Source organism: Apium graveolens, chromosome 8 (genome assembly GCF_009905375.1).
Source record: "Apium graveolens cultivar Ventura chromosome 8, ASM990537v1, whole genome shotgun sequence".
In the NCBI taxonomy this organism is placed as follows: domain Eukaryota; kingdom Viridiplantae; phylum Streptophyta; class Magnoliopsida; order Apiales; family Apiaceae; genus Apium; species Apium graveolens.
The window spans coordinates 49957569-50029657 of NC_133654.1; the positions used below are offsets into that span (position 1 = coordinate 49957569).

A 72089-nucleotide genomic window follows, 5' to 3' on the forward strand; every position below is an offset into this window, starting at 1 on the left:
TTCTGTTGTGGAGTCCTTGCTACTGAAAACTCATGCAGGATCCCATTTTCCTCACAGAATGCTCTCATGACATAGTTCTTGAACTCAGTTCCATTGTCACTCCTGATTCTTCTAACTTTGAAATCAGGATGATTGTTAACTTGCCTTATGTGATTGATGATGATTTCACTAGCTTCATCTTTGGACTTTAGGAAATAGTTCCAAGAGAACTTTGAGAAATCATCTACAATTAATAGGCAAAATCTTTTCTTTGAGATTGACAAAACATTGACTGGTCCAAACAAATCCATGTGAAGCAGTTGCAGAGGTTCTTCAATTGCTGAATCAAGTTTCTTCCTGAATGATGTTTTAATTTGCTTCCCATTTTGGCAGGCATCACACAGTCCATCCTTTGTAAACTCCACCAGAGGAATGCCTCTAACTAGCTCTTTCTTTACCAGCTCATTCATGGTCTTGAAGTTCAAATGGGATAGCTTCTTGTGCCATAGCCAACTTTCATCTTGACTTGCTTTACTGAGAAGACAAGTTACAGATTCTGCTTTATTTGAGTTGAAGTCAGCTAGGTACACATTTCCTCTTCTCACACCAGTGAGAACCACTTTGTTGTTTTGATTATTAATCATAACACAGGTTTCTTTGTTGAAGGTTACTGAGTTGCCTTTATCACAAAGCTGGCTGATACTCAACAGATTGTGTTTGAGACCATCCACTAAGGCAACCTCTTCAATGATGACATTGTCCTTTGAAATCAAGCCATATCCCACAGTATAACCTTTGCTGTCATCTCCAAAAGTGATACTTGGGCCAGCTCTCTCTTCAAACTCTGTGAGCAGGGTAGAATCACTAGTCATGTGTCTTGAACAACCACTATCCAAGTACCAAAGATTCCTTCTGTTTCCCTGCACACATCAAAATCAAATCAAGTTGATTTTGGTACCCAAGTTTCCTTGGGTCCTACCTTATTAGCTTTCTTCTTCTGTTTCTTAGGTTTTAACTCATTTGACTTAGGAATTTCAGATTCTTCCTTAGTCATTTGGGTTGGCCCTTTGAAACCACTAGATGCTACAGAATTATTATGCATGTTATGACTAACAGGAAATGGCATGCTTGGTGCAAACATGTTATTCCAGTAAGGCATGCTAAATGGCATTTGAGGCATATTGTATGCAGCATAATATGGATTAGGTGCAAATGGCATATTAGCAAACTGTGCATTCATGTTCTGTGAAAGCATAGCATTAACAGGCATAGGAGACATGGCATTCATGTTAGAGAATTGAGGCTGAACAGACATGGGAGTAGGCATGGCAGATTTGTAATTAACAGACAAATGATTTACACTACCACATTTGACACAGATTTTTCTAGGAGCATATTTGTCAGGTGTGTAGTTGTTATGTTTGTTAATCCCTATTTTACCATTCCTATTGTTTTTCCTTTTAGTTTCTGTTTTTACCTCTATCTTCTCAAGTCTGTCACTCAACTGTTTGACAGTCATGTGACCAACATTAGCCTTCTTCCCTTTCTTGGCTTGACTTGACTCCCCTGAAACAAAGTTCTTGGAAACAGACCCATACTTTTCATTTAGCTTGGTTAATTTGGCTTTACTAATGGGTTTGTTCACAGCCGACGGATGAGGATTTTTATCATTCGACGGATAGAACATTTTGTTATCCGACGGATAGTCCTCATCATCCGTCGAGTCTACATCTGTTAGCAATCCATCTACCAAAATAGGTTCTAATTTCTCCTTATTCTTTTTCCAGGCTTCATCACAAAAGGACTCAATTCCTTGAACCTTGATGATTTGAGCATGAACATCTCTGGATGTTTTCCATGCTTTAATCACCTCCTGTTCACGATCGAGCTGCTTCTTTAAAATTTCTTCCTTTTTCAAGGACTCAGTTAATTCCTCCTTAGCAATTCTACACTCAATTTTTAGTTTCTCAAACTCAACAAACTGAGACTCAAGCACATTATTCCTCTCACTCAAAAACAAGTTGTTTTCTTTGATTTTAGCATTTTCTTTAGTGAGGGACTTAAGTGTAACACGCAAATGATACAATTCTGTAGACATGTCATTTATTGCATCATTACACTCAGCTTTAGATAAATGTACAAGGTATGTAGTAATTACCTGATTGCTTGAGGAACTTGTCTCTGTTTCATCAGACTTGGCCATAAGGGCTAGATTGACATAGCTGATCTCCTCATCTTCATCCAAACCATCAGCTGCCCAGTCATTCTCTTGTGTAATAAAAGCCCTTTCCTTCTGTTTGAGTAGATCAAAGTATTTTTGCTTATAATTGTTGTGAATATGTTGTGCACTTGATGATTACCTAAACAAAACATCTAAGTAGATTTTACTTAGTGAAATAATGTAGCACTCGACGGATAAGAATTATAGTCCCGACGGATAACTCAGTTTGAGTACCGAAGGATGAGTAGTTTATTATCCATCGAGTGAGTAGCTTATATAATGATAAGTTTGTAGCACAGTGTTGTATGCACCTTTGTATAGAATCTGTAGTAGCATATAAGTCATGTTGACTTTAACTAGATATGCAGAATAGGTTGATTAACTGTACATAAGCAATGTCTTGTAATTCTGTATAAGTGAAATGAAGTCAAGTGCCAAAATAGCTATCAACGAATGCTTAACAAAGCTTCGACGGATGATCAAATGACTTTCAACGGATGTTCAAAATAGCAGTCGACGGATGATCAATTAAGTCATCGACGGATGATCTGAAAGTCGACGGATGATAATATCAAGATTCAAACATCAGTTGAACAGTGAAAGCTGACACACAGCCGTCGAGATTGGATACAAAACTGTGGAAGCCTATTAACTGGGTCATAGAGGACGAAAAGCAGCAAAGATCAAGACTGTTAGATTTTATATTTATTCAGTTCGTTTGACTTTGTAATCTTGGTAATATATATAAACCAAGAGAGTAGCAAATATAAAATAACTAAGAAAACTAAGTGAGCTTAGAAACAAACACAGAGAAATCTTTATAAGCACTATCTTTAGCATTTCCTGTGTTCTTAGTTGTTCTATCTTGTAAAAGCAGCTGTGAGCATTTCTGCACACAGAGTTCTCTCGATATATTAATATATATCTCTGGTGGAATTGTTTAAATCCACCAGAAAGTTTTTAAAGACTCTTGTTTTTAATTACTCTTGTTTTGATTCATTAAAGTTTATATTCCGCATTGTGCTAATCAAAACAGATATATCTATAATTGAGTTGAACATTTTTATTTCAAGAAAAAGATAAAGAATTCCATTCAACCCCCCTTCTGTAATTCTTGCTATATTGTTAAGGGACTAACAATTGGTATCAGAGCAAGCTCTTAATCTACAAAGAGTTTAAAGATCAAAACAATTCAGCAAGATGAACAAGAAAGATGTTGGAATCAAGATTCCTTTTCTGGATAAAGATAATTACCATCATTGGAAGGTAAAGATGCATCTTCATATGCTTTCTCAAGATGAGGCCTATGTGGACTGCATAGAAAGAGGCCCTCATGTTCCAATGAGAGCTGCAACAGGAAATGAACCATCAGTTCCAAAGCCAAGGCATGAATGGTCTGATCCTGATCTTGAACAAGTCAGGAAAGATAAAAAGGCCATGAACATTCTGTTCAATGGTGTTGATGCAGATATGTTTGATAACATCATCAACTGCAAGACTGCCAAGGAAGTTTGGGACACAATACAGATAATCTGTGATGGTACTGAGCAAGTAAGGGAAAATAAAATGCAGCTCCTGATTCAACAATATGAGCATTTTCATAATGAAGAAAGTGAGTCACTCACTGACATTTTTAGTACATTCCAAAAGCTACTAAATGCTTTTAAATTGCATGGAAGAGTCTATCAGACTAAAGACTCCAATCTGAAATTTCTCAGATCTCTTCCAAAGGAATGGAAACCAATGACAGTCTCATTGAGAAACTCACAAGATTATAAGGAGTTTACTTTGGAGAGACTGTATGGCATTCTGAAGACCTATGAGCTTGAAATAGAGCAGGATGAAAGAATGGAGAGAGGAAAGAAGAAAGGAGGATCCATTGCACTAGTTGCTGAACTGGAAAAGGAGAAGGAAGTGAAGATGGAAGCTGTGGAATCAACTTCAAAGGCCTGTGAAAGCAAGGGTAAAGGGCTAGCTGCAGAAAGTGAAGATTCTTTGAGTCAAGATGACATGGAGGACATTGATGAGCACCTAGCATTCCTTTCAAGAAGATTTGCCAAGCTCAAGTTCAAGAAGAACTTTGGAGCTGCCAAGCCAAATAGAAACATGGTGGATAAGTCAAAATTCAAGTGTTTCAAATGTGGCTTGGCAGGGCATTTTACAAATGAATGTAGAAAGTCAGATTCTAGTAAGAAGAGATTTGAGTCTGTGGATTATAAGCAAAAATACTTTGATATACTCAAACAGAAGGAAAGGGCTTTTATTACACAAGAGAATGACTGGGCAGCTGATGGTTTGGATGAAGATGAGGAGATCAGCTATGTCAATCTAGCCCTTATGGCCAAGTCTGATGAAACAGAGACAAGTTCCTCAAGCAATCAGGGAAACAGAAGGAATCTTTGGTACTTGGATAGTGGTTGTTTAAGACACATGACTGGTGATTCTACCCTGGTCACAGAGTTTGAAGAGAGAGCTGGCCCAAGTATCACTTTTGGAGATGACAGCAAAGGTTATACTGTGGGATATGGCTTGATTTCAAAGGACAATGTCATCATTGAAGAGGTTGCCTTAGTGGATGGTCTCAAACACAATCTGTTGAGTATCAGCCAGCTTTGTGATAAAGGCAACTCAGTAACCTTCAACAAAGAAACCTGTGTTGTGATTAATAATCAAAACAACAAAGTGGTTCTCACTGGTGTGAGAAGAGGAAATGTGTATCTAGCTGACTTTAACTCAAATAAAGCAGAATCTGTAACTTGTCTTCTCAGTAAAGCAAGTCAAGATGAAAGTTGGCTATGGCACAAGAAGCTATCCCATTTGAACTTCAAGACCATGAATGAGCTGGTAAAGAAAGAGCTAGTTAGAGGCATTCCTCTGGTGGAGTTTACAAAGGATGGACTGTATGATGCCTGCCAAAAAGGGAAGCAAATTAAAGCATCATTCAGGAAGAAACTTGATTCAGCAATTGAAGAACCTCTGCAACTGCTTCACATGGATTTGTTTGGACCAGTCAATGTTTTGTCAATCTCAAAGAAAAGATTTTTCCTAGTAATTGTAGATGATTTCTCAAAGTTCTCTTGGATCTATTTCCTAAAGTCCAAAGATGAAGCTAGTGAAATCATCATCAATCACATAAGGCAAGTTAACAATCATCCTGATTTCAAAGTTAGAAGAATCAGGAGTGACAATGGAACTGAGTTCAAGAACTATGTCATGAGAGCATTCTGTGAGGAAAATGGGATCCTGCATGAGTTTTCAGCAGCAAGGACTCCACAACAGAATGGAGTAGTGGAAAGAAAGAATAGATCTCTTATTGAAGCTGCAAGGACAATGCTTGAAGAATCAAAATTACCAACATATTTCTGGGCTGAAGCTGTCAACACTGCATGCTACACTTAGAACATCTCTCTGATTAATCAAGCAAAATGCAAGACACCTTATCAATTGTTCAAGAACAAGAAGCCAACTCTGAACTTTCTTCATGTCTTTGGCTGTAAATGTTATATTCTGAGAAATCAAACTGATCAAAATGGGAAGTTTGATGCTAAAGCAGATGAAGGAATTTTTGTTGGATATGCTGTTGGTAAAGCATATAGAGTCTACAATCTAAGAACCAACATTGTTGTTAAATCTATACATGTTGTGTTTGATGATAAAAAGATTGAAGGACTAAAAGATGGAGATTACCATGAGAGCCTCAAATTCGACAATGTTGAGATGGTCAGTGAAGAAAGTGATGATGAAAGTGATCAAGAAACAGTGTCTAAGGATAATGCAGACAAATTTACTACAAATGAAGCACAAAACTCAACATCCGTCGAGTTACATAATGCTTCATCCGTCGGAAGGAAATCTGTATTATCCGTCGGAAGACAACCTGCCTCATCCGTCGGTACTCAAAATTCACCATCCGTCGGGTTATCAAAAGGAGCAGGAAGTCAAGGCAGATCACCCATAGAAAGCACCCCAATTTCAAATCAAAGATCCACAAACTCAGGGGGAGTTTCTAGCAATCAAAACTCAATCACACATCAAGACAGCATTGAGGTCTCTTCATCTAGGGCTAATGTACCTCAACCAAGAAAATGGACAAAAGATCACCCCTTTGAACTGATTATTGGTGATGTTTCTTCCAGAGTTCAAACCAGGAGAGCAACTCAAGAAGAATGTCTATACAGCAGCTTCCTGTCTAAGGAAGAACCAAAGAAGGTAGAAGAAGCCTTATTAGATCCTGATTGGATTTTAGCTATGCAGGAGGAGCTAAACCAATTTGAAAGGAATAAAGTATGGAAGCTGGTACCCAAGCCTAAAGGAAAGAATCCAATAGACACCAAATGGGTATTCAAAAACAAGATGGATGAAAATGGCATAGTAGTAAGGAACAAAGCAAGATTGGTTGCTAAAGGCTATTGTCAGCAAGAAGGGATAGATTTTGATGAAACATTTGCTCCTGTTACAAGACTTGAAGCCATCAGAATCTTCTTAGCCTATGCAGCCCATGCCAATTTCAAGGTCTATCAAATGGATGTCAAAAGTGCCTTTCTGAATGGAGATTTGGAGGAAGAAGTGTATGTAAGTCAACCTTGTAATAACCCCAATTTTTGGGAAATTTTGAAACCCTTATGAATAGTGTTTTTGCTGTATGAGAAAACTTTTCAAGCCACACTATGTAGGGGTTCTGTTATTGATCTTCTGGGATATTATTAGTACTCTATGTAGTATATAAGTGTATGTAAAGATCGTCAGAATCCAATTCCGAACACTTTGGTTTTTCCCGGAAATCTACTAGATACGGAGAGAATTGAGTATAAGGTAACATGATAAAAAGGATTTAAATTAAAGGATTATGATAGAGGATCATAAAAAAAGAAATATAATGTATTGAGAAAGGTTAAGGGAACCTAAGTAATAAGATCCCGGGTATGATCCTTCAAACGATAAACGAAAACGAAAGTTAAGCGAACCGTATAACAGATCAGCGGTCATTAGGCAAACAATTAGGAAGTTAATCAAAGGGATTAGAGAGGATGATGTCACCCAACCAATGAGAAGAGGACAAGGAGGGGAGGATGAAATCATGAGGATGACACAAGCATGACATGGGAAGGAAGGAGATGTGGTGACTTTTTAACAACACAAATTCAAGGGCAACAAGGTAATTGACTAAATCAAACACAAAAACAATCAACCAAGCCAAGCAAAATCATTTTTTCATCAAAATCAAAAAGAACCAAGGCTTGTTCTTGAAGAGCTCTCGGCTTTTTACTATTCAAAAGAGCAAGAATTTCAAAATCAAAGATCCAAGCTTCCTAAATTGGTGAGTTAATTCCCTAATCATCTTCATGCTTAGTTAGGGCTATATCATGAGTTTAAGCCATCAATTCCTTCTCCATCTTCTTCATTTAATCAAAGAAGAAGACTATGAATAGTGTTTTCAAGTTTTTAACTTGAAATTTTTCTTGTTTTCCTTGAAGATTCAAGCATTCCTAAGACTTCTCAAAGCTTCTTAAGGCTTCCTAGCTCCTCCCACCACTTCAAGGAAGGTATATCATCTCCAAACCCTAGTTTCCTATGTATTATAAGATGATTTTGATTAGTAGGATGATATTGTAGCTTGATGTTGGTGATTTAGAGTTTGGGATTATTGGTATTGAAATGGAATGGTAAGTGTTGTTGTTTTGATTAAAAGAACTTAAGTATGGTTAAAGTTAAGCTTAGGCATAAGTATGAATGTTAAAATTGAATTGGTTGGGGTTGTTATGATGTGGTAAGGATGGATGTTGGTTGTATGTTGGATTTGAGGTTGGTTTGTGGTTGGTTTTGAATGGTTTAAAATTGGGAAATCGCGTAAACATAGCCGTTGTAACGTCCGATTTTCTTTAGACTATTTTTGTGCATAACATTAGGACTCGAGAACCCCCTGCTAGATTATGACCACTGCCATTTTTAGATAGCTCATGTTACGAGCTTCGTTTTGATATGTATTTCGTTCGATTCCGATGCACGGTTTAGGAGAAACGACCGTTTCAAGTAACGGCGTTTCGCGAACGAAACTTTTCCCCTCGCCTTACTTTGAAACATAGGTTAAAGACCAAAAAGGGTTAATTAATGTATGAAACATTTATGGTAAGTGTGTTAGGCAGTTGGTAAGATACTCGCGAAGGAATCGCCTTAAAACTCGTAAAGGTTAAATTATTAAAAATGGTGGAGCCGAGGGTACCCGTGTGACTTAAGCAAATCAATAAGCGCAAAACAAGCGTTAGAGTCTAAGTTAGTTAAAGTATAGATTTACAAGTGACTTTGGTTTAATTCCAACTTACTTGTTGTTTATAGGTTACCAGACTCGTCCCGAGCCTTTTATCACCCCAAGTCGCTCAGGCAAGTTTTCTACCCGTTATAACTGTTGTTGTGATGAATATATGTATTTGCATTATCTTGCGATAGATGCATGTTGGTTAATTAGCAAATGTTGTTATATATATTGAAGCATGCTGCTATGGTATATATATATGCATGCATGTTTCGTATTCTGTCCATATATAATTGTTGATAATACCTATGCTAGAGGATAGCGGTAATTTGCATATACCCTTAGTATAGGGACCCAAAGGTGGAAATATTTTCTAAAATCGGGAGTCGAGGATCCCGAGTAGATTTTGTATATATGGATATAAATATAAATATATATATATATACTTATATATATATATATGGTCATAGTTTTCAAAACTATTAATCGAATAAGGTTTATTTGATAACTTTAACTTTATTTTATTATTGAATATTATTTCGAATGTTATTCGAAGGCGTATGACTCCTTTGTATTAAATGAATATTATTTGAATATTCAATTGAGGATGTATGACTCACTTTATTTTATTTAATGAATATTATTTGAATATTCATTCGAGGGCTTATGACTCAGTTATATTATTTAATGAATATTATTTAAATATTCATTTGAGGATCTATGACTCCGATTATTTGCTGAGATTTGTTCTTTATTTTATTAAAGAATAAGGTGTAAATAATCAAACTTATTTTCGATTATTCAAATAAAGATAGTACTTTCATATAAGTATATCTTTGGTTATTTAATACTCATTTCAAGTATAAGTTTTAATACTTCTACTTCAATTATTTTATAAAGATTATTCTTTATGGGAATATTATTTAAATAATAATATTCAGTCATTTTCTAAATATTCTGGGGACTGATTTACTTCATTAAATCAGCTTTACTCCAAACACTCTATAAAGTGTTTTCGAGTCTTCAAAATGATTTTTAAAAGATAGAGCGGATCCCAAAACTCATTTTTATATTTAAGATCTTCCTTTTAAGGGGATTTAAATACTCGCTCAAAACCTGAGGGATCCGACTCTGTGGTGTGTTTTATATTCGCAACAAGGTTGATGTTTGGTTAAATGAATTGATTACTTACCCAACACTCGGGAAGTAAAATTCTTGGAACAAGTTAATCCATTAACAGGCATCGCCTGGGAAATATCGGTGAGTTTTCCTTTCCAACTAGATACGACTTCTTGGTGGAGCCGTATCAACAAGTTCTACTTGGGGAAAGGGGGAACGAGCTTTACGTTTCAGAGTCATGGATTTCATCTGAACTAGGAGTGGCGTAAGTGGTCGAGTGGCGCCGGCCCAGCCTTATTATATTGGCCCAAATGGCCTGGAAGTTCCGCTAAGGCGGTCCATTCCTTAGGAGTTCAGTGTTCGGTTGACAAGTAAATCCGACAGGTTCTCCTCTACATGTAGAAAATGGTGGGGTTGTACTACTACGACTGATCATCGTAAGTGGTCTTCCTGGCGCGGAAAACTCCCGTAATGAGTTCATCATCCATTTGGATAATTCTGCAACACTACCCGTAGCATTTCGATCGAAAGGCTACTAATGGGTGGTTGCCGAAGCATTGACAGGGTCAAACATTTTTATTGGTGTATCCATTGAATGAAGTATCTCGTAACTTCATTTCTTTTCAAAATATTTCAAAGATCAAATATTTTCAAGTTTTATTTGTGGTCTCATCTATGGGATGACCTCGTGAATCTTATTATACTTCGAACAGTAGTAGTTCAAGTAGATTTCTAAAAAATGGTATAAGTATAGTGAAGTAATTGGTAACTTCATCTTCTTTTAAAACTTATATCCAGTAAGTAATTACCTTACTCAGGATAAAAGATTCTAGTAAGTATCCATTTAGATACTTATATTGTTGTTATCACTATATATTATCTTGCGAGCTGTAAGGCTCACTCTTGCTTTATTTCTTCATCACACAACAACAGTTAGGAAAGATGGCCAGACTCCAGCAGACCCAGCGCAAGCGCGTGGGAAGCGTCCCGCGTCTTCCCGATAATGTTGTAGCTGCTATAGCTGCAGAGGTAGATCTATGGGTAGATCAGGCATTCTATTTTGAGAATCAAATTATGTATAATTATAACTTGTGGCAGATAATGGCAATTAACTGTAAATTTATCAAGTAATCATTTTGGGTTGTAATAACTTTTAAATTGTGGATTCAAAGACTTGTACTTATTTCTATTTCATCTCTGAGACTATAACGGGTTGTGGTGTGTGTTAGTGTGGGGTCACAACATAAGGTTATTATTATTAATTAAGTGAAGTGATATTGTGGAAAGAAAGACCGTGACGACCCGGATCCCCGACCCCGAATCTGGGGGTGTTACAAACCTCCTGGCTTTGAAGATCCAAATTTTCCAGAGTATGTCTACTATCTATTGAAAGCACTTTATGGACTGAAGCAAGCACCTAGAGCCTGGTATGACACTTTATCAAAGTTCCTTTTGGAAAATCACTTCACAAGAGGTACTGTAGATAAAACTTTATTTTTCAGAAATGTGAATGGCTCTAGCATACTTGTTCAAATTTATGTAGATGATATTATTTTTGGCTCTACAGATGAAAAACTTTGTAAAAAGTTTGCTAAACTAATGCAAAGCAAGTATGAAATGAGTATGATGGGAGAACTAACTTACTTTCTTGGTTTACAAGTTAAGCAAGTTAGTGATGGAATATTCATTAGTCAAACTAAATATATTTTTGATCTTTTAAATAAGTTTGATCTGATGGATTGCACATCTGCAAAAACTCTCATGGCCACTGCAACTAAGCTTGAACTAAACACTACTGAAAAGTCTGTGGATATTTTAAGTTATAGAGGCATGGTTGGCTCACTTCTGTACTTAACAGCCAGTAGGCCAGATATAATGTTTGCTACATGTTTGTGTGCTAGATTTCAGGCTGATCCTAGAGAGTCTCATTTGATAGCTATTAAAAGGATTTTCAGATATCTCAAAGGAATACCAAACCTTGGCATTTAGTATCCTAGAGATTCTGGTTTTGATCTAACTGGTTATTCAGATGCAGATTATGCAGGTTGCAGAATTGATAGAAAAAGCACAACTGGAACCTGTCAATTTTTAGGAGACAAGCTTGTGTCCTGGTTCAGTAAAAAGCAAAATTCAGTTTCTACTTCTACAGCTGAAGCTGAATATATTGCTGCTGGCAGTTGCTGTGCACAGATTTTGTGGATGAAAAATCAATTGCTAGACTATGGTTTGCAAGTTGAAAGGATTCCTATTTTCTGTGACAACACAAGTGCAATTGCCATCACTGAAAATCCAGTGCAACATTCAAGGACAAAGCATATAGACATCAAGTACCATTTCATAAGGGAACATGTAATGAATGGTACTGTAGAGTTATATTTTGTTCCAAGTGAGAAGCAACTTGCAGATATTTTTACCAAGCCACTGGATGAATCCACCTTTTCTAGGTTGGTAAGTGAGTTAGGTATGCTTAATTACTCTTGAATTTATCTGAATTATTCTTGCAAGTTGAAAAGAAGCCAAAAATTTAGTTGATTTTTAGTCTTGGATGAAATTTTGGCTAAGTCAAAATTTGTCTCTCGACGGATGACCATTATCCATCGGGTTGAGTCATCCGTCGATATACAAATTGTAAATAAAAATCAATTACTTTTCTGGAATATTTTAAAGCTCGACGGATAACATTTTATCCTCATCCGTCGAAGTGTCTAAATCTTAACCGTTAATTCCCTGAACATTATCCATCGAGTATACTTACAGTTTATAAGTATTACACGACGGATAATGGGTGGAATTTTTATAGTTTATTTTAAAACGGTAATTTTAGGCAGTTTCTATTGGGTAATTTATTTCTCTTTATTATTTTTATCCGTTGAGTTTGAGGAAAGTATAAAAGCCTATTTCATTCTAATTATTTTCTTTTATCATTCTCAAATTCAACTGTCTTATTTCATTCTCTCTCAAGCAAAAATCCTCTTTCTCTTCAAGCTTTTCTTCCCTAACAATGGCACCCGTAGTAAAGATCATGTCACAGACTGAGTTCATCTATGAGAAGAACAACTTCACTGCCTTGGTCAATAAGGGGATTCAGCAATCTGAAGACTATCATAAGATGATGGACTTCGTGAAGAACTGCAAGTTAAGTTTTGCTATGCTGGAATCACCCACAATTTATTGTGAAGTTGTTGAGGAGATGTGGACAACAGCAATCTATAACTCTACTGACAAAACCATCACTCTGACCATCAAAGGTAATGTTTTCTGTATCAATAGTGATGTCATAAAAGCATGTTTCAAGATTCCTGATAACAATGCTACTGCACCATACACTGACACTGATATTGTAAATATGCTAAATTCCATTCATTATGCACTTCCTACTGCAAAACTAAGTGAAATTAGAAGACTAGGTCTTAGGAAGGAATGGAGTTACTTGTGTGATGTAGTAACTAAGGTCTTTTCTGGAAAAATCAGTAATTTTGATTCTGTGAACATTTTCATGCTTAACATGCTATACATGCTAGTTACAGACAAATATTACAACTTAAGTGATCTGGTTGTGTATGAGTTAGGTTACAAACTAGGTGACTTAGCCAAAAGAGGAAAAAATATTTACTATACTAGATTTTTTATGCTTTTGGCTAACCATCTTTGTGAAGAGATTGTACTTGAGAACCCAACCAACAAATTAGCGTGTTGGGTTCAAGAGAGAAGAATCATTGCAGATCTGAACAGAGCCAACCATCACAAGGATGTGCCAATGTTCTATTTTCCTGTAATGCTGGCACCTCAGGTAAGTGAGGTAAGTTCATCTACACTCTCAACTATTCCAAACCCTTCTATTTCTTTGACTTCAGGCATAGCTATGGCAACTGTGACAATGACCAAATAGTTGCCTACCAAAGCTGCCAAAACAACTGCAATTCTTAAATCCAAATCAAAGAAAACCCCCTCTAGTATCTCTCAAAAGGTACCAGTTGAAAATTCTACCAAAAAATAAAGAGGGGAGTGTGAAGGAGGGTAAGATAGGTGAGGGAAGGGGTGAACATCAAAGAAACCCCAAGGATAAGGTTGGAGAGATGAGTGAATCCCAGCCTAGCCACACTGCAGTTTCCCAACAAACTGCAGTGCTTAAAAAGGACAGAAGCTCACTTCTAGCTCCATCCTCCCAAAAGGATGTGGCTATTGAACAAAGCTCTTATCCAAGAGCACAGGCCAAGAGGGTTAGGGACACAATCCTACACCAAACTTACACTAGAAAGAAGAAATCCAAAACAACTGGGGATGCACAGGACACACACTTAGTGCAAACTAGTGCTAAAGACATAGTCCCTGCACCTTCTCAAATTCTGATTGATGTGGCTCCAATAAATGTAGAGTCACAGCCAAAATCTCTCTTGATAGAAGCCACTGAAACACAATACTCACCAACCAACTCACTGGAAGTGGACATGATAAATACTTCAATTCCTGATTCCCCTTCTTTAACTCTATTGGGGAAGCCAAAATCTAGTGCAAGTGAGCATCATCTTTTAGATGATTTGTTGGCTCACTTGCCAATTCTTTCTGATTCTATTGTGACATCTGTGCCTCAAATAACTTCAATCAACACAGAGTCAACAATAGTTTCTCTTCCCACCTCATTCATTTCTACTCTCTCGATGGATATTGCTCATCCGTCGAGTAGTGATTGTATCCCGAAGGATAAGCTTAATAGCAGTTATCCGTCAGATAGCTTTACCACTCACCCGACGGATATCATTTATCCGTCGAGTGTCTCTGCACAACTTCAAACTTCAATAATTTCAAGTGCAGAAGATTTGGTGGTAATACAATCACTCTTAGGACTGAGAGAGGAGAGTGTATTGAGTGAGAGGCTGGGTTGCTCCCAGGCAAAAGGAGAGGAAAAGAGTGAATCTCAGCAATCCATTCATTCAGGATTGTCAAAAGTGAGTGAGAGGAGTCCCACCTTAGTAGGTGAAGGTGAGGGTGTGAGGGTGGGGAGCTAGGGTGAGACCCTGATGCAACAAAAGAGAGAACATGAGAGAAAAGCAGGTACTGGAGCAATAAGGATGGAGCCAGCCATTGCTAGTGAGTCAATGATTGTGGATGATGCTGAAAAGGAAAGACAATTTCAGTAACATTATAAAGCTGTAATTGATAACATTTCCTTGGATGCTGACACTTTTACTCACCCTGTTTCAGCCTATCAACTGTTGGCTTCTCAGGGCAATGTGGAGGCAGAGCAGACTTTACACTTAGTGCACACCACAGAATCTCTTCAAAGAGATAAAGCTGCTGTCAACAGGATGCCTCCTCAAGCTGGAGAGCCATCTGAAGAATTTGGAGTAAATTCTGATGATGATGACTCTAGTTCTTTGAATGGAAGCATGAACTTAGGGGGAGCTGAAGCCCAAAGTTCTGCTTTAAGTTTACCTGAATGGGCATGGGCAAAGGACTTTACACCAGGACAATTTGAGGTGTCTTTGGTAAGACAAGTAACAGCTATTCAGCAAGCCCTTCAGGAAGTTTCAGATGCTGGTACCAAGGCTGTTCTTAAAGCTCATCTAGACTCCTTGCACTTAATGAAGATCCAACACTCCAGACAGAATATCAGTATGGATGAATTGAAAAAGGAGATAGCTGACTTAAAGACATACAACTCTGAGAAACTGGATTCACTAATGCCATATGGTACCATGCATGATTTATTACAAAGGTTGAGAAGAGAATCAGATTCTGAAAAGAAGATAGCCAAGCTGGAGACCAGAGTTCAAGTTATTGAGAATTCAGTGGCCCTACTTCTTCAAAATCAACAGACTCAGAAAAATCTTCTCATGCAACTGGCTAAAGCACAAGGCCTAACTCCTTCACTTGATGATAACAAAAAGGGGGAGAGAGAATCAAGTAAGGGGGAGAAAGGACCAACTAAGGGGGAGAACATTGTATTTCAAAACAGCAAAGTAATTGTACCTTCAATTACTATCTCCAAGCCACCAGTTGCAGATGGTATGGATCTTATAAATACAACAGCAGCAAGTTTGAAAGATGCTGATAAAGAAGAGTTGACTCTGATCAACTGGAAAAAGATTGATGAGGAAATACAGAGAAAGTTTCAATTAGTCAAGGAACCAGATCAGTCAGCAATCCATCACTCTCATGTCAAGCCAATCAATGTGAATGAGATGAGCATGAACTATCTGGAGAAAGGACAATCTTCCTGCATCAAGACTACAAAGGCTGAGATGATTCTTAAACCAAGGGCAAACTATTCAAAGTCATCTTTGAAGAACCCTATGGATACTGTGTATGAGACACCCAAGCCTGATGAAAAGAAGCTTATGTCAAGATCTCTTCTTCTCTACAAAGATCCAGCTGATTCAGCCTCAAGAGAGAGAATTGTAAAGATATTCAGAAATGGGAAGGAAATTTGTGTGGTAGCTGGACATCCACAATTTGCTCAAGCAAAGGAAGAAGAAAAAGCCAGAGTGAAGCAGGAAAAGAGGCAAGATGCTCTAGATGCAAAGAAGTCTAAACAAAAGAAAGAACAGTTTGCTATCTTGACCAAGCTACAGGTTGTGAACTCTTCTTAACAAATTCCCTCTCAACCAACTCAAACTACTGGATCAAAGAAGAAGACTGAAGAACAGAAGAAATCTCCAAGAAAGAAAGAATTGGCTAAAAGAACAAAAAGAAAGTTGGATATTGTTAACAAGGAATTGGAAGATCAATTTCCATTGGAATCCACTAAAGCTGAAACTCAAGCATCAAAGCCCTCTGTGGTATTTGAAGACATAAGGGTGGTAGACCCCTACAGGAACATACATGGAGAGCCTATTGTGCCAAAGGATGAGCCAATAGAGTGGGATAAATTACCAATTCCTGACTTCAACTTGCCAATTCTCACCAAGCCAAGAAGGACAAAATCAAGGGCAGTCAAGAAAGTGAAGCTGTCACCTCTCAAATCCAAGGCAGTAGTCAAAGCTCAACCCAAGATAAACAAGGAAGACTACTTGTACTTGTCTGACATCAAGGAATTTTCAGATCTAAACCTTTATCTGGAGGAGCTGGATGATGTAAGGGCAATTGATGCATACAGAAACCTACCTGAAAGGTTGGTATTCAAGTACAAAGGAGGAAGGGAGATTCAGTGGCCTCTTCACAGGATACTTCAAGAAAGCCAAGCTGTGTTGATCAAAGTCTATTCATCCTTCAAGAAAAACTTTGGGTTTAATGTAACTGCAAGAAGATTAGTATTGAAGAAGATTGAAGAGCTAAGGAGTGTTAGAGCAAAAGATGCACTACCCAAAACTCTTGTCATCCCATACACAGGGAGAAGAGTGCATCTAAGGCCCTACTGGCTGATGGAATTCATGGATGACAAGGGTATGAGAAGATTCTTCAGACTAGAAGACCAATTGAGTATCTCTAGCAATGAGACTCTTTTGGAAATGCAAGAAATGTTAGATCTCTCAGAATCTGATGAATTAGAATTCCACAGACAGCTCCAGAATCAAATTGAAGAAAACAACAGAAAGCTTGGAAGAAGATCCAGACCTTCAAGAAACTAGAAAAATCTGCTCAGGCTAGAGGAGCATCTTGAATTAACTGTGAGCCAAACCTTGTATACCTTGTTTAAATTGAAGCACTTTCAGTTTTATCTACTTATCTTTAAAGATATATGTTTAGGATGTTTTGTTATCATCAAGTGTCTCTTAATTTATGGCTACAATTCCAGTAGACATAAATTGGGGGAGATTGTTGTGAATATGTTGTGCACTTGATGATTACCTAAACAAAACATCTAAGTAGATTTTACTTAGTGAAATAATGTAGCACTCGACGGATAAGAATTATAGTCCCGACGGATAACTCAGTTTGAGTACCGACGGATGAGTAGTTTATTATCCATCGAGTGAGTAGCTTATATAATGATAAGTTTGTAGCACAGTGTTGTATGCACCTTTGTATAGAATCTGTAGTAGCATATAAGTCATGTTGACTTTAACTAGATATGCAGAATAGGTTGATTAACTGTACATAAGCAATGTCTTGTAATTCTGTATAAGTGAAATGAAGTCAAGTGCCAAAATAGCTATCAACGGATGCTTAACAAAGCTTCGACGGATGATCAAATGACTTTCAACGGATGTTCAAAATAGCAGTCGACGGATGATCAATTAAGTCATCGACGGATGATCTGAAAGTCAACGGATGATAATATCAAGATTCAAACATCAGTTGAACAGTGAAAGCTGACACACAGCCGTCGAGATTGGATACAAACACTGTGGAAGCCTATTAACTGGGTCATAGAGGACGAAAAGCAGCAAAGATCAAGACTGTTAGATTTTATATTTATTCAGTTCGTTTGACTTTATAATCTTGGTAATATATATAAACCAAGAGAGTAGCAAATATAAAATAACTAAGAAAACTAAGTGAGCTTAGAAACAAACACAGAGAAATCTTTGTAAGCACTATCTTTAGCATTTCCTGTGTTCTTAGTTGTTCTATCTTGTAAAAGCAGCTGTGAGCATTTCTACACACAGAGTCCTCTTGATATATTAATATATATCTCTGGTGGAATTGTTTAAATCCACCAGAAAGTTTTTAAAGACTCTTGTTTTTAATTACTCTTGTTTTGATTCATTAAAGTTTATATTCCGCATTGTGCTAATCAAAACAGATATATCTATAATCGAGTTGAACATTTTTATTTCAAGAAAAAGATAAAGAATTCCATTCAACCCCCCTTCTGTAATTCTTGCTATATTGTTAGGGGACTAACAATAATCCACAGACTCAAATCTCTTCTTACTAGAATCTGACTTTCTACACTCATTTGCAAAATGCCCTGCCAAGCCACATTTGAAACACTTGAATTTTGACTTATCCACCATGTTTCTATTTGGCGTGGCAGCTCCAAAGTTCTTCTTGAACTTGAGCTTGGCAAATCTTCTTGAAAGGAATGCTAGGTGCTCATCAATGTCCTCCATGTCATCTTGACTCAAAGAATCTTCACTTTCTGCAGCTAGCCCTTTACCCTTGCTTTCACAGGCCTTTGAAGTTGATTCCACAGCTTCCATCTTCACTTCCTTCTCCTTTTCCAGTTCAGCAACTAGTGCAATGGATCCTCCTTTCTTCTTTCCTCTCTCCATTCTTTCATCCTGCTCTATTTCAAGCTCATAGGTCTTCAGAATGCCATACAGTCTCTCCAAAGTAAACTCCTTATAATCTTGTGAGTTTCTCAATGAGACTGTCATTGGTTTCCATTCATTTCGAAGAGATCTGAGAAATTTCAGATTGGAGTCTTTAGTCTGATAGACTCTTCCATGCAATTTAAGAGCATTTAGTAGCTTTTGGAATCTACTAAAAATGTCAGTGAGTGACTCACTTTCTTCATTGTGAAAATGCTCATATTGCTGAATCAGGAGCTGCATTTTATTTTCTCTTACTTGCTCAGTACCATCACAAATTATCTGTATTGTGTCCCAAACTTCCTTGGCAGTCTTGCAGTTGATGATGTTATCAAACATATCTGCATCAACACCATTGAACAGAATGTTCATGGCCTTTTTATCTTTCCTGACTTGTTCAAGATCAGGATCAGACCATTCATGCCTTGGCTTTGGAACTGATGGTTCATTTCCTGTTGCAGCTCTCATTGGAACATGAGGGCCTCTTTCTATGCAGTCCACATAGGCCTCATCTTGAGAAAGCATATGAAGATGCATCTTTACCTTCCAATGATGGTAATTATCTTTATCCAGAAAAGGAATCTTGATTCCAACATCTTTCTTGTTCATCTTGCTGAATTGTTTTGATCTTTAAACTCTTTGTAGATTAAGAGCTTGCTCTGATACCAATTGTTAGTCCCTTAACAAAATAGCAAGAATTACAGAAGGGGGGTTGAATGGAATTCTTTATCTTTTTCTTGAAAAAAAAATGGTCAACTCGATTATAGATATATCTGTTTTGATTAGCACAATGCGGAATATAAACTTAAATGAATCACAACAAGAGTAATTAAAAAACAAGAGTCTTTAAAAACTTTCCAGTGGATTTAAACAATTCCACCAGAGATATATATTAATATATCGAGAGAACTCTGTGTGCAGAAATGCTCACAGCTGCTTTTACAAGATAGAACAACTAAGAACACAGGAAATGCTAAAGATAGTGCTTACAAAGATTTCTCTGTGTTTGTTTCTAAGCTCACTTAGTTTTCTTAGTTATTTTTTATTTGCTACTCTCTTGGTTTATATATATTACCAAGATTACAAAGTCAAAAGAACTGAATAAATATAAAATCTAACAGTCTTGATCTTTGCTGCTTTTCGTCCTCTATTACCCAGTTAATAGGCTTCCACAGTGTTTGTATCCAATCTCGACGGCTGTGTGTCAGCTTTCACTGTTCAACTGATGTTTGAATCTTGATATTATCATCCGTCGACTTTCAGATCATCCGTCGATGACTTAATTGATCATCCGTCGACTGCTATTTTGAACATCCGTTGAAAGTCATTTGATCATCCGTCGAAGCTTTGTTAAGCATCCGTTGATAGCTATTTTGGCACTTGACTTCATTTCACTTATACAGAATTACAAGACATTGCTTATGTACAGTTAATCAACCTATTCTGTATATCTAGTTAAAGTCAACATGACTTATATGCTACTACAGATTCTATACAAAGGTGCATAAAACACTGTGCTACAAACTTATCATCATATAAGCTACTCACTCGATGGATAATAAATTACTCATCCGTCGGTACTCAAACTGAGTTATCCGTCGGGACTATAATACTTATCCGTCGAGTGCTACATTATTTCACTAAGTAAAATATACTTAGATGTTTTGTTTAGGTAATCATCAAGTGCACAACATATTCACAACATAGATTTTGAAGCTTTAAATGTCCTTCTAGTTCGTGAAGTAGAAGAGAAAAATACTGAACAAATATAACTAATTAGTTTAAATAATACTCCTGAACAAGATAAAGATTTCTTATATGAATTAAGACAAGTTACCTACCGAAAATATCTCATAAAAGTCAAAGTTGTCTTCTCAGATGACTTTATCTTAGATACCATTGCCTTATTCAATACAGGAGCAGATTTGAATTGCATTAAATAAGAAATAATACCAAAAAGATTTTATCAACATACCAACAAAAATTTAACCGCCGCTAATAACTCAAACCTCAATGTAGTTAGTAAGGTTGATGCCTCTATCAATAATAAAACCTTCCAAATTAAAACATCTTTTCTCCTAGTTAAAGGAATACATCATCTTGTCATATTAGGTACACCTTTCTTCAATTTAATAATCCCCTATACTGTCACCTACGAAGGTATTACTTTTAAAACCCATGACACCAAACTTACCTTCCCATTTCTTGAAAACCCAAGACAAGGAACCTCAATACAATAAAGGCATATTCTATATATAATAAGAGATAAATTCCTTAAGAGAAGGCAAATATATATAATTATCCCATCTAAAACAAGACCTTTCCTCTCACAAGATTGAGAAGCAGTTACAAGACCGCTTTATCAAAGAAAAATTACTAAAACAAATAGAGGTGGAACTATGTTCTGACTTATCAAATGCATTTTGGCATAAAAAATAACATATGATTGATTTACCTTATGAAAAAGATTTTGATGAGAAGGAAATACCAACAAAAGTGAGACCTATCCAAATGAACTCCAACCTAGAACAACATTACAGAAAAGAGATCACAGATCTCAAATCCAAAGGAATCATATCAAAATCCAAATCCCCATGGTCCTGTGCAGCTTTCTATGTAAACAAAAATACTAAAATTGAGAGAGGGACACCAAGGCTAGTTATCAATTATAAGCCTCTAAACAAATCCTTAAGATGGGTATGATACCCTATACCTAATAAAAAAGACCTTTTACAAAAATTAAGATCTTTGGTAATATTCTCCAAATTTGATTTAAAATCAGGATTTTGGCAGATTCAAATCCACCCAAAAGATAAATATAAAACCGCTTTTACGGTACCATTCGGACAGTATGAATGGAATGTCCTTCCATTTGGAATCAAAACTGCCCCTAGCGAATTCCAAAGAATTATGAATGACATATTCAATGAATATTCTATATTCTGTATAGTATATATTGATGATGTTCTAGTTTTTTCAGAATCTATTGAACAACATTTCAAACACCTTAAAACTTTCTGCCATATATCTAGGAAATATGGTTTAGTCATATCCAAATCCAAGATTTCCCTATTTCAAACTCGTGTAAGATTTCTTGGCCACTACATATCAAAATGAACAGTTACACCAATTGAAAGAGCCCTAACTTTTGCAACAAAATTTCCCGATAAAATCACAGATAAAACCCAACTCCAAAGATTTTTAGGAAGTCTCAACTATGTCCTAAACTTCTATCCAAACATCAATAGGATAGCCAAGCCCTTACATTACCGCCTTAAAACTAACCCCGTCCCTTGGTCATCTAAACATACCGAAATTGTTCGACAAATCAAAGCTCAGGTTCTAGAAATCCCTTGTCTACACCTTGCTGATCCAAATGCTTCTAAAGTAGTTGAAACAGATGCTTCTGTGTTTGGATACAGCGATATATTAAAACATGTAGTCAATGGTAAAGAACAAATAGTCCAGTTTACATCTGCACATTGGAATGATTGTCAAAGAAATTATTCTACTATAAAAAAGGAAATACTTTCAATTATTTTATGTATTATAAAATTTCAGAGTTATTTATTAAATCAAAAATTTCTCCTTAGAGTCGATTGTAAATTTGCAAAAGAGGTTATACAAAAAGATGTCCAAAATATTGCATCAAAATAAATTTCGCCAGATGGCAAACATTATTAAGCATTTTTGATTTTGATATTGAACACATTAAGGGAGATATGAACTGTGTCCCTGTTTTCCTGACCCGTGAGTTTCTACAAAATAGATAGTCTCATGCCTCGAAAAGGCAGAGGTGGTGGGAAAACCCCAGCCTTTCCCGGACAACTCCCGGTCACTCAACAAAGCAAAACAAGTACTTCTTCAGGAAAACCGATCACATCCTGGATCGATAAGGTAATTGCAGATGAAGAAGACAATAACTTATTTCTAGCCCTTCAAACCATCAAAGCCCATGGCCTCAACATCCAAAATCCCTCAACAGCCTCCCAAAGCTCTTCAGAAAAATCAACTAAAGTTACCCAACAAAACACTTCTTCCAGCCAACCTACAAATACTCCCTTTCAAACTACACAAACAGTCAGTTTTCAAAACCCAACCCTCTTAGTTCCTCAGAGACCTATGTCAAAATTAGAATTTGATACCCGAAAAATGCAAAACCAGGAGGTAGTAGTCAGCCAGTCAAAGTTTTCAAAATCCAATTCTGATTACTATACCAAAAGAAACCATCAAAAAATAGTATCAGTCGAAAGAGGATTTAACAATGACGATGCCTCCCTAGCAATTTCAAATGTTTTCCCTAAAGGATGGATGTTCAAACCCTGGGATCTTTCAAAAAATAATGACTATTATCAAGCCATTCACTTGTCTACTGAATTTAAGAGTAATTAAGCATACCTAACTCACTTACCAACCTTAAAAAGGTGGATTCATCCAGTGGCTTGGTAAAGATATCTGCAAGTTGCTTCTCACTTGGAACAAATTGTAACTCCACAGTACCATTCATTACATGTTCCCTTATGAAATGGTACTTGATGTCTATGTGCTTTGTTCTTGAATGTTGCACTGGATTTTCAGTGATGGAAATTGCACTTGTGTTATCACAGAAAATAGGAATCCTTTCAACTTGCAAACCATAGTCCAGCAATTAATTTTTCATCCATAAAATCTGTGCATAGCAACTACCAGCAACAATATATTCAGCTTCAGTTGTAGAAGTAGAAACTGAATTTTGCTTTTTACTGAACCAGGACACAAGCTTGTTTCCTAGAAATTGACAGGTTCCAGTTGTGCTCTTTCTATCAATTCTACAACCTGCATAATCTGCATCTGAATAGCCAGTTAGATCAAAGCTAGAATCTCTAGGGTACCAAATGCCAAGTTTTGGTGTTCCCTTGAGATATCTGAAAATTCTTTTAATAGCTATCAGGTGAGATTCTCTAGGATCAGCCTGAAATCTAGCATATAAACATGTAGCAAATATTATATCTGGCCTACTAGCTGTTAAGTATAGAAGTGAGCCAACCATGCCTCTATAACTTGAAATATCCACAGACTTTTCAGTAGTGTTTAGTTCAAGCTTAATTGCAGTGGCCATGGGAGTTTTTACAGATGTGCAATCCATTAGATCAAACTTCCTTAAAAGGTCAAAAATATATTTAGTTTGACTAATGAATATTCCATCACTAACTTGCTTAACTTGCAAACCAAGAAAGTAAGTTAGTTCTCCCATCATACTCATTTCATACTTACTTTACATCAATTTGGCAAACTTTTTGCAAAGTTTCTCATCTGTAGAGCCAAAAATAATATCATCTACATAAATTTGAACAAGTATGCTAGAGCCATTAACATTTCTGAAAAATAAAGTTTTATCTACAGTACCTCTTGTGAAGTGATTTTCCAAAAGGAACTTTGATAAAGTATCATACCAGGCTCTAGGTGCTTGCTTCAGTCCATAAAGTACTTTCAGAAGATAATAGACATATTCTGGAAAATTTGGATCTTCAAAACCAGGAGGTTGAATGACATATACTTCTTCTTCCAAATCTCCATTCAGAAAGGCACTTTTGACATCCATTTGATAGACCTTGAAATTGGCATGGGCTGCATAGGCTAAGAAGATTCTGATGGCTTCAAGTCTTGCAACAGGAGCAAATGTTTCATCAAAATCTATTCCCTCTTGCTCACAATAGCCCTTAGTAACCAATCTAGCTTTGTTCCTAACTACTATACCATTTTCATCCATCTTGTTTCTAAATACCCACTTGGTGTCTATTGGATTCTTTCCTTTAGGCTTGGGTACCAGCTTCCATACTTTATTCCTTTCAAATTGGTTTAGCTCCTCCTGCATAGCTAAGATCCAATCAGGATCCAACAAAGCTTCTTCTACCTTCTTTGGTTCTTCCTTTGATAGAAAGCTGTTGTATAGACATTCTTCCTGAGTTGCTCTTCTTGTTTGAACTCTAGAAAAAACATCACCAATGATAAGCTCAAAGGGGTGATCTTTTGTCCATTTCCTTTGCCGAGGTAGATTAGCTCTAGATGAAGAGGCCTCATGATTGTCTTGATGTGTGATTGAGTTTTGATTGCTAGAAACTCCCCTTGAGTTTGTGGATCTTTGATTTGAGAAAGGAGGATTTTCTGTAGGTGATCTGTCTTGACCTCCTGCTCCTTTTGATAACCCGACAGATGGTGAATTTTGAGTACCGACGGATGAGGCAGGTTGTCTTCCGACGGATAACACAGATTGCCTTCCAATGGATGAAGCATTATGCAACTCGATGAATGTTGAGTTTTGTGCTTCATTGGTGGTAGATTTGTCTGTATTATCCTTAGACACTGTTTCTTGATCACTCTCATCATCACTTTCATCAGTAACCATCTCAACATTATCGAATTTGAGGCTCTCATGGTAATCTCCATCTTCCAGTCCTTCAATTTTTTTATCATCGAACACAACATGTACGGATTCCACAATAATGTTGCTTCTTAGATTGAAGACTCTATATGTTTTACCAACAGCATATCCAACAAAAATTCCTTCATCTGCTTTAGCATCAAACTTCCCATTTTGATCAGTTTGATTTCTCAGGATATAGCATTTGCAGCCAAAGACATGAAGAAAGTTTAGAGTTGGCTTCTTGTTCTTGAACAATTGATAGGGAGTCATGCATCTTGCTTGATTAATCAGAGAAATGTTCTGAGTGTAGCATGCAGTATTTACAGCTTCAGCCCAGAAATATGTTGGAAGTTTAGATTCTTCAAGCATTGTCCTTGCAGCTTCAATAAGTGATCTGTTCTTCCTTTCCACTACTCCATTCTATTGTGGAGTCCTTGCAGCTGAAAACTCATGCAAGATCCCATTTTCTTCACAAAATGCTCTCATGACATAGTTCTTGAACTCAGTTCCATTGTCACTCCTGATTCTTCTAACTTTGAAATCAGGATGATTGTTAACTTGCCTTATGTGATTGATGATGATTTCACTAGCCTCATCTTTAGACTTTAGGAAATATGTCCAAGAGAACTTTGAGAAATCATCTACAATTACTAGGAAAAATCTTTTCCTTAAAATTGACAATACATTGACTGGTCCAAACAGATCCATGTGAAGCAGTTGTAAAGGCTCTTCAATTGCTGAATCAAGTTTCTTCCTGAATGATGCTTTAATCTGCTTCCCCTTTTGGCAGGCATCACACAGTCCATCCTTTGTAAACTCCACTAGAGGAATGCCTCTTACTAGTTCTTTCTTTACCAGCTCATTCATGGTCTTGAAGTTTAAATGGGATAACTTCTTGTGCCATAGCCAACTTTCATCTTGACTTGCTTTACTGAGAAGACAAGTTACAGATTCTGCTTTAGTTGAGTTGAAATCAACTAGGTACACATTTTCTCTTCTCACACCAGTGAGAACCACTTTGTTGCTTTGATTATTAGTCACAACACAGGCTTCTTTGTTGAAGGTTACTGAATTGCCTTTGTCACAAAGCTGGCTGATACTCAACAAATTGTGTTTGAGACCATCCACTAAGGCAACCTCCTCTATGATGACATTGTCCTTTGAAATCAAGCCATATCCCACAGTATAACCCTTGCTGTCATCTCCAAAAGTAATATTTGGGCCAGCTCTCTCCTTAAACTCTGTGAGCAGGGTAGAATCACCAGTCATGTGTCTTGAACAACCACTATCCAAGTACCAAAGATTCCTTCTGTTTCCCTGCACACATCAAAATCAAATCAAGTTGATTTTGGTACCCAAGTTTCCTTGGGTCCTGCCATGTTAGATTTCTTCTTCTATTTCTTAGGTCTTGTCTCATTTGACTTAGGAATTTCAGATTCTTACTTAGTCATTTGATTTGTACCTTTGAAACCATTCAATGCAATAGAATTATCATGCATATTATGACTAACAGGAAATGGCATGCTTGGTGTAAACATGTTATTCCAGTAAGGCATGCTAAATGGCATTTCAGGCATACTGTATGCAGCATAATATGGATTAGGTGCAAATGGCACATTAGCAAACTGTGCATTCATGTTCTGTGTAGGCATAACATTAACAGGCATGGGAGGCATGGCATTCATATTAGGAAATTGAGGCTGAACAGACATGGGAGTAGGAATGGCAGATTTGCAGTTAACAGACAAATGATTTACACTACCACACTTGATACATATTTTTCTAGCAGCATATTTATCAGGTGTGTAGTTATTGTGTTTGTAATCCCTACTTTACCATTCCTATTGTTTTTCCTTTTAGTCTCTGTTTTTACCTCAATTTTCTCAAGTCTGTCACTTAACTGTTTGACAGTCATGTGACCAACATTAGCCTTTTTCCCTTTCTTAACTTGACTTGACTCTCCTGAAACAAAGTTCTTGGAAACAGACCCATACTTCTCATTTAGCTTGATTAGTTTGGCTTTGCTAATGGGCTTGCTCACAGCCGACGGATGAGGATTTTCATCTTTCGACGGATAACACTTTTTGTTATCCGACGGATAGTCCTCATCATCCGTCGAGTCTACATCTGTTAGTAAACCATCTACCAAATTAGGTTCTAGTTTCTCTTTATTCTTTCTCCAGGCTTCATCACAAAATGACTCAATTCCTTGAACTTTGGTGATTTGAGCATGGACATCCCTAGATGTTTTCCATGCTTTAATCACCTCTTGTTCACGCTCGAGCTGCTTCTTTAAAATCTCTTCCTTTTTCAAGGACTCAGTTAATACCTCCTTGGCAATCTTACACTCAATTCTAAGTTTCTCAAAATCAACAAACTGAGACTCAAGCACATTATTCCTCTCACTTAAAAACAAGTTATTTTCTTTGATTTTAGCATTTTCTTTAGTAAGAGATTTAAGTGTAACACGCAAATGATACAATTCTGTAGACATGTCATTTATGGCATCATTACACTCAGCTTTAGATAAATGTGCAAGGTTTGTAGTGATTACCTGATTGCTTGAGGAACTTGTCTCTGTTTCATCAGACTTGGCCATTAGGGCTAGATTGACATAGCTGACATCTTCATCTTCATCCAAACCATCTGCTGCCCAGTCATTCTCTTGTGTAATATAATCCTTTTCCTTTTGTTTGAGTAGATCAAAGTATTTTTGCTTATAATCCACAGACTCAAACCTTTTCTTACTGGAATCTGACTTTCTACACTCATTTGCAAAATGCCCTGCCAAGCCACATTTGAAACATTTGAATTTTGACTTATCCACCATGTTTCTATTTGGCTTGGCTGCTCCAAAGTTCTTTTTGAACTTGAGCTTGGCAAATCTCCTGGAAAGAAATGCTAGGTGCTCATCAATGTCCTCCATGTCATCTTGGCTCAATGAATCTTCACTTTCTGCTGCACGCCCCTTGCCCTTATTCTCACAGACCTTTGAAGTTGATTCTACAGCTTCCATCTTCACTTCCTTCTCCTTTTCCAAATCAGCAACTAGTGCAATGGATCCTCCTTTCTTCTTTCCTCTCTCCATCCTTTCATCCTGCTCTATCTCAAGCTCATAGGTCTTCAGGATGCCATACAGTCTCTCCATAGTAAACTCTTTATAATCTTGTGAGTTTCTTAATGAGACTGTCATTGGTTTCCATTCCTTTGGAAGAGATCTAAGGAATTTCAGATTAGAGTCTTTAGTCTGATAGACTCTTCCATGCAACTCAAGAGCATTTAGTAGTTTTTGGAATCTACTAAAAATGTCAGTGAGTGACTCACTTTCCTCATTGTGAAAATGCTCATATTGCTGAATCAAGAGCTGTATTTTATTTTCTCTAACTTGCCCGGTGCCATCACAGTTTATCTGTATAGTATCCCGGACTTCCTTGGCAGTTTTGCAGTTAATAATGTTGTCAAACAGGTCTGCATCAATTCCATTGAACAGAATGTTCATGGCCTTTTTATCCTTCCTGACTTGTTCAATGTCAGGATCAGACCATTCGTGCCTTGGCTTGGGAATTGATGGCTCGTTTCCTGTTGCAGCTCTCATTGGAACATGAGGACCTCTTTCTATGCAGTCCACATAGGCCTCATCTTGAGAAAGCATATGAAGATGCATCTTTACCTTCCAATGATGGTAATTATCTTTATCTAGAAAAGGAATCTTGACTCCAACGTCTTTCTTGTTCATCTTGCTGAATTGTTTTGATCTTTAAACTCTTTGTAGATTAAGAGCTTGCACTGATACCAATTGTTAGTCCCTTAACAATATAGCAAGAATTACAGAAGGGGGCTTGAATGGAATTCTTGAACCTTTTTCTCGAAATAAAAATGTTCAACTCGAATATAGATATAAGTGTTTTGATTAGCATAATGCGGAATAGAAACTTAATTGAATCAAAACATAAGTAATTAAAAACAAGAGTCTTTAAAAACTTTCTGGTGGATTTAAACAATTCCACCAGAGATATATATTATATATCGAGAGGACTCTGTGTGCAAGAATGCTCACAGCTGCTTACAAATGGAACTACTAAGAATACAGGGAAATGCTAATGATTCTGCTTACACAGATTTCTCTGTTTTTGTTTCTCAATTCATATTTTTCTATTTGCTACGTTCTTGGTTTATATATTACCAAGATTACAAAATCAAAAAGTCTGAATAAATATAAAAACTATCAGTCTTAAGCTTTGCTGCTTTTCGTCCTCTATTACCCAGTTAATGGGCTTCCACAGTAGATTTGTATACATCTCAACGGCTGTACTCAGCTTTCACTGTTCAACTGCTGTTTGAATTCTTTATATGATCATCCGTTGGATTTTATGAACATCCGTTGGATATATGATCATCCGTCGACTTTCTGAACATCCGTTGATGGCTTCATTGATCTTCCGTCGACTGCCATTCTAAACATCCGTTGATAGTCATTTGATCATCCGTCGATGGCTTTGATAATCATCCGTCGGTAGCTATCTTGGCACTTGACTTCATTTCACTTATACAGAATTACAAGACATCATTTATATACAATTAATCAACCTATTCTGCATATCTAGTTAAAGTCAACATGACTTATAGGCTACTACAAAATCTATACAAAGATGTATACATAACTGTGCTACAGACTTATTATTACATAAGCTACTCACTCGATGGATAATAAGTTAACATCCGTCGGGACTATAATGAGTTATCCGTCGGGACTATAATTCTTATCCATCGAGTGCTACATTATTTCACTAAGTAAAATCTACTTAGATGTTTTGTTTATGAAATCATCAAGTACACAACATATGCACAACAAAGGTCTTCCCAAAATTATGGGAATCTTCTTATCCTCCTCAAAATCAAGAATTACGAAATCAACAGGGAAGATGAGTTTATCAACCTTGACCAAGACATCCTCCACAATACCTCGCAGATATGTAATAGAACGGTCGGCCAACTGCAAAGTCATATAAGTCGGTTTTGGATCAGGCAAATTCAAGTTCTTGAAGATGGACAAAGGCATCAGATTGATGTTAGCTCCCAAGTCACATAAGCATCTGTCAAAAGACATTTTTCCAATAGTGCATGGAATAGTGAAGCTTCCTGGATCTTTAACCTTCGTAGGAAACTTCTGTTGCGGCATAGCACTGCATTCCTCCGTGAGAGCGACAGTCTCTAAATCATCTAGTTCACTTTCCGAGAGAGAATACCTTTCATAAAATTTATGTAACTAGGCATCTGCTCAAGAGCCTCAGCGAAAGGTATATTGATATGAAGTTTCTTGAACACCTCCAAAAACTTCTCAAATTGCTTATCCAGCTTTTTCTTCTACAGCCTCTTAGGAAAAGGCGGTGAAGGATAGATCTGTTTCTCCCCTGTATTACCCTCAGGAGGAGTGTGCTCAACAGTAGTCTTCTTTGGTTCCACTTCTGCTTCCTGCTGCTCTACTTCTTCTTCAACCCCATCTTCTTCATTCGAAACTTGAGTTTGTTCGGGATTTGCAACCTCTCCAGACCTCAAAGTGATTGCCTTCACCTGCTCCTTAGCTTTCCTCTTTCCTGGCACTTCAGTATCACTAGGTAGTGTACCAGGTTGACGATTTAGTAAGGCATTGGTAATTTGTCCAATTTGATTCTCCAAGGTCTTGATAGAAATAGCTTGACTCTTGAACATAAGCTTCAACTCCTCTAATTCAGATTTTTCATTAGCTTGTTGGAGCTGAAGTTGCTACCTTGGTGCATATTGTGGTTGCTGAAAACCAGGGGGGTTGTACTGCTTAGCTGGGTACTGCTGATAAGGCTGTTGAACCGCATTCTAAGCGTTGCTCCAGCTGAAATTAGGATGATTGTTGTTGTTGGGATGATAAGTGGCTGACACAGGTTGTTGCGATCGCTGAAAGTTGCTCACGAACTGAGCTGATTCACTAAAAATAGCACACTGATCAGTCTCATAGGCACCCGCACAAAGCTCACAGACACTAGTGATCTGATTAACTCCATAATTAGTTAAAGTGTCCATCTTCATCGTCAAAACCTTAAGTTGGGCAGCTATAGCAGTTGCTGCATCCAACTCCAGAATTTCTGCTACTTTTCCCTGAGTCAATCTCTGGGAAGGATTCTGGTATTCATTAGCAGCCATCAGTTCAATCAATTCATAAACTTCATTGTAGCTCTTATCCCACAAGGCTCCTCCTGATGCTGCATCGAACATGGGTCTAGAAGTAGCACCCAATCCATTGTAGAAATAGTTTATAATCATCCAATCAGGCATGCCATGGTATGGGCACTTCCTTAGCTTCTCCTAATATCGATCCCAAGCATCACACAGAGATTTACCAGTTTGCTGAGCAAACTGAGTAACAGCATTCCTGATTGCAGCAGTCTTCGCCATAGGGAAGAATTTAGTGAGAAACTTTTGAGCAAGATCCTCCCATGTGGTGATAGACCCTGGTGGTAGAGAATGTAACCAGCACTTTGTTTTATCCCTCAGAGAGAATGGGAAGAGTCGCAGCTTAATAGCATCTTCAGTCACACCATTAAACTTGAAAGTGTCGCAGATCTCAATGAAATCCCTGATGTGCATGTTGGGGTCTTCAGTAGAAGAACCCCCAAACTGAACTGAGTTCTGTATCATCTGAATCGTGTTTGACTTGATCTCAAAAGTGTTAGCCGAGTTGGCTGGCCTGATGATACTTGACTGAATATCATTGATCTTAGGCTGAGAATAGTCCATCAAAGCCTTAGAAATTTCTTCTTGATCTCCCATCACTACTAAAACTGGTTCCTCGATTTTCTCTTCTTCTTTTAACTTCCCTTCGTCCTCAAAAACTTCCTTTCGAACCACTACAACTTTCCTCGGCTTTATCCAGTGTTCTCTTACGAGACCGCGAATGCGTATGCATACACGCTCGCTAGAGTACCTCAAATAAGACAAGGATCAGATAAGTAATAATGGTCGAGTCAATGAACTTTAACGACCATTGATGACAAACACATAAACTAAAAATTAACACCGAGTCCCCGGCAGCGGCGCCAAAAACTTGTTAGTCACTAAACACGCGCTAAAATACACGCAAGTATACGCATTCGCAAGTAATATAAGATATAAATCAGATTCGTTCCAACAGAGACTGGTTTAGGTTAACTTTGTAATTTATGCACTTATGCAACAATGATAAGGCTATTATTTAATGCTAAGATGAATAACAAATTGAGATTGTTTTATAACTAAGAATTAAACTAACAATTATAACTAAAAGAATAAATATGGTTGAATTAATATATATGACAAACATGGGATTCTAACTTCATTAAATACTTCATTCAAAAGTCTTTTCATTCTTAACCTTAGCATGTAATGGTGATGACACTAATCAGATAACACGAAACTGATAAACGCCAACTTTCGTTGCACGGATACCATACTACCAGACATCCCAAAATAGATAGAAGCTGAATAGACACCAATTATATTGAGAACCTATATGTCTATAGAATTTGACAACATAACGGTTTAATGCACAAGTTATCTATCGTGATTACATAGGGTAAGTAAGATGGTTAAAATTACCTACGAATCATGCATAACAATAACACATGAACCTATGCTAGCATGGCAAGTTCTAAATCCTTAAATTCACTTTCGTTCATTCAGAATTAACAAGCTATCTTATAAGTTCGCGAAGCTCATAAGACGAATAAGCACAACCAATACTAGGTTATCATACAATCACCACACACTAAAGAAATCCATAATTAAATCCGTTAGAACCCCACGATGACGATTAACCCATAATCGGACTCATCATCAACGTGGGTTCCGATGAAAGCATGGTATAATAAACGTAGTCTTTATAAAAGAATAATAAACAAAGTATAACACAAGAGTATAGGTTCAAGAATAAGAAAACTAGCATCCAACATTACAACTTAAACAAAGAATCACAAGTTAAAACTAGGTCTTCTTTGCCTTGGTTGAATTATGCTGAAACGGTCTTCTTTTCTCCTTCTCCTTGTGCTCTGATGTAATAACCCCTAAAATTTTGGACTTTTTGTAATCCTTATGAATAGTGATTTTGCTGATTTTGCTGATCAAGGAAATTTTTCATGCCACACTATGTAAGAGTTCTTTTATTGATATTCTGAGATCTTATTAGTACTCAATAAAGTATATGAGTGTATGTAAAGATCGTCAGAATCCAAATTCGAACACTTTGATTTTTCCCGAAAATCCACCAGATACCGAAAGAATTGAGTATAAGGTAACATGATTAAAAGGATTTAAATTCAAGGATTATAAGAGAGGATCATAACAGGAATATAAAATATTAAGAAAGGTTAGGGGAATCCAAGTAATAAGATCCCATATATGATCCCTTAGATGATGAACAAGAACGAAAGTTAATCGAACCGTATATCATATAAGCGGTCATTAGCCAAGTAATTAAGGTTTAATAAAAGAGGTTAGTGGATGATGATGTCATCACACTACAAGGAAAAGACATGTGTTAAAAGATGACATAATCATGATGGCATAAGCATGACAAGTAGATTTGTTTTGTTGGATGATTATTGGCCAAGTATAATTTACCATGGTAAACTCTAAAAAGTAGCCAAGCCAAAAAGGGAAGCAACCAACCAAAAATCACAAAACAAAAATAGAAGTTGACTTATTACTTCCAAGAGCAAAAGCTCTCGGCTTTTCCCATTTCAAATAAGAGAAAAATTTAAAACTCAAGATCCAAGCTTTGTTATTTTGTAAGGTAATTATCCTAGGTCCTTTGTAATTAGTTATGGCTATACTAGGAATCTAACCCACAAATTCCTTCACAATCCTTTTCAATAAAACATTGAAGAAGAGAGTGAATAGTGTTTTCAAGAATTATAATTGTTTGATCTTATGTTTTTGGTTAGATCTAGCTTTGGTAAGGACTTTCAAAGGTTATTTCAAGCTTCTTAGTTACTTCTACTCACCAAGGAAGGTACCCTAGCTTTACTTTTGAGTATTTAGGAGTTGTTATGCTTAATATAGTATATGAGAAGCATGATCCTTGTTTTTTAGAAGCTTGGTTGGATTTGTAGTGATTTTGAGTTATGAATCTTGGTTATTGGTTAATGAACCTTAAATATAGTTAGTAGCTCTTGTTTGTGATTGAATGAGTTGGAAAACCTTGAGGTTATGGACTGATGTAGTAAAGTTTAGATGAATTTCATTTGTATTGATGGTTACGAGTTGGTTTGTGGTTGATTGGAGTAGTATAAACATTGGTAATCGTGTAAACATAGCCGTCGTAATGCCCATTTTGATTAAACTCCTTGTTCTTAGTGTTCGGGACAGATAGCTCACTGACCAATCTGTAATATTGCCATTTTTAGCTAGATCGTGTCATAATCTTCATTTTGGTATGTGGTTCTCTTAGATTCGATGTACGGTTTAGGAGAAACGACCGTTTTAAGTAACGGCATTTTGCGAGCGAACCATTACCCCTCGCTTTACTTTAAAACCTTGATTAAGGTCCTTAAATGACTAATTGGAGTACGAAACAATTATGTAAGATTAATGGTCAGTTGGTAGAGTATTCGCGAAAGAGTCGCCTTAAAATTCATAACGGTTAATTTATTAAATTTAGTGGAGTCGAGGGTACGCGAGCGGTTAACGGAAATCGTTAAGCGTATAAGCGATATTAAGCGACCGTTAGGGTATGAGTGAGTTTTGACTAGTTTCTTAAGCGACCGTGGTCTAATTCCGGATTATTTTTTTGTTTACCGGACCCATTCTAATCTTAAGTCTATCCGGGAACACTCAGGCAAGTTTTCTACCCGTTATACTGTTGTTGTGATGTAAATATATTGATGCATTATCTTGAGATAAGTGCATGACTGTTATTAGCAAATCTTGCGATATATTGGAGCATGTTGATATGGTATATATATTCATGTTGAGAAATCTTGATATTCTATTATCAATTCAAATGCCTATAAACTGCATAATACCTATGCTAGAGATAAGCAGTAGTTGCGTATACCCTTAGTATAAGGGACCCAAAGGTGAACATGTTTATAAACCGGGAGTCGATGTTCCCGAGTATAATATATGTATATATATATATATAGTTTTCTATAACTGTTAATCGAATAATGTTTTACGATGGTTTTGAATAATAATCAAACTTATTTTCGATTATTCAAATAAGGATCGTACTTTCGTATAAGTATATCTTTTGTTATTTATTATTCGTTTCAAGTATGAGTTTTAAAACTTCTACTTCAATTATTTTATAAATATTATCATTTATGGGAATATTTTTTAAATAATAATTTTCAGATATTTTCTAATATATCGGGACTGATTTATTTTACTAAATCATCATTACTCTAAACATTCTTTAAAATATTTTCGAGTCTTCAAAATGATTTTAAAAGTTAGAGCGGATCCCAAAACTCATTTTCAGATTTAAGATCTTCCTTTAGAAGGGGATTTAAATACTCGCTCAAAACCTAAGGGATCCGGCTCCGTGGTGTATTTTTGGAGCAACGAAGTTGCTAACTTGATAAAAGAGTTTGATTACTTGCCTAACATTCGGGAAGTAAGCCCAATCGAAATGCGTCAGCATAAGCAACATGGGCTCAATGGGTATAACACCCTCCAAACCCGGGGTATAGATTTGGGTCATTATTAATATTAACTACACACTTAACCTGCACAAGCAGAATATAAATATGATAATTACCCCGAACTACTGCTACTCAGGATCCTTTAAGGTTAAGAGTTGAAAACAAGAACGACACACTAACTTTATTACAAACCCAAATAAAAACAATCTGTCTCAAGAACTCTCTTTGTTACAAAACTTTATTCTATCTACATTCTCACCACACAACTTTTATTCAAACCACACAAAACTTTTATTCAACCCAACATTACTACTTATCCTGTTACACCTGATCAGGTAACTCAAAGCTCTCTTCTGGAATAGGGAGGAACACTCTTGGTATAAGAGGGTCCCGCTGCTTGACTCGCTTCCTGACTATGCGGGTCCTGATGGGTTTCATTCTCTACCTTAACTATAAAACAATAGGAATAACAATAAAAGGGGACGAGCCAAAATTGCTCAACAAGCCTGCAACAATATATATATATATATACATATATATATATATAGTATAAAGAGAGAAGAATAAATGAACCGATGATCTGGTGGTTTGAACAACCATCTATTTCTGTGTAGAATAACAATTTGCCATTGCTGGCGAATGCCAAATGAACAAGACTGAAAACAAGAACTAACTATGCACTATAACCTGCTGATCAGTAAGGATACAGTGCGGATCTATACCCAACTGCATAGACCCGACCAATATAAGGAGTACTCAGGCAACCACGGCCTATTAATTAATGGTCTGGGTAAAACCCAGCCTATTTAGTAACCATCCAGTCCTAAGCGTAGCATCCGGAACAATCGGAATGCTTTATCAGAGTATATGTAACAAGGGTAAAAGTATTGGAATATGAATAGGGATTCAATAAATTGAGAGAAATCAAGAATCAAAATGAAATAGAAACAAGAATCAATAATTGTGTAACAGTGTATATGAACAAGAATTATCAATGTGTAACTGATATGGAAAATTGGGTATAATTCACTATTCTGAATTTAGAATAGGGGAAAAAACTTGCCTTGCGCGTATACACATATAATTATATAGCACGTATGGTTCACATAATCACGTAAAGCACATAGCACATAAGGCACATAATTAATTTTTTTGAACTTATAAATATTTTTAGAATCGATACTAGACTCATACCTGTATTAACTAACCCTATTTGCTTTTATTATAATTTTTCGGGATTTATAGAACTAGAATCTAAAGTAATAGTCTTATTAAAACATGAAATCCTAAGCAAGCAAAGTTTCAAGGTGCTTTTCAACCTTTTTACCACTATAGTATGCATGAGCTATAGGTAGTAAACTTTCAGGTTTTGATCATGCCAAGTCTGAGGTACTTCTTCTCCATCCATGGTCTCCAATTTATAAGACCCTCTTCCTTGAACGCTCTTAACCTTGTATGGCCCTTTCCAGTTTGGGGCGAGTTTTCCTCTATGCCCAACACCGGAAGCTTCCGCCTTCCTCAGCACCAAGTCACCTTGCTTGAAGAACCTTTCCTTAACCCTTAGGTTGTAGTAGGACGAAGCTTTTTTCTGACATTCCACTATCTTCGCATGTGCCTCATCTCATACTTCATCAATTAGATCCAGGGCTAATCTTTGCCCTTCCTCATTTTCCTCGGCATTAAAAGCTTGGATCCTTGGAGACGAATGTGATATCTCCACAGGAACAACCGCCTCTACCCCATATGCTAACATGAAAGGAGTTTCTCCAGTTGTCACTCTACAAATAGTCCTATAGGCCCATAGTATTGGGAGTATTTCATCCACCCAGTTATTCCTCGACTTCTCGATCCTCTTCTTTAGTCCATCCAGGATTATTCGATTTGCCACTTCCGCTTGCCCATTGGCTTGCGGATGAGCTACGGAGGTGCATCGCAACTCAATCTCATTCTCCTCACAATACTTCTTGAATTGCTCTTTGTTGAACTGTGTTCCATTATCGGTAACCAGGATACGGGGAATTCCATATCGGCACATGATGTTTTCCCACAGGAATTGTGCAACCTGCTTAGTTGTGATCTTGGCCAAAGGCTTGGCTTCAATCCACTTAGTAAAATAATCAATGGCTACAATCAGGAACTTCCTCTGTGCCGTGGCCATGGGGAAGAGCCCAAGTATATCCATTCCCCACATGGAAAAGGGGATGGGAGAGTTAATAGAGGTTAACATCTCGGTGGGGTGTCAAATGACAGGTGCATGTTTCCGACAACGAGCACACTTTTTCACATAATCTTTGGCATCGGCCATCATTTCTGGACAATAGAAGCCTAAACGGGTTATCTTATGAGCCAGTACCCTGCCCCCAGGTGTTTCCCACAGATACCTTCATGTACTTCTTCAAGAGCCAAGAGTGCCTCATCGGACCTGAAACATCTTAAGTAAGGAATTACATAAGATCTTTTGTATAAAATCCCATCGATTAAGGAGTATATGAGTGCTCAAACAGCCAACTTCCATGCTTCAGTCATGTCATTTGGCAGCCAACCATTTTGAATATGGGCCTTAATTGGATCTATCCATGACGTCCCCAGCCCTATAGGAGCTACAAGCTTAACATCAATGCTTCGTGTCTTCAAAATGTGGAAGTATACACTTCCTAAACTTTCTTCTATCTCAGATGAAGCAAACTTTGACAATGCATCCACCTTAACATTTTCCTCCCTTGGGATGTGCTCGACATGGCACTCATCAAATTGAGTCATCACAGCTCTTACTAGGCGGACATACTTAGTCATCGTATCATCCCTTGCCTCAAACTCTCCCATCACCTGGGATATGACCAACTTCGAGTCTCCACAGACCTTCAAGTTCTTGACTCTCAGCGTCCCTTCTAGGCCGAGGCCACCTATCAGAGCCTCATATTATGCTTCATTATTTGTGGTTGGGAAGTCTAACTTCATAACATATTCAATCAGGAACCCATCGGGGCTTTATAAAACTAGCCCTGCTCCACTTGAATTTGTTTTTAATGCTCCATCAAAATTGAGGATCCAATATTCCTTTTCCTTAACATCCTTCTCTTTATCCCCTTTTTCAGCACCTTCTGTGTTTGGAGGTATAGTATCTTCATGCCCCCGACTTCTTGGTTGGGTATGGTACATTCCACCACGAAGTCAGCCAATGCCTGGGCTTTTATTGCCGTTCGTGGCTTGTACTTGATGTCAAATTCTCCCAACTCTATTGCCCACTTAATTAGCCTTCCACTAGCTTTAGGACTATGGATAATATTTCTCAAGGGTTGATTTGTTAGCACTTCAATCTTATGAGCCTGAAAGTAAGGACACAGCTTCCTTGAAGTCATTACCAATGCTAAAGCTAACTTCTCGATAGTTGAATAATTCAACTCAGCCCCATGCAAAATTTTGCTAGCATAGTATACGGGTTTCTAAACTTTGAATTCCTCCTTAACCAATACAGCACTCAAGGCATTTTCTGAAACGGCCAAGTACAAGTATAAAGTTTCATTCAAAGCTGGCTTGGCCAACAACGGGCCTGGGCCTTATATTTCTTTAATTCTTCGAATGCCTTCTTCCTTTCTTCTGCCCACACAAAATCCTTAACCTTTTTTAAGGACTTGAAGAACAACAAGCACTTGTCCCCAGATTTGAAGATGAACCGCCCCAATATAGCAACCCTTCCAGTGAGATTTTGAACATCTTTGATAGTCTTTGGGGGCTCCATATCCAAAATTGCCTTTATTTTATTAGGATTGGCCTCGATTCCTCTCTTAGAGACCATCAGTCCTAAAAAAATTCCGGATCCCACTCCAAAAGCACACTTTACAGGATTTAGCATCATTTTATGATATCTCAATACCTCAAAAGCTTCCCTCAAATGGGTTATGTGATCAGCCTTTAACAAACTCTTGACTAACATGTCATCAACATAAACTTCCATATTTTTGCCAATAAGATCTTTGAAAATCTTATTTACCAACCGTTGATAGGTGGCTCCTTCGTTCTTGAGACCAGACGCCATAACAAGATAACAAAAAACACCAAAATCAGTAATGAATGATACCTTTGGGATGTCATCCTTGTGCATCTTGATCTGATTGTATCCACTGAATCTATCCATGAAACTCAGCATCTCATGACCATCAGTAGCATCTATCAATGTATCTATCCTTGGTAATGGGAAACAGTCCTTAGGGTACGCATCATTCATATTAGTGAAGTCCACACACATCCTCCATTTCCAATTAGACTTCTTTACCATTATAGGGTTAGCTAACCATTCCGGGAACTATATCTCCTCTATGAAACCAGCCTCTAAGAGCTTCTCTACTTCTTGTTTAATAGCTTCTTGCCTCTCTGGAGCAAAGCTTCTTTTCTTTTGCTTCACTTTCTTCTAATTTGGATCCATATTCAGCTTGTGAGTGATCAGTTCTGGGTCTATGCCTGGCATATCAGTTGCCGACCATGCAAACACATCACTATTTTCTTGTAAACATTTCACCAACTTCCCTTTAAGGGGCTCCTCTAGTGTTGCTCCAATAAAAGTCATTTTCTCAGGATTCTCGGGAGCTAAAGGAATCAGAACAAAATCTTCTGCTGGCTTCCCTCTTTTCTCGTCATTCTCACGGATATCGAGGTCTTCAATAAGCAGAACCTGCCCCCCAACTCCATCTTCCCTAAGAGAGGCCACATAACAACTTCTTGCCATCTTTTGATCTCCTCTCTCTTCTCCAGTCCCATTCCGGGTGGGAAACTTCATCACTGAATGATAGGAAGAAGGGACTGCCTTGAAGGCATGTATCCCTGATCTTCCCATGATCGCGCTGTAAGTTGAACTAGCCTTCACCACCATAAAGTCCAACATATGTGTCGCTTGTCTTGGTTCCTGACCTATGGTCGTTGGCAACTTGATTATCCCTTCTACAAGGCAGTCCACTCATGCGAACCCATATATCGGCATATCGGTCGGGGTTAATTGAGAATCATTGTAACCCATCCTTAAAAAGGTATTATGGATTAAGATGTCCACTGAGGCACCGTTATCTACAAGGACCCTCTTCACCGGGATGTTCCCTATTATTGGTGTTATGACCAGCGGGTCGTTATGAGGAAATTTCACATCTTCCAAGTCAGAATCATCAAATGCCATTGTCACTCCAGTCCTGGCCCTCTTCGGGGCTTCCCCAATAATATGCATAACTTCTCTAGTATATGCTTTCCTTGAGTTCTTGGATAAACCAGCAGCAGTTGGTCCTCCAAAGATTGTATTAATCACAGGCCCTCGGGATCGCGGTCCTTCAAAGATTGCATTTATCACCGGTCCCCTAGGCTGGGGATTTCGCCCCGGATCATCTTGGTCCCTCCTACGATCATCAAAGTTCCTTCTCCCATTGTTATTCATATCTCCTCCATCTCCAGTGTACTTGCTCAATCTTTCTTTTCGAATGAGAAACTCTATTTTATCTTTCAACTATCTACACTCATCGGTGTTATGACTAGCATCCTTGTGAAATCTGCAATATTTACTCTTATCTAGCTTGGTAGGATCAGCCTTCAGGGGTTTAGGCCAACAAATATCTCTATCTTTCTTAATTGCCATCAATATTTGGCTTCTAGGAGCATTCAATTTAGCATATTCAGTGAACTTTTCCCCTGGTCCTCCCTTCTTCGGGGTTAAATCAGTGTTTTGCTCAGTTCTAGGATACTTGTCCTTAGCAATATACTCCAGATCAGTCTTTCACTTCTTACCGCCATCGGGCTTGTTACTCAATACTGTCATCCTCATGCTCTCCTCCACTTTGATGTATTTCCCGGCCCTATCTTGGAGCTGTAACATACTTTCAGGAGGGCACTTGGCCAACAACATCTTGAAAAACTCATCCCTAGTTCCCTGCTGCAGTGCTATCATAGCCACCTTGTCATCAAGATCCGGGACCTTTAAGGCTTCCTTGGTGAAATGATTCAGATAGTCTCTCAAGGACTCTTTTGCTCCCTGCACAATGCTCATGAGGGATGCTGAACTTTTCTCATGCACTCTCCCATTGATGAATTACTTAATAAAAGCCTGACTTAATTATTTGAAGGACCCAATAGAGTTTGGGGGCAAATGACTATACCATCTTTGAGCCATTCCGGACAGGTTTTGAGGAAAGGCCCGACACTTAATAGCGTCATTCATGGGCTACAACAACAGTGCATTAGAGAATGTCCTGACATGATTAGCGGGATCTCCAGTGCAATCATAAGTTTTGATAGTGGGCATCTTGAACTTCCTTGAGATATGGGCACTTATTATCTCTTCGGTGAATGCTGGAGTAGGATCATCAGGATCTCCAAGGGGAAGAAGATTGTTTGGATCAGCTCTTGGGACAACAGTCCTTGTTTGTGACGGACCATCCAGGTCTATGATTGGAGGATGATTTCTCCCACCAGGTGGTAGTGGGAGTCTGGGGGCCTGGTACGCCTCCAAGTCGTGCTTCAGCTTTTGAATCTCAGCCTCATGACCCCTGATTCTCTCCTGCACTTCTTGGGGATTCATCCCTCGGGTGCTCCTAGGACGTTGGTTACCATCAGGCATCGACTCTATGCCAACACGTCTCCTTCTTGGGGCCACTTCATCATCTGAAGATTCAAAGTCTCTCTCAGTATAAGGACAAGATAATTCTTGATCCTTCGGGATAGGAGCCAAACCATGTATGTAGGGGGTGTTTTCCCCCGTGCTTCACTCCATCCAGCATGTCCATTTCCTCCAACCTCGGGGTAAAGGGGCATCCCATAAGGGGGTTCGTGGTCACAATAGTTGAATACTCATACCCAACGGGTCGAGAATTCACAGGTGTATGTAGTTGTTGAAGTTGGGGATTCATCCCTTGAGGAGCCGGGGGAATCGTCCCTTGAGGTTGAGGTTCAGTTGCCCCTACCTGGGCTCATCCTTGGGTGGCAGCATAGGTTGAATGCGGAGGTACCTCCACTATTGACGAAATCGTTTGGGTTGTCCCCGCTGGTGTTCCTCCTTCAAGGGCGCTGCTTCCTCTCCGTGTTCTCGCCATGGTTGTTGTTGTGCTGTCCCACATATGGCGCCAAATATTATGGATAAAGAACTAGGGTGTATTAACTGCTGTATTTATTACTAGGGTTTGGGAGCTCAAGGCCTTTAATGGCTGCTCTCGTGTTTCGTAGCTTAACTCTGCCTTTACGAGATGCCTACGTATCTCTGTGAAATAGAGAATAAAGCCAAAAACGTAGTTCTGATTGATGGGGTGAGTCCCTTTATATAGATGTTGAGAGTCTTTGAATTGGACTAGGGTTAGGAGACTTGTTGAACAAGTTCTCAGACTTTGGATAGACTTTGAAGTCCTAGAATAGATGAATCAGATTCCTAGTTGGTGTAGGTGCCCTTGAGGCTATCTTTTATAGAATTACATCATCGTTATGACTCATTTAATGAGCTGGTAATCCCCCTATTTATTAATTATGAAATTAATAAATAATCAGGGCTTTGGGCCTCATTAATTGGGCTTCATTATTGGACCGTATCATGTCTAATTAATTCAATATTAACTATATTTCTAGGCTAATTTTAGGCCCATATCAAATACCTTAGAGTTCTTGAAGTTGTAGGATATTCAATGTCAAGTTGACTAATAAATTTTATGTAAAATAGGTTGGCCAATTGTACATATTAGATGCCTTGTAATTTTGCATAAGTGAAATGGAGTTAACTGCTATGGAAAACTTTCAACGGATGATTCTACAAGGTTTCAACGGATGATCCAAGTCACATTCAACGGATGATCTAATGAAGTTTCAACGGATGATCCAACACATTTTCAATGGATGATCAAATAAAGTTTCAACGGATATTCTAATTCAAATTGAAGTTGATAAAGACTTGACAGTCACATGGGTTGATTAGATGCAACTGGAATGTGGCATCCTATATACAGGTTTTTATAGAACAAAGAAGCATTTCCATTTTCATGCTTACTTGAAGAAAATCAAAGATACTGGATGGAGCAATGAAGAAGCATGTGATTAGACAAAGACAAGTTTTGTTTTATTAGTTTGTCTTACTCACTTGTATCTTGGTAATATATAAACCAAGAGTAGTTAGTAGTAAATTAAGCAATTAACAAGAGAAATAGAAAAAGCTGTATTTGTGAAGAATTTCCCTGTTCCTTGTAATTCTACTTGTAAGCAGCTGTGTGCAAACCTTGTATCACAGAGTTCTCAATCTTATATATATCTCTGGTGGAAAAATTCAATCCACCAGAAAGTTTTTAAATACCTGTGTTTAATTAATTTATGTTTAATTACTTTAATATTTTCATTCCGTATTTTTGCTTAATTAAACACTGTTATATATTTGAGATAAAGTAGTTCCTGAAATTGAAAAAGAACCAGAATTACATTCAACCCCCTTATGTAATTCTTTGTTAGATTGTTTGGGAGTAACATTCCAAAAGCTAATTTCTCATCCAAAAAATCTGAGCACAGCAGTTTCTTGCAGCAATATATTCAGCTTCAGCTGTAAATGTAGAGATGGATTTCCATTTCTTTCTTTGCCATGTAACAAGTCTTTCACCCAAATACTGACAGCCAACTGAGGTACTCTTGTTGTAAATTTTGCATCCTGGAAAATCAACATCTAAATAACCTATCCAACTAAAGTCTGATTCTCTTGTATACCACAAGCCAAAAGATTGAGTCCCCTTTAAATATCTCAAAATTCTTTTCACATCAACCAAATGAGGTTCTCTAGGCTTGGCCTGAAATCTTGCACACAAATAAGTTGCATACATAATATTTGGTCTATTTACAGTGAGATACACTAATGAGCCAACCATACCTTTGTAAGGACTGATGTCAACCTCATTACCTTGATCAGGATCCAACTTAGTAGCAGTGGCCATTGAAGTTGTAGTTGTAGTACTTTCTTGCATGTTAAATATAGTGAGTAGATTATTTGTATACTTAGACTGATTGATGAAAATTCCCTCATCAGTATGTGTGACTTGTAGTCCAAGAAAGTAGCTCAATTCCCCAATCATACTCATTTGATATCTTGTCTTGATAAGGGCATAAAATTTCTTGCACAACTTTTTGTTAGTAGACCCAAAAATTATGTCATCAACATAATTTGCACCAAAAGCATATTTTTACCCTTATTAATATAAAATAAGTTTTTTTCAATTGTACCTCTTCTGAAACCACTTTCAATCAGAAATTTTGCAAGTATTTTATACCTGGCCCTTGGTGCTTCTTTTAGTTCATATGAAAATTGCAACAGTGTAAGTAACTAGCACCTGAAGATCAGCCAACGAATATTTAACCCACATAATCTCAATGCTAATCGAACAAATGCACGATACTCAACCTCTGCAGTGCTCTGAGATGTGACCATTTATTTCTTAGTTTGACAAAAAATGAGGGAAGAGCCCAGCTGAAGTAAAAAAACCCAGTAAAAGAACGGCGTGAGATGGTACAACCTCCCCATTCACTATCACAGAAACCCTTCAAAATCAAAGGAGTATATACTGGAAAGCACTTTAAGTAGTGAAAGATGCTGAATAAGACATCCAGATACTTCAGATGGGGAGATTGCATAAAATGACTAATCAAGTGGATAGAGAAGCATATATCAGGACGAGTAAATGTCAAATATAACAACTTGCCAACTAAACTTCGATAAAGAGATGAATTCTTGATAAATGGCCCTGATTTGACATTGTCATAAAGTTTGAGATGTTGATCCAGATGAATCGATAAAGGTTTCAAATTTAACAAATTTGTATGAGTAAGCATGTCCAGAATAAACTTGTGCTGGCTTAAAAGTAAGTCTATATCAGGAATATAACCCTGTGGTAAGTACATGTAAACCTCTTCACTTAGACCCCCGTGCAAAAATGCATTATTGATATCAAGCTGAAACAAAGGGAAGTTTTTGGAATCTGCAATGGCCATAATAGATTTAACTGTGACCCTTTTTGCAACCGGAGCAAAAGTATCATGAAAAAAACCCCTAGTTCTTGTGTATATCCTTTTTCTACTAGAGAGGATTTAAACCTATCAACAGCCCCATTTGCAAGATATTTAATCTTGTAAACCCAGCGACAACCAATGGTTTGTTTACCAGGAGGTAGTGGTACCAAAATCCAAGTGTTATTAGACTACAGTGCATCTAATTCTTTGTTCATAACTGCAAAGTTAAACATAATATTCTAAATGATTTGATTAAAGAAAGCAACATGAGGAACATAAAAGGATCTAGTAGAAATATAGACATATGGTACTTGTCAAAAAAGACCCTTAAAATTATGTACTTGATAATCAGACCACCAAACTGGAGGCGTACGGTTTGGGTTTGATTTCAGAACCATATTTGTACTAGCATCATGATTCAAGTCTAAATCTGGAGAAAAGTTAACAAGAGTATCTTCATCAGGAGGCAAGTTGTGCCAATCAGAAAAGGAAGAATCAGAAGCAACATCCAATAAAGCAGACTCTGTGAATTCATGAGAATCAGAAGTAGTGGACACAGGGCTCAAAATATTGTCATTGTCTGAAGTACCTGACATAGGAGTAGAGGCATTGGCAGTGTCTGAAGTAGTGATGTCTAAACAAGGTGGGACATAATCAATAGGAGTCTCCAACAAGTGATTCAGAAATTGTGGATCTGTTGGAGATTTAGTGGGAGATTCATCATGAAAAGGAACCGAGTCTCATGAAAAATCACATGGAGAGATACAAAAACTTCCTTTATTGTGAGATTCAAAAGTTTGAAATCTCATTGATTAGGAGGATAACCCAAAAACACAGATCTTATGGAACGAGGATGAAACTTATCATTTTCATGTATGGATGAAAAACACAAACAACCAAACACTCGAAATTGAGTATAATCAGGAAACTTCTTACACAAACACTCAAAAGGTGTTTTATTGTCGAGTAATGGAGTTGGAAGCCTGTTGACAATATATATTATTGTTGAAATACACTCATCCCAATACTGAATTGGTAGACCATACTGAAAGCGAATGGCATGTGAAATGGATAAAAGTTGTCGATGCTTACGCTCCACACAACCATTTTGAGCTGGTGTATCAACACAAGAAGCTTGGTGGGTAATATCCTTGTCAAGGAAAATAGAATTCATAGCAACATTGAAAAACTCTGTGCCATGATCACTACGGATTTGATGTACTGTAATATGAAATTAATTTTTAACAGCAAGCAAAAATGATCAAATTTTAATGAAGACAAACTGCTTATTATGTAGTATAAAAGTCTAAACTAATCGTGTTTGATCGTCCACCACTGTAAGAAAATAACGACTACCTTGATAAGATTAATAAGCATATGGTCCCCATAAATCAATATGAATCAACTGAAAAGCTTGCTCTGCACGGATGTTACTCAAGATAAAGGCAATTTTGTTTGTTTTAAAAGTGGAAAATATGGCAACTCTAATTGTTGCTATCCAAAATTTTGACTAATGAGTTTAGAAATTTAATGCAATACATCATTGGAAGCATGACCTAAACGTAAGTGCCAAAGAGCACTAAGTTTGTGCTTGGTGGTTACACTATTCACCAACTGTAAATCAACCTTGTTAAAACCAGTATTCAAAGAACATTCCAAATGATAAAGATCATCAATATGTCTGCCCGAAATTAAAGGATCTATAGACTTCTTTTCATAAAACTCACAACTTTCAGGTAAAAACATGACACTCCCTTATGAATAAGACAACCATTTGGATACAGAGAACAAATTATATCCAATCGTAGGCACAAAAAATATATTATGCAACTTAATATGAGATTATATAATAAAAGTACTTGTTTGATGGACTAAAATAGTAGTACCAATAGGCAAAGCCAAACTGATAGGAGTTGTGAGATTTTGCACTTCTTGCAACAAATCAAATGAATAACGGATATGATATATGGCTCATGTATCAACCAACCAAACATATGCAGAAGTTTTTGACACAACGAGAATAGCTCATGAGGTAACCATACCAGCCAAAAGATCATCTCGGCTTTGTGCACCTTTTGAATTCCCAATATAAAGAAACTCATCATTTGGCTTATATGACTGATTTGATTCTGCATTTGACTAATCTAATCAGGAGAGGATCCAGTTTGTGCAGAATTGACTTGAGGTTGTTTCTTAGGAAAATATTTGAATTGAGATGGATCAGGATGTGATGTTGAACCAAGACCTTTCTTTTTCTTCCAATTTGGTGGATAACCAATTATTTTAAAGTAATTCTCTTTAGCATGTCCATTGTAATCAATGAGAACACCTGATGACAGGCTTCACTGCACTAGGAACAAAAGGCTCCTTTAAATTACAAGTAGAACCAGTAATATCTACACTTGCTATCAAGGAATTAGTAAAAGGTTTAAGTGGTGTCTAATGTCCCTGACGTGTCCTTTCATCCTGATTTACAAAGGCATAAGCCTGTAAAACTATAGGCAATGAACTCATCACGAGGATCTAACCTTGAATAGTTGAATTGCTCTCATGAAGTCCCATTAAGAACTGAAGTAACTTCCTTTTCAAATCTCATTCAATCTGAACCTTATGTGCTTCGGAAACACATTCCACAGTAGGTTCAAGAACAGTATATGTAACGTCCCCAAATACGGGGTCACGCAATCATCCAATCATCTAAAACCTGTATTAACTCAATAATCCAAAACAACACACCATAGACCCTAAACTCTCTCTCTCTCTCTCTCTGTCTATCACACACACAAACAAGTTATAGCCTTAGAAATGATATACAATATATAACATCTATTATTACAAACCAAACGTACATTCTAAGACCTTACACAACTACTCACAACCTCTATGTAAAATTGTAGTAATTTCTAATAATAACTGGAATCTATCTGAATACTCTTGCTCACCGGAGGTAATACTGCAAAGAGTCAACGGAAAACCTATGTGTTTTTCTTGTGTTGCAGTTGGTTAACTCCCTTACCGAAATATTGGTTATCTGTTGTGTTATGACATTTAAAGAAAGCAATAGTGAGCAATAATGCCCATCCATTATATTGAAAACAATATGAAAATCACTGTAAAAGTATAATAATATGTCCATACTTCACGTCAGAATTTATTTATATTAAAATATCTTGGTAATACTCTCGGTAACCAAGCTCATTGGATTTAGTTATAGTATTGCATAACAATTTCAATTGGAAGATTAAGACATTCACCGGAGCCCCCGATATACGATGATTAGTCGTTTAACGGTAAATCTATAACCTTTTCTAATAGTAGAAGGATGACAGCTCCGTATCCTGGTTCTCACCATGGCCACATTCGGGCTATATGTCCCATTTTGGGTATACACGCACTTCACAGGTTCATGAGTACACATGTTACCTTCGGTCGCGGTACCTTTGGGGGTCTCCCTAGTACCCATAGTACTACAGTCTACCCCTCCCAATCCTTTTAAATAATCCTATCATATACTTGTAACTCGAACTATATCGGAGTTTCCCAAGCATTTCGCTTGTTAATAGGCACAACTTATTATATATATGTTTGTACTTCCGTAAATTTTTGGGGAAGTACTATATTAAATTTGAGTTTACTGTTGTCTACAAATATATATTTTAGGGGGAGTTTCGTTTGACAAAATAATCAAAATAAATGAAATAAATTGAAATAATACTTTTTGAATATTTGAAAGTACTTGAATAATTTTCTGAAAGTCAGAAATACTTTTAAATAGGATTTAGGTTTTTTAAATCATAAAAAATCATTAATGAATATTTAATATTTAATAATAATTATGAAATAATTAAACCTTGAATAAATCCTTTTTAAAATTAATATTCATAATAATATTCATTGTTTAGATAGTATTTAATAATAAATAATGTTTGTTACTCAAAATAACATTTTTAGAAGATGTTTGATAAAATTTAATGTATTTATTATCATTTAAAGGAATGTCTCGTCCTTGAAAATATTTATACTATTATTTAACATCTCCGAAATGTTGGGTTCCGAGGCATAAAACGCAGCGGATAAATGTAAATAAAACAAAAAATTTTGAAACCCAAAAACAGGATCCATGTATAATTGTGGGCAGATTATGGAGATAACGAATCATACCTGTCAAGAGCTTAACTTTCACGAACTCAACGGAGATTCTAGCTATCACGCTTTGTGTCTACCTCTCAGAGATACACCTCTATGGTATCCATACGAGCACCTTGAAGAACGTCTCACGAACTTGACTATGGAATATATGTACTAGCCTCCTTCTTGACGATCCGAATTGCCTCTCCCTCTCTTTGCTGCTAGGGTTTTTGTTAGTCCCTTAACAATATAGCAAGAATTACAGAAGGGGGGTTGAATGGAATTCTTGAACCTTTTTCTTGAAATAAAATGTTCAACTCGATTATGGATATATTTGTTTTGGTTAGCACAATACGGAATGTAAACTTGAATGAATCAAAACATAAGTAATTAAAAACAAGAGTCTTCAAAAACTTTCTGGTGGATTTAAACAATTTCACCAGAGATATATTTAATATATCGAGAGGACTCTGTGTGCAAAAATGCTCACAGCTGCTTACACAAATAGAACTGCTAAGAACACATGAAATGCTAAAGATAGTGCTTACAAAGATTTCTCTGTTGTTGTTTCTTAGCTATCTCAGTTATTTTTCTATTTGCTACTCTCTTGGTTTATATATTACCAAGATTACAAAGTCAAAAGAACTGAACAAATATAAAATCTAACAGTCTTGATCTTTGCTGCTTTTCGTCCTTTATTACCCAGTTAATGGGCTTCCACAGTGTACTTGTATCCAACTCAACGGCTGTGTGTCAGCTTTCACTGTTCAACTGATGTTTGAATCTTGATATGATCATCTGTCGACTTTCAGATCATCCGTCGACTGCTATGTTAAACATCCGTTGATAGTCATTTGATCATCCGTCGAAGCTTTGTTAAGCATCCGTTGGTAGCTATTTTGGTCATCCGTCGAAGCTTTGTTAATCATCCATTGGTAGCTATTTTGGCACTTGACTTCATTTCACTTATACAGAATTACAAGACATTTCTTATGTACAGTTAATCAACCTATTCTGCATATCTAGTTAAAGTCAACATGACTTATATGCTACTCCAAATTCTATACAAAGGTGCATACAACACTGTGCTACAAACTTATTATTACATAAGCTACTCACTCGATGGATAATAAGTTAATCATCCGTCGGGACTATAATAAGTTATCCGTCGAGACTATAATTCTTATCCGTCAAGTGTTACATTATTTCACTAAGTAAAATCTACTTAGATGTTTTGTTTAGGTAATCATCAAGTATACAACATATTCACAACAATCTCCCCCAATTTATGTCTACTGGAATTGTAGCCATAAATTAAGAGATACTTGATGATAACAAAACATCCTAAACATATATCTTTAAAGATAAGTAGACAAAACTGAAAGTGCTTCCATTTAAACAAAAATGTACAAGGTTTGGCTCACAGTCAGTTCAAGATGCTCCTCTAGTCTGAGCAGATTTTTCTAGTTTCCTGAAGGTCTGGATCTTCTTCCAAGCTTTCTGTTGTTTTCTTCAATTTGATTCTGGAGCTGTCTGTGGAATTCTAATTCATCAGATTCTGAGAGATCTAACATTTCTTGCATTTCCAAGAGAGTCTCATTGCTAGAGATACTCAATTGGTCTTCTAACCTGAAGAATCTTCTCACACCCTTGCCATCCATGAATTCCATCAGCCAGTAGGGCCTTAGATGCACTCTTCTCCCTGTGTATGGGATGATAAGAGTTTTGGGTAGTGCATCTTTGGCCCTAACACTCCTTAGCTTTTCAATCTTCTTCAATACTAATCTTCTTGCAGTTACATTGAACCCAAAGTTTTTCTTGAAGGATGAATAGACTTTGATCAACACAGCTTGGCTTTCTTGAAGTATCCTGTGAAGAGGCCACTGAATCTCCCTTCCCCCTTTGTACTTGAACACCAACCTTTCAGGTAGGTTTCTGTATGCATCAATTGCCCTTACCTCATCCAGCTCCTCCAGATAAAGGTTTAGATCTGAGAATTCTTTGATGTCACACAAGTACAAGTAGTCTCCCCTGTTGACCTTGGGTTGAGCTTTGACTACTGACTTGGATTTGAGAGGTGACAGCTTCACTTTCTTGACTGCCCTTGATTTTGTCCTTCTTGGCTTAGTAAGAATTGGCAAGTTGAAGTCAGGAATTGGTAATTTATCCCACTCTATTGGCTCATCCTTTGGCACAATAGGCTCTCCATGTATGTTCCTGAAGGGGTCCACCACCCTTATGTCTTCAAATACCACAGAGGGCTTTGATGCTTGAGTTTCAGCTTGAGTGGATTCCTTTGGAAATTGATCTTCCAATTCCTTGTCAACAACATCCAACTTTTTTTTTGTTCTTTTAGCCAGTTCTTTCTTTCTAGGGGATTTCTTCTGTTTTTCAATCTTCTTCTCTGATTCAGTAGCTTGAGATGGTTGAGAGGGAATTTGTTGAGAAGAATTCACAGCCTGTAGCTTGGCCAAGATAGCAAATTGTTCTTTCTTTTGTTTAGACTTCTTTGCATCTAGAGCAGCTTGCCTCTTTTCCTGCTTCAATCTGGCTTTTTCTTCTTCCTTTGCATGAGCAAATTGTGGATGTCCAGCTACCACACAAATTTCCTTCCCATTTCTGAATATCTTTGCAATTCTCTTTCTTGAGGCTGAATCAGCTGGATCTTCGTAGAGGATAATAGATCTTGACAGAAGCTTCTTTTCATCAGGCTTGGGTGTATCATACACATAATCCATAGGGTTCTTCAAAGATAACTTTGGATAGTTTGCCCTTGGTTTAAGAATTATCTCAGCCTTTGTAGTCTTGATGCAGGAAGATTGTCCTTTCTCCAGATAGTTCATGCTCATCTCATTCACATTGATTTCCTTGACATGAGAGTGATGGATGGCTGACTGATCTGGTTCCTTGACTAATTGAAACTTTTTCTGTATTTCCTCATCACTCTTTTTCCAGTTGATCAGAGTCAACTCTCCTTTATCAGCATCTTTCAAATTTGCTGCTGCTGCATTTATGAGATCTATACCATCTGCAACTGGTGGCTTGGAGATAGTAATTGAAGGTACAATTACTTTGTTGATTTGAACTCGAAGTTTCTCCCCCTCAGTTGGTCCTTTCTCCCCCTTACTTGATTCTCTCTCCCCCTTTTTGTTATCATCAAGTGGAGGAGTTAGGCCTTGTGCTTTAGCCAGTTGCATAAGAAGATTTTTCTGAGTCTGTTGATTTTGAAAAAGTAGAGCCACTGAATTCTCAATAACCTGAACTCTGTTCTCCAGCTTGGCTATCTTCTTATCAGAATCTGATTCTCTCCTTAATCTTAGTAATAGATCATGCATGGTACCATATGGCATTATTGAATCCAGCTTCTCAGAGTTATATGTCTTTAAGTCAGCTATATCCTTTTTCAATTCATCCACACTGAGATTCTGTCTTGAGTGTTGGATCTTCATTAAATGTAAGGAGTCTAGGTGAGCTTGAAGAACAGCCTTGGTACCAGCATCTGAAGCTTCCTGAAGGGCCTGCTGGATAGCTATTACTTGTTTTACCAAAGACACCTCAAATTGCCCTGGTGAAAATTCCTTTGCCCATGTCCATTTAGGTAAACTGAAAGCAGAACTTGGGCCTTCAGCTCCCCCTAAGTTCATGCTTCCATCCAAAGAACCAGAGTCATCATCATCAGAATTTACTCCAAATTCTTCAGATGGCTCTCCAGCTTGAGAAGGCATTCTGTTCACAGCAGCTTTATCTCTTTGAAGAGATTCTGTGGTGTGCACTAAATTTAAAGTCTGTTCTGCCTCCATATTGCCCTGAGCAGCCAACAGTTGATAGGTAGCAATGGCTGGTTCCATCCTTATTTCTCCAGTACCTGCCTTTCTCTCATATTCTCTCTTTTGTTGCATCAGGGTCTCACCCTGGCTCCCCACCCTCACACCCTCACCTTCACCTACTAAGGTGGGACTCCTCTCACTCACGTTTGCCAATCCTGAATGAATGGATTGCTGAGATTCACTCTTTTCCTCTCCTTTTGCCTGGGAGCAACCCAGCCTCTCACTCAATGCACTCTCCTCTCTCAGTCCTAAGAGTGATTGTATTACCACCAAATCTTCTGCACTTGAAATTATTGAAGTTTGAAGTTGTGCAGAGACACTCGACGGATAAGTGATATCCGTCGGGTGAGTGGTAAAGCTATCCGACGGATAACTGCTGTTAAGCTTATCCGTCGGGATACAATCACTACTCGACGGATGAGCAATATCCATCGAGAGAGTAGAAATGAATGAGGTGGGAAGAGAAACTATTGTTGACTCTGTGTTGATTGAAGTTATTTGAGGCACAGATGTCACAATAGAATCAGAAAGAATTGGCAAGTGAGCCAACAAATCATCTAAAAGATGATGCTCACTTGCACTAGATTTTGGCTTCCCCAATAGAGTTAAAGAAGGGGAATCAAGAATTGAAGTGTTTATCATGTCCACTTCCAGTGAGTTAGTTGGTGAGTATTGTGTTTCTGTGGCTTCTATTATGAGAGATTTTGGCTGTGACTCCACATTTATTGGAGCCACATCAATCTGAATTTGAGAAGGTGCAGGGACTGTGTCTTTAGCACCAGTTTGCACTAAGTGTGTGCCCTGTGCATCCCCAGTTGTTTTGGATTTCTTCTTTCTAGTGTAAGTTTGGTGTGAGCTTGTGTCCCTAACCCTCTTGGTCTGTGCTCTTGGATGAGAGCTTTGTTCAATAGCCACATCCTTTTGGGAGGATGCAGCTAGAAGTGAGCTTTTGTCCTTTTTAAGCACTGCAGTTTGTTGGGAAACTGCAGTGTGGCTAGGCTGGGATTCACTCAACTCTCCAACCTTATCCTTTGGGTTTCTTTGATGTTCACCCCTTCCCTCACCTATCTTACCCTCCTTCACACTCCCCTCTTTGGCTTTGGTAGATTTTTCAACTTGTACCTTTTGAGAGATACCAGAGGGAGTTTTCTTTGATTTGGATTTAGAAATTGCAGTTGTTTTGGCAGCTTTGGTAGGCAACTGTTTGGTCATTATCACAATTGCCATAGCTAAGCCTGAAGTCAAAGAAATAGAAGAGATTGGAATAGTTGAGGGTCTGGATGAACTTACCTCACTTACCTGAGGTGTCAGCATTACAGGAAAATAGAACATTGGCACATCCTTGTGATGGTTGGCTCTGTTCAAGTCTGCAATGATTCTTCTCTCTTGAACCCAACAAGCTAATTTGTTGTTTGGGTTCTCAAGTTCAATCTCTTGACAAAGATGGTTAGCCAAAAGCATAAAAAATCTAGCATAGTAAATATTCTTTCCTCTTTTGGCTAAGTCACCTAGTTTAAAACCTAACTCATATACAACAAGGTCACTGAAATTGTAATATTTGTCTGTAACTAGCATGTATATCATGTTAAGCATGGAAATGTTCACAGAATCAAAATTACTGATTTTTCCAGAAAAGATTTTAGTTACTACATCACACAAGTAACTCCATTCCTTCCTAAGACCTAGTCTTCTAATTTCACTTAGTTTTGTAGTAGGAAGTGCATAATGAATGGAATTGAGCATATTGACAATATCAGTGTCAGTGTGTAGTGCAGTTACATTATCATCAGGAATCTTGAAACATGCTTTTATTACATCACTATTGATACAGAAATCATTACCTTTGATGGTTAGAGTGATTGTTTTGTCAGTAGAGTTGTAGATTGCTGTTGTCCACATCTCCTCAACAACTTCACAATAAATTGTGGGTGATTCCAGCATTGCAAAACTTAACTTGCAGTTGTGCACGAAGTCCATCATCTTATGATAGTCTTCAGATTGCTGAATCCCCTTATTGACCAAGGCAGTGAAGTTGTTCTTCTCATAGATGAACCCAGTCTGTGACATGATCTTAACTACGGGTGCCATTATTAGAGAGGAAAAGCTTGAAGAGAAAGAGGATTTTTGCTTGAGAGAGAATGAAGTAACACAGTTGAATTTGAGAATGATAAAAGAAAATGATTAGAATGAAATAAGCTTTTATACTTTACTCAAAATCAACTGATAAAAATAATAAAGAGAAGTAAATTACCCAATAGAAATTGTCTAAAATAGCCGTTTTAAAATAAACTGTAAAAATTCTACTCATTATCCGTCGTGTAATGCTTACAAACTGTAAGTATACTCGATGGATAATGTTCAGGGAATTATCGGTTAAGATTTAGACACTTCGACGGATGAGGATAAGTTGATATCCGTCGAGCTTTAAAATACTCCAGAAAAGTAATTGATCTTTATTTACAATTTGTATATCGACGGATGACTCAACTCGATGGATAATGGTCATCCGTCGAGATGCAAATTTTGACTTAGCCAAAATTTTCATCCAGGACTAAAAATCAGTTAAATTTCTGGCTACTTTTCAACTTGCAAAATAATTCAGATAAATTCAAGAGTAATTAAGCATACAACTCACTTACCAACCTAGAAAAGGTGGATTCATCCAGTGGTTTGGTAAAAATATCTGCAAGTTGCTTCTCACTTGGAACAAAATGTAACTCTACAGTACCATTCATTACATGTTCCCTTATGAAATGGTACTTGATGTCTATATGCTTTGTCCTTGAATGTTGCACTGGATTTTCAGTGATGGCAATTGCACTTGTGTTGTCACAGAAAATGGGAATCCTTTCAACTTGCAAACCATAGTCTAGCAATTGATTTTTCATCCATAAAATATGTGCACAGCAACTGCCAGCAACAATATATTCAGCTTCAACTGTAGAGGTAGAAACTGAATTTTGCTTTTTACTGAACCAGGACACAAGCTTGTCTCCTAAAAATTGACAGGTTCCTGTTGTGCTTTTTCTATCAATTCTGCAACCTGCATAATCTGCATCTGAATAACCAGTTAGATCAAAACCAGAATCTCTAGGATACCAAATGCCAAGGTTTGGTATTCCTTTGAGATATCTGAAAATCCTCTTAATAGCTATCAAATGAGACTCTCTAGGATCAGCCTGAAATCTAGCACACAAACATGTAGCAAACATTATATCTGGCCTACTAGCTGTTAAGTACAGAAGTGAGCCCACCATGCCCCTATAACTTGAAATATCCACAGATTTTCAGTAGTGTTTAGTTCAAGCTTAGTTGCAGTGGCCATGGGAGTTTTTGCAGATGTGCAATCCATTAGATCAAACTTCTTTAAAAGATCAAAAATATATTTAGTTTGACTAATGAGTATTCCATCACTAACTTGCTTAACTTGTAAACCAAGAAAGTAAGTTAGTTCTCCCATCATACTCATTTCATACTTGCTTTGCATTAGTTTGGCAAACTTTTTACAAAGTTTCTCATCTGTAGAGCCAAAAATAATATCATCTACATAAATTTGAACAAGTATGCTAGAGCCATTCACATTTCTGAAAAATAAAGTTTTATCTACAGTACCTCTTATGAAGTGATTTTACAAAAGGAACTTTGATAAAGTGTCATACCAGGCTCTAGGTGCTTGCTTCAGTCCATAAAGTGCTTTCAGTAGATAATAGACATACTCTAGGAAATTTGGATCTTCAAAGCCAGGAGGTTGACTTACATACACTTCTTCCTCCAAATCTCCATTCAGAAAGGCACTTTTGACATCCATCTGATAGACCTTGAAATTGGCATGGGCTGCATAGGCTAAGAAGATTCTGATGGCTTCAAGTCTTGCAACAGGAGCAAATGTTTCATCAAAATCTATTCCTTCTTGCTGACAATAGCCTTTAGCAACTAACCTTGCTTTGTTCCTTACTACTATGCCATTTTTATCCATCTTATTTCTGAATACCCATTTGGTGTCTATTGGATTCTTTCCTGTTGGCTTGGGTACCAGCTTCCATACTTTATTCCTTTCAAATTGGTTTAGCTCCTCCTGCATAGCTAAAACCCAATCAGGATCTAACAAGGCTTCTTCTACCTTCTTTGGTTCTTCCTTAGACAGGAAGCTGCTGTATAGACATTCTTCTTGAGTTGCTCTCCTGGTTTGAACTCTGGAAGAAACATCACCAATAATCAGTTCAAAGGGGTGATCTTTTGTCCATTTCTTGGTTGAGGTAGATTAGCCCTAGATGAAGAGACCTCAATGTTGTCTTGATGTGTGATTGAGTTTTGATTGCTAGAAACTCTCCCTGAGTTTGTGGATCTTTGATTTGAGATTGGGGTGCTTTCTATGGGTGATCTGCCTTGACTTCCTGCTCCTTTTGATAAGCCGATGGATGGTGAATTTTGAGTACCGACGAATGAGGCAGGTTGTCTTCCGACGGATAATACAGATTGCCTTCCAACGGATGAAGAGTTATGTAACTCGACGGATGTTGAGTTTTGTGCTTCATTTGTAGTAGATTTGTCTGCATTATCCTTAGACACTGTTTCTTGATCACTCTCATCATCACTTTCATCACTAACCATCTCAACATTGTCGAATTTGAGGCTCTCATGGTAATCTCCATCTTTTAGTCCTTCAATCTTTTTATCATCAAACACAACATGTATAGATTCAACAACAATGTTGGTTCTTAGATTGTAGACTCTATATGCTTTACCAACAGCATATCCAACAAAAATTCCTTCATCTGCTTTAGCATAAAACTTCCCATTTTGATCAGTTTGATTTCTCAGAATATAGCATTTACACCAAAAGACATGAAGAAAGTTCAGAGTTGGCTTCTTGTTCTTGAACAATTGATAAGGTGTCATGCATCTTGCTTGATTAATCAGAGAGATGTTCTGAGTGTAGCATGCAGTGTTTACAGCTTCAGCCCAGAAGTATGTTGGTAGTTTTGATTCTTCAAGCATTGTCCTTGCAGCTTCAATAAGAGATCTATTCTTTCTTTCCACTACTCCATTCTGTTGTGGAGTCCTTGCTGCTGAAAACTCATGCAAGATTCCATTTTCCTCACAAAATGCTCTCATGACATAGTTCTTGAACTCAGTTCCATTATCACTCCTGATTCTTCTAACTTTGAAATCAGGATGATTGTTAACTTACCTTATGTGATTGATGATGATTTCACTAGCTTCATTCTTGGACTTTAGGAAATAGGTCCAAGAGAACTTTGAGAAATCATCTACAATTACTAGGCAAAATCTTTTCTTTGAGATTGACAATATATTCACTGGTCCAAACAAATCCATGTGAAGCAGTTGTAGAGGCTCTTCAATTGCTGAATCAAGTTTCTTCCTGAATGATGCTTTAATCTGCTTCCCTTTTTGGCAGGCATCACACAGTCCATCCTTTGTAAACTCCACCATAGGAATGCCTCTAACTAGCTCTTTCTTTACCAGCTCATTCATGGTCTTGAAGTTCAAATGGGATAGCTTCTTGTGCCATAGTCAACTTTCATCTTGACTTGCTTTACTAAGAAGACAAGTTATAGATTCTGCTTTAGTTGAGTTGAAGTCAGCTAGATACATATTTCCTCTTCTCACACCAGTGAGAACCACTTTATTGTTTTGATTATTAATCACAACACAGGTTTCTTTGTTGAAGTTTACTGAGTTGCCTTTATCACAAAGCTGGCTGATACTCAACAGATTGTGTTTGAGACCATCCACTAAGGCAACCTCTTCAATGATGACATTGTCCTTTGAAATCAAGCCATATCCCACAGTATAACCTTTGCTGTCATCTCCAAAAGTGATACTTGGGCCAGCTCTCTCTTCAAACTCTGTGAGCAGGGTAGAATCACCAGTCATGTGTCTTGAACAACCACTATCCAAGTACCAAAGATTCTTTCTGTTTCCCTGCACACATCAAAATGAAATCAAGTTGATTTTGGTACCCAAGTTTCCTTGGGTCCTGCCTTGTTAGCTTTCTTCTTCTGTTTCTTAGGTCTTAACTCATTTGACTTAGGAATTTCAGATTCTTCCTTAGTCATTTGGGTTGGGTCTTTGAAACCACTAGATGCAACAGAATTATCATGCATGTTATGGCTAACAGGAAATGGCATGCTTGGTGCAAACATGTTATTTCAGTAAGGCATGCTAAATGGCATTTGAGGCTTATTGTATGCAGCATAACATGGATTAGGTGCAAATGGCATATTAGCAAACTGTGCATTCATGTTCTGTGTAGGCATAGCATTAACAGGCATGGGAGGCATGGCATTCATGTTAGAGAATTGAGGCTGAACAGACATGGGAGTAGGCATGGCAGATTTGCAATTAACAGACAAATGATTTACACTACCACATTTGACACAGATTTTTCTAGGAGCATATTTGTCAGGTGTGTAGTTGTTATGTTTGTTAATCCCTACTTTACCATTCCTATTGTTTTTCCTTTTAGTCTCTGTTTTTACCTCTATCTTCTCAAGTCTGTAACTTAACTGTTTGACAGTCATGTGACCAACATTAGCCTTCTTCCCTTTCTTGGCTTGACTTGACTCTCCTGAATCAAAGTTCTTGGAAACAGATCCATACTTTTCATTTAGCTTGGTTAATTTGGCTTTGCTAATGGGTTTGCTCACAGCCGACGGATGAGGATTTTTATCATTCGACGGATAACACTTTTTGTCATCATCCGTCGAGTCTACATCTGTCAGCAATCCATCTACCAAAGTAGATTCTAGTTTCTCCTTATTCTTTTTCCAGGCTTCATCAGAAAAAGACTCAATTCCTTGAACCTTGGTGATTTGAGCATGAACATCTCTGGATGTTTTCCATGCTTTAATCACCTCCTGTTCTTGATCGAGCTGCTTCTTTAAAATTTCTTCCTTTTTCAAGGACTCAGTTAATTCCTCCTTGGCAATTCTACACTCAATTTTTAGTTTCTCAAACTCAACAAACTGAGACTCAAGCACATTATTCCTCTCACTCAAAAACAAGTTGTTTTCTTTGATTTTAGCATTTTCTTTAGTGAGGGACTTATGTGTAACACGCAAATGATACAATTCTGTAGACATGTCTTTTATTGCATCATTACACTCAACTTTAGATAAATGTGCAAGGTTTGTAGTGATTACCTGATTGCTTGAGGAACTTGTCTCTGTTTCATCAGACTTGGCCATAAGGGCTAGATTGACATAGCTGACATCCTCATCTTCATCCAAACCATCAGCTGCCCAGTCATTCTCTTGTGTAATAAAAGCCCTTTCCTTCTGTTTGAGTAGATCAAAGTATTTTTGCTTATAATCCACAGACTCAAACCTTTTCTTACTGGAATCTGACTTTCTACACTCATTTGCAAAATGCCCTGCCAAGCCACATTTGAAACACTTGAATTTTGACTTATCCACCATGTTTCTATTTGGCTTGGCAGCTCCAAAGTTCTTCTTGAACTTGAGCTTGGCAAATCTTCTTGAAAGGAATGCTAGGTGCTCATCAATGTCCTCCATGTCATCTTGGCTCAATGAATCTTCACTTTCTGCAGCTAGCCCTTTACCCTTGCTTTCACAGGCCTTTGAAGTTGATTCCACAGCTTCCATCTTTACTTCCTTCTACTTTTCCAGTTCAGCCACTAGTGCAATGGATCCTCCTTTCTTCTTTCCTCTCTCCATTCTTTCATCCTGCTCTATCTCAAGCTCATAGGTCTTCAGAATGCCATACAGTCTCTCCAAAGTAAACTCCTCATAATCTTGTGAGTTTCTCAATGAGACTGTCATTGGTTTCCATTCCTTTGGAAGAGATCTGAGAAATTTCACATTGGAGTCTTTAGTCTGATAGACTCTTCCATGCAATTTAAGAGCATTTTGTAGCTTTTGGAATCTACTAAAAATGTCAGTGAGTGACTCACTTTCTTCATTGTGAAAATGCTCATATTGCTGAATCAGGAGCTGCATTTTATTTTCTCTTACTTGCTCAGTACCATCACAGATTATCTGTATTGTGTCCCAAACTTCCTTGGCAGTCTTGCAGTAGATGATGTTATCAAACATGTCTGCATCAACACCATTGAACAGAATGTTCATAGCCTTTTTATCTTTCCTGACTTGTTCAATATCAGGATCAGACCATTCATGCCTTGGCTTTGGAACAGATGGTTCATTTCCTGTTGCAGCTCTCATTGGAACATGAGGGCCTCTTTCTATGCAGTCCACATAGGCCTCATCTTGAGAAAGCATATGAAGATGCATCTTTACCTTCCAATGATGGTAATTATCTTTATCAAGAAAAGGAATCTTGACTCCAACATCTTTCTTGTTCATCTTGATAAATTGTTTTGATCTTTAAACTCTTTGTAGATTAAGAGCTTGCTCCGATACCAATAGTTAGTCCCTTAACAATATAGCAAGAATTACATAAGGGGGGTTGAATGGAATTCTTGAACCTTTTTCTTGAAATAAAATGTTCAACTCGATTATGGATATATTTGTTTTGATTAGCACAATGCGGAATGTAAACTTGAATGAATCAAAACATAAGTAATTAAAAACAAAAGTCTTTAAAAACTTTCTGGTGGATTTAAACAATTCCACCAAAAATATATTTAATATATCGAGAGAACTCTGTGTGCAGAAATGCTCACAGCTGCTTACACAAGTAGAACTGCTAAGAACACATGAAATGCTAAAGATAGTGCTTACAAAGATTTCTCTGTTGTTGTTTCTTAGCTATCTCAGTTATTTTTCTATTTGCTACTCTCTTGGTTTATATATTACCAAGATTACAAAGTCAAAAGAATTGAACAAATATAAAATCTAACAGTCTTGATCTTTGCTGCTTTTCGTCCTTTATTACCCAGTTAATGGGCTTCCACAGTGTACTTGTATCCAACTCAACGGCTGTGTGTCAGCTTTCACTATTCAACTGATGTTTGAATCTTGATATGATCATCTGTCAACTTTCAGATCATCCGTCGACTGCTATGTTAAACATCCGTTGATAGTCATTTGATCATCCATTGAAGCTTTGTTAAGCATCCGTTGGTAGCTATTTTGGTCATCCGTTGAAGCTTTGTTAATCATCCGTTGGTAGCTATTTTGGCACTTGACTTCATTTCACTTATACAGAATTACAAGACATTGCTTATGTACAGTTAATCAACCTATTCTGCATATCTAGTTAAAGTCAACATGACTTATATGCTACTCCAGATTCTATACAAAGGTGCATACAACACTGTGCTACAAACTTATTATTACATAAGCTACTCACTCGATGGATAATAAGTTAATCACCGTCCGGACTATAATAAGTTATCCGTCGAGACTATAATTCTTATCCGTCGAGTGCTACATTATTTCACTAAGTAAAATCTACTTAGATGTTTTGTTTAGGTAATCATCAAGTATACAACATATTCACAACAGTTTTCTCCAAAAACGTACAAGCCTCTTTAACCTATCATTATGTATTTATAATGGTTGATTAAAAAGGCCCAAAACAGCAAAGCCCAACCCTAGTAGGTATTGGATTAAATAATAAAAATGAATTTCTATTATTTAATTAATAACTAAGTCATACTTAATTATTGTGGGCAAAAACATTCCTTTTAATTCGAATTTATATTATCTCAATTAAGTCTTACTTAATTATAATAAAATTCGAATAATCGTCAATTAATTTAAATCCATAATTTAAATTAACTATTCCATTAAGTGCTCTATTTGTGCGACCCTATAGGCTATTATTTAATTGGCAATAATTTTATTCTCTAATAAAATTATAAACAATGAGCGGTATCTAGTAATACATCAATGTTACCCAATTAAACAATAATTAAATCGTGATTAGATAAAACCTTTCGTGATTAATGGTTTTTCGTGTAATATAATCCCTTTAACCATACATATTATAGATTAAACTTGAGGCATGTATTTAGTCATCCTCTTCAACATTTAATCCGGGTTTACTTGATCTATGAGTTGATTAGCAAGACAAATCATTATTTGAGCATGGCCATGCTTTTATAATCTCACTCAATCAAGAGGCCAATAATATCTCTCCTAATCATAGGAGGGTTAAATCCTTTATCTATCATTCATATTTCTCATATGACTCATGATATACCCGATGTCCACTTTTATTATCACCCGATCAAAAGTAATTTTTAATGTAGTCAAAGTATATTAATCCTCGTATAGAAATATAATGATTTCAAATCAAAGGATCGTTACACCATTATCACTGTGAGTCTTTCTTATGACTTTATTAAACATGAAAAATCTCGCTGTGGGTCTGTCCAGTACCATGTACTCTCACATGTACCTATGTATTGACTTTAGTATCCCCATACTTATAACCAATGAGATGTGGTTATCTTGTCAAACAACATACTAGTCCATCTATGTATTATTATTGTCCTATATAATAATACTCGACTAGGGACTTTAAGAATATGATATATTATATAATCTCAAGTTCAAGTCATGTACTTAAACTATACAATGTATATCATGATTCTAAGGACATTTATTATGCTAACAAAATATCGCAGTAATTAAGGACATAATAAATACATTTATTGAATGATCAACTGACATAAAGATTTAAAAGAATAATGTAATACCTCTAGGGCACCTACACTAACAATCTCCAACTTGCACTAGATCCAATCACCCATATATCTAATACCCATGGAACTAGTGTGACCATCGTGCTTCTGCTGCGACAAGCCTTTGGTCAGTGGGTCTGCAATGTTATCATTTGTGTGCACTTTACATATGTGTATATCACCCCTTTCATTAATCCCTCGAATAAGGTGAAATCTCCTGAGTATATGTTTAGCCCGGGAGTGTGATCTAGGTTCTTTAGCCTGTGCAATGGCTTCATTATTATCGCAGTATAGATCAATGGGATCTGGGATCGATGGAACCACTCCCAAATCAGAAATGAACTTTCGAATCCAAACGGCCTCCTTAGCTGCTTCACAAGCTGCAATGTACTCAGCCTCCATTGTAGAATCAGCTACTGTTTCTTGCTTTGAACTCTTCCAGCTTACAGCACCTTCGTTTAGACAAAACACAAAACCAGATTGTGATACAGTATCATCTCTGTCTGTTTGGAAACTTGCATCGGTGTAACCTTTTACAACGAGTTTCTCTTCTCCTCCATACACCAAGAATGAATCTTTAGTTCTTTTCAGGTACTTAAGAATATTCTTGACTGTCGTCCAGTGACCTTCACCCGGATTAGACTGGTATCTGCTCGTCATGCTCAAAGCATACGAGACATCTGGGCGAGTACATACCATTGCATACATGATAGATCCAATTGCTGAAGCATATGAAACTTTATTCATGTGGTCCTTCTCATCCAATGATTTCGGACACTGGTCCTTAGAGATCGTTATCCCTTGAGACACGGGGATATATCCCCTTTTTGCATTTTGCATTCCAAAATGATGCAAAACCTTATCAATGTATGTGCTCTGACATAGACCGATCATCCTTCTAGATCTTTCTCTATAGATCCTCATTCCTCGAATGTAGGATGCCTCTCCTAAGTCTTTCATGGAGAAATTGCCCCCTAACCAAGTCTTAACAGCCTTTAGAGAAGGTATGTCATTCCCCATTAGTAGTATATCATCAACATATAGTACTATGAATGCCACATAGCTCCCACTAACCTTCTTGTAAACACATGGTTCACCTTTATTTTGAACAAAGCCATACTCTGTGACTATTTCATCAAAACGGATATTCCATCTCCTAGAGGATTGCTTCAATCCATAAATGGATCGACACAATTTACATACCCTGCCAGCATTCCTTGGATCGACAAAACCCTCAGGTTATGTCATGTACACATCCTCTTCAAGGCTTCCATCAAGGAAGGCTATTTTGACATCCATTTTCCAGATTTCATAATCATGGAATGCTGCAATGGCAAGTAAAATCCTTATAGAATTGACCATAGCCACTGGTGAGAGAGTTTCATCATAGTCAATACCATGAATTTGTTTGAAACCTTTTGTAACCAGCCTAGCTTTATAGGTCTGAACATTTCCATCCATGCCCTTTTTCTTCTTAAAAACCCATTTGCACCCTATGGGTTTTACCCCTTCAGGTGGATCGACCAAAGTCCATACTTGGTTTTCGTACATGGAATCTATCTCGGATTTCATGGCTTCAAGCCATCTCTTAGAGTCTGGACTGTTCATAGCATCTTGGTATGTGAGAGGCTCATCTTCATCTATGAACATCAAATCACCACACCGAGTCATGAGAAATCTATATCTCTCTGGCTCATGGCGAAATCTACCAGATCTATGAACAACCTGTGTTTGTTGAGCATTATCATTATTCTGCTCTTGTTCCACTTCAGGTTCAATGCTATTTTGCGGTTCTCGATCTTCATCGAGATCTATAGTTCTCCCACTGTTTCTTTTGGAAACAAAATCTCTTTCCATGAAGACAGCATCTCGAGCAATAAACACTTTCTGCTCAGAAGGAATGTAAAAATAATACGCCTTTGTTTCATTAGGGTATCCCACAAAAATGCACTCTTCGGATTGAGGTCCCAGCTTGTCAGATTCTTGATATTTCACAAATGCCTTACATCCCCAAACTTTCATAAAGTTCATGCCTGACTATTTCTCCTTTCATATCTCATATGGAGTCTTTTGAACCATCTTAGTAGGAACACAGTTAAGTGTGAAAGCCGCCGTTTCTAGAGCGTAACCCCAGAAACTTATTGGAAGATCTGCATAACTCATCATCGATCGCACCATGTCCAACAAGGTGCGATTTCTCCTCTCTGAAACTCCATTCCATTGAGGTGTTCCTGGCGGAGTGAGTTGTGATACAATACCACACTCTTTCAAATACTCTCTAAATTCGGTGCTTAAGTATTCACCCCCACGATCTGATCGTAAGATCTTAATACTTGCATATCCGCCAATTTGCTTCTCTACTTCAAACTTGTATTCTTTAAATTTTTCAAAAGAATCGGATTTGTTCTTCATAAGATATACATATCCATATCTACTAAAAAATCATCAGTAAATGTTATGAAGTAGTAGTAGCCTCCTCTAGCCATTACACGCATTGGGCCACATACATCACTATGTATTAGCTCCAGACGTTTAGTGGCCCTTTGACCCTTACCAGTGAAAGGGGCTTTAGTCATCTTACCAAGCAAACAAGATTCGCATTCTTGGTATGATTCAAAATCAAACTTATCCAAGTATCCATCCTTTTGTAATTTGGATATGCGTTTCTCATTTATGTGGCCTAGACGACAATGCCAGAGGTATGTTTGATTTGAGTCATTCATTTTAAGTCGTTTGTTTTCTATATTACAGATAGGATTATCTAAATCAAGAACATATAAACCATTAAATAAATGCGCAACACCATAGGTTAAATCATTCAAAGCAAAAGAGCAACTGTTGTTCTTTATTGTAAACGAAAAACCTTTCTTTTCCAAACAAGAAACAGAAATAATATTTCTGCGAATCACAGGCACGTAAAAATAGTCTTCTAGTTCTAAAACAAGCCCAGAGGGCATAGATAAATAATAAGTCCCTACAGCTAAAGAAGCAACTTTTGCTTTATTGTCTACTCTTAGGTCCACTTCTCCCTTAGCCAAAGTCCTACTTCTCTGCAAGCCCTGCACATTTATACAAATGTGAGAAGCACATCCAGTATCAAATACCCAAGATGTAGAAATAGACAAATTGACTTCTATAACATAAATACCTGATCCAGAAATCTGAACTGCTTTCATTTTCTTCAGATCCTCCAAGTAAATTGGACAGTTTCTCTTCCAGTGACCAGCTTTCTTACAGTAGTGACATTCACCCTTGGCCACACCACCTTTAGGCTTTAAAGCCTGTTTGGGACCTGATTTTGGCTTGGGTGTAGAATCAGATCCAATCTTCTTCTTACCCTTCCACTTTCCCTTCCCTTTGGCCTTACCTTTATTTCCCACCATCAGTATGGGAGCAGGTTGAGCTGTCTTCATGTTGGTCTCATAAGTTCTCAACATATACAACAATTCAGTAGGTATTTTGTCAAATTCATTCATATTGTAGTTCACAACAAACTGAGTGAATTTGTTGTTCAAAGAATTCATGATTAGGTCAATACCAGTTTCCGTACCAATCGGGAAACCCAAAGTTTCAAGGTACTCAATATAACCAATCATCTTCAGAACATGTGGGCCAACTAGTTCACTCGCCCCTTGTTTGCAATTAAAAAGTGACTTACTCGTGTTGAACCTTTCTTGACGAGTTTGGCTTGCAAACATGCTTTGCAAGTGCTCATTGATTGTATATGCATCCATGTGCACATGTTGTCTTTGAAGCTCAGCACTCATAGTTGCCAACATAAGACATGCAACATCATTTGCATCATTCTCATCCCTTGTGTGTGCTGCTCGTTCATCAGCAGTAGCACCCTCAGGAAGGGGCCTGGAGGAGGAATATCAATGACATGAAGCTTGCGCTCCTGCCTGAGGACATCCTCAAATTCCTCTGCCAGTCTAGGAAGTTGTTTCCCCCTGTCAGCTTGTCCTTCTCAAGGACTGAACGTATGGATAGTGTGTTTGTGTTGTTTGACATTACTCAGTATCTACAATAATAAAAGCACAAAATAAACATTAGATTGTCTGAGTTAAAATTTTATGTTCATATGATTATGATATATTCATAATATATCTCCCACTATTTTTTTATCAAATTAATAGCCCTAACTATTAATTCGGAAAGTATATCCCATAAATCTTTCTAGTGAGCCAAGATCCATATTTCTTCATGTCCTAATTCAACCACTGGTATCCTTAAAACATGATTATTTAGGTAGACAACAGTTGTCAATTATATCATATATAATTCTTGGATAATTTGGTGAACAACAATTGATCTTATCTATCCAATAGATTTTTAACCAAACTCTATGCTTCTAAGTTCATAATAGTTGAATATAACCGTTTATATTCACCTTATTATGATGACTCAGTTAAGTTAGACCCAATGATACAACGTTCGAATATAACCGTTTATATTCGTCACATTTCACCACGATAGATAGGAGTCCCCTGCCACTGACATCCCTTCCCCTTATCGATCTAGGATTCAATGAGTGTTCATTCATTGGAAAGCATCTGATTAAAACTTAATATTTTTTACTTAGAGATTTTTAATTTAGAACGATCATGATCCCATCATAAAGAGATTCCCAATTTTTCCTTGAATAAAATACTTCAAATCAATACTCGTCAATGGTTTGATTTTCAGGTAGTGGAGGAGTCACATCGGTCTCGCTTAAAACCCACAGCCTTACAAGTTCTATGAACCCGTTGTTGACAAAATCGCCCCATGTCAGAAATAAAGAAAATTCGTATTTTATTATGTGTTTCATAAACACGAGAATCTCATGTTCGTTTGTTAATTTTAAATCTTGAGTCGTTAAAGATTTTATCTTGTTTAAAGGAATGGCATGGGTGATGTATCTAGTACATACATGCATCATTAATCTAATTAAAACATGCATTTTCTACTCTACACATACTATTTATACATCATATGAAAAGTGCGTAAAGTAAACGTGCAATAGTTATGGCCCAATCCTATGTGATCTTTTCAGGCTAATGAAAAGATCAAGGTCAATCTATGGTGTAAAAATAACTATTACATATGTCTTCTCTATTGCTTCCATTGTTTCCTTGGCCTCCATAGGATGCCTCCTTGTTCCCTTGTGCTTCTTGGATGTTATATTAAGAATTATACTAATGAACTTACAAAAAAACTCGAGTTATATTCGAGATAAAACAATTATAAATTTAGAACGACATGCAAGTGGTATTTATTACAAACCAAAAGAATAAACCATTACAACTAAGGTCTTAAGGCCATAAATATGCACCATGCTAAAGTAACCATTAAAGAACATGATAGATCATATCAAGATGACATACTATTTATCACTTATCATGATCCAATTAAGAATAATAAATAAGTAAAGCATATGTCATAAGCACAAATTAAAATGAAACCCTAAACACGCGGATCGACCAGAATACTATTCCAGAAGCATGTATCAGAATACTAGCAAAATATGTATCAGAATACTATTCCAGAAGCATGTATCAGTATACACACGATCCATATCCCATTTACCAAAAACATGTATCAGTATACATATTTTAAGAGATCGCATCGTATGAGTTATGGAAGATCTTAAACATACTAGTATCATCATATAGATCATTAAAAAATTCATCATATCATTCATATAACATAACTATTATCATGGCAGACTCATATAACATAACTGTTACCATGGCAGACTCATCATACATGCATACTTGTAAAAATACAGTAAACACGTAACCAAATCAGCCCCTTATACACGTATCTCTAATGCCATTGTTGGGTTCCAGATAAACGTAAATAAAACAAAAAAAAATTTTGAAACCCAAAAACTGGATCCATGTATAATTATGGGCAGATTATGGAGATAACGAATCATACCTTTCAAGAGCTTAACTTTCACGAACTCAACGGAGATCCTAGCTATCACGCTTTGTGTCTACCTCTCGGAGAAACACCTCTATGGTATCCACACGAGCACCTCCAAGAACGTCTCACGAACTTGACTACGGAATGGATGTACTAGACTCCTTCTTGACGATCCAAATTGCCTCTGCCTCTCTTTGCTGCTAGGGTTTTCTCCAAAAATGTACAAGCCTCTTTAAACTATCATTATGTATTTATAATGGGTGATTAAAAAGGCCCATAACAGCAAAGCCCAACCCTAGTAGGTATTGGATTAAATAATAAAAATGAATTTCTATTATTTAATTAATAACTAAGTCATACTTAATTATTATGGGCAAAAACATTCCTTTTAATTCGAATTTATATTATCTCAATTAAGTCTTACTTAATTATAATAAAATTTGTATAATCGTCAATTAATTTAAATCCATAATTTAAATTAACTATTCCATTAAGTGCTCTATTTGTGCGACCCTATAGGCTATTATTTAATTGGCAATAATTTTATTCTCTAATAAATTTATAAACAATGAGCGGTATCTAGTAATACATCGTTGTTACCCAATTAAACAATAATTAAATCGTGATTAGATAAAACCTTTCGTGATTAATGTTTTTTCGTGTAATATAATCCCTTTAACCATACATATTATATATTAAACTCGAGGCATGTACTTAGTCATCCTCTTCAACATTTAATCCGGGTTTACTTGATTCATGAGTAGATTATCAAGACAAAACATTATTTGAGCATGGCCATGCTTTTATAATCTCACTCAATCAAGAGGCCAATAATATCTCTCCTAATTATAGGAGGGTTAAATCCTTTATCTATCATTCAGATATCTCATACGACTCATGATATACCCGATGTCCACTTTTATCATCACCCGATCAAAAGTAATTTTTAATGTAGTCAAAGTATATTAATCCTCATATAGAAATATAATGATTTCAAGTCAAAGGATCGTTACACCATTATCGCTGTGAGTCTTTCTTATGACTTTATTAAACATGAAGAATCTCACTGTGGGTCTGTCCAGTACCATGTACTCTCACATGTACCTATGTATTAACTTTAGTATCCCCATACTTATAACCAATGAGATGTGGTTATCTTGTCAAACAACATACTAGTCTATCTATGTATTATTATTGTCCTATATAACAATACTCGACTAGGGACCTTTAAGAATATGATATATTATATAATCTCAAGTTCAAGTCATGTACTTAAACTATACAATGTGTATCATGATTCTAAGGACATTTATTATGCTAACAAAATATCGCAGTAATTAAGGATATAATAAATACATTTATTGAATGATCAACTGACATAAAGATTTAAAAGAATAATGTATTGCCTCTAGGGCACCTACACTAACACGAAATACTTTCGGATTTTTGAATTACCTTCACTTGATTGTTTCTCGGTTTGAATATTTCATAGTACGGTACTTGCTAGCGTTATCATTTTATATTGGTATGATACTTATATCAATCATTTACAAATCGAGTAATATATCTGAACTCATAAATATATTTGTATTATTATTTAAAATAAATATATCTAATATAAAATTATTTCCGGAACACTTCCGGGTTTTTAATAACTTTACCGACCAACTCTCGGTCTCAGATATATCATAATCCGCTATTGTCTTAGTGTTATCATTTCAAATCTGGTATTATTTTTATACCAAAACCATCATATCTTATGATTCAATATATA

At 37.0% G+C, this 72089-nt stretch overlaps 1 non-coding gene across 1 annotated transcript; it reads left to right on the plus strand.

The window, feature by feature from the left end:
• Positions 1–31473: 31473 nt before the first annotated feature.
• Positions 31474–31580, plus strand: LOC141682333 (small nucleolar RNA R71). The gene has a single exon (XR_012559735.1). It is a non-coding gene; the product is annotated as a small nucleolar RNA R71 (small nucleolar RNA).
• Positions 31581–72089: the final 40509 nt, after the last annotated feature.